Source organism: Tasmannia lanceolata, unplaced genomic scaffold (genome assembly GCF_043159265.1).
Source record: "Tasmannia lanceolata isolate RefF3 unplaced genomic scaffold, GAP_Taslan_0.1 ptg000020l, whole genome shotgun sequence".
Classification (NCBI taxonomy): Eukaryota; Viridiplantae; Streptophyta; class Magnoliopsida; order Canellales; family Winteraceae; genus Tasmannia; species Tasmannia lanceolata.
In genome coordinates, this window is record NW_027518697.1 from 33,887,191 (window position 1) to 33,959,279 (window position 72,089).

Below are 72,089 nucleotides of genomic sequence, written 5' to 3' on the forward strand. Positions count from 1 at the left end.
TGGAGACAAGGATCGTCTCCAAGACATTCAGATTTCAGAGGAAGAAACGATAGCGTCTCTGAGTCTACTGGTACGGTCTTTATAGTTCATTTTCAATAACTATATATTTCATATGTTATTAACTTCACATTTACGTTTTTCAGAGCAATGTAGCTGTTAAGAGAAGAAGATGGACAAAAAAAAGAAACTGATAAGGAAAAGAATAAAGTGGATGGAGAAGAGAAGCCTATAAGCAGGGCTGAATTAAATTTCATAGTGGGGAGGTTAAGACAACTTGAAGATGAAGTAGCTGAGTTGGAAGATGAAGTAGCTGAGTTGAAGAGGAAGCTGGCTGAAGGGGACCAGGAGGCTGAAGGGGACCAGGAGGCCGAAGGCCAGGATGGAGATGAAGGAGGGGGGGAGGTGATGAAAGGAGGGGATGACCGAGAGTTGGTCATCATTCCCAGCCAGGATACACCGGAGGTGGTTGAAGGTGAAGGTCCGGATGGAGGGGAGGACCAGCAGTTGGTCGTGTTTGGAAGCCAAGACCGACGGGAGGGAATAGAGCCGGTAGTAATTTCCATCCACGACACTCCAATAAAACCTATGGGTCCGAAAGTTTGGAGTATTGAGAGAGTAGTGAAGTTGGGTTTAAGAAGGAAGAAAGCCTCTCAATACACTAGTTCGCCGTATAGAGGTATTGGACGTAAGAAGACGAACAATAAACAGACGGCGACAGAGCCGCAAAACCATCGGTTGCTCAGACCGCTTCTTGCACTTCCCAAAAGATAAATTGGATTGAAGCTCTTCTGTAATATAGTTATGTACCCTTTGTAAATGCTAAACAATCCGGAGTTTTGCAGCCACCGAGTCATAAAGATCAACAACGAGTACATGTGTGCCAAAGACTTGCTTATTCTTAACGACCCCGTAGCGTGGTTAACTTCTCCAGTAAGTGTTTTGGTTATTTTTTCTAATACTGACTTCTTTCAGTAGTGATATTCGTCTCTAATATCTATATGTTATCTTACGTAGCTTATGAACATATACGCCGAGTATCTGAACGTCCGGGATGAACGGAATAGAAAACCTGGAGAAAGAGCCTGTGTTTCCATCAGCACCTACCTCTACGTAAGAATAAATCGTTTTTCATTCCCAAACTTTCATTTTATAATTTTTTAGGAAGCTTTGAATGTGTTTTGGTCACGAATCACTTTGCTTGTATTGCTTCTGTAGGATTGTATAACTGACAAGGGCTACGCCGGCCCCGGCCCCGACTCCGTTGAGAAGTACGTTTGCCGCTTGAATCAATGCCCGCCGGATAGCCTAAAAAGAGTCCTCTTCCCGGTGCATGTCCCTCAGCATTGGATTCTTCTAGTCCTTGATATGGTGGACAAAAAGTTCTACATCTACAACTCCTTGAAAGATGTTAAGTACTGGACAGAGGTTCGACCATTGGTGAGTTCGAGTCTCACCTTTCTTCATTAAATTTGTAAGTATATAAAACTGTTACCCTGTAATGATTATTTCATAGGTTCGATACCTGGAGGGGCTATACTTAGAAAAGTGGAAGGTGGATGTAAGTAAGTTTCTAGTGGAAGAACTTGACAAGAGGCCCATACAGAGAAAAAGGTACTAAATTTCATTAGAATCAGGAGTTAGGAAACTTAAATTCATTGTGCCTCTTATTTGCGCTCCACGAGCTTGGTCGATGATGTCTTCTTCTTTTGCAGCAATGATTGTGGGTTGTTTGTGCTGAAGGAGATGGATTGCCTAGCACGTGATGTGCCGCCAAAGTTCAGTCAGGCAGAGATCATGGTCATGAGAAGACAACTACTAGAGGATTTTTTAGATGGCCGGTGTGGCACGATTGTGAACTTGTAGGGGCTGTGGTGGTGGTGTTGCAGGTGATTGTTACGGAGGGAACCATTGAAGGGTTAGGCACCTTATGTTCCACTTTTAGAAGGCAGTGATTGTTATGCTGATTGTGAGGCCGAGTGCTTATGGTGGGTCGACGCTCTCGAGACATATCATTTCGAAATTGTAATGTCTGTAAATTGTAATGTATTATGGTGATTGTCAGACCACTTATTCCATTTCTTCAGTTCCAAATTCGAATGTATGTAAATTTCTCCATTGTGTAAGGATCAGACCGTCTCTTCCATTTTCCAACTCCAATGCAGGTTCAAATCGAATGTAACTTTCAAGACCTTGGCATCTAATAATTGGTTGGATTAGGATTTGATTGTTGCGCATGGTCATGAGTTCACATATGCTGCTTGCAGTGAGATACACTATTCGAAACAAATTCAATTTATTTGTTTTCATGGGGATAGGATGGATGGAAAAGGCTCCAAAATAATGGACTTAATGGAGGCGGCCAATCAAATCCAATATAGCACATTAGGGTAGATATGATATTTTTCTTATCAAAAAAAAAAAAAAAATTTACTACTGCTCGGAACTCCGAGATTTAGTCGGAATTCCGTAGAAAAAAAAAATTTGTCGGAATTCCGAGAATTGTTTTCGGAATTCCGCAGATACTATAGGAAAATGTTTTGGTTTTTCACAATTCTGGTCGGAATTTCGAGAATTTTTCTCGGAATTCCGCAGTAAACTGCAAATCTTTTTAAAATGCAAAACCTATGTAGTCGGAACTCCGAGAATTTTCTATCGGAATTCCGCAGCGACTCTGATGGGTTAAAAAAAAAATTTCAGTCTCGGAATTCCGACACTTATCTAACCGCTTTTAAACCCTCGAACGTGCATTTTTTTTCATTTGCCTCTTCTAATTTTCCTTCGTTTTCCGTTCTCTCTGAAAACCGTTTCCAAACCCTAACTCCATTAACCATTTTCCCTTACAATCCCTTCAAATCTAACCGTAATTCATCATCTTCATCCTCCAAAACCCTGTTTTTTACCCAAAAGGTCACAAAATGCGTCATCCCTGCTAACACCCCCAATTTCTCTTCTTATTCCTCCATTTCCTCCTCCTTTTGTCCATTTTCTTCCATTCACACTCCTTCTCCTTCCATTTTCTCTTATTTTTCTTCCACATTCCTCATTTTCTTCGTCATCTCTTCCATTATAATCAATTTCTCTTCCATTTTCTTTCATTTTCTCCATTTTCAGAAATCTAAGGTTTCCCATCTTCCGTTTTACCCTCCATTACAACTTCTCTTATTCCCTAACTGTTCTCAAGATGTCTCGAACCAAAAATGTCCAAATCAGAGGTTCTTCCCAACGCCAGGACGATGAAGGACCATCGAGGAAGCGGTCTAAGAAAGCTACGGCTCCGGCTCCCGAACCGGAGCTTATTCCAAATCCCTACTTCTCCTCTGGACAAGCGAAGAAGGCATGGCCGAAAATGGCTAATCGTGGTGTCCGCACAGGGCGCTTCATAGAGCCCGACGTCCTCAAACACTTTGACCTTCAAGCTCGGTTTGACGCTCTTGGATGGACACAATTTCTTCATCTTGATGAGCTTATCTATCCTAGATTGGTACGTCTTTTCTATGCCAATCTCACAATCAGTCCTACGTACTTCGAAATTGAGTCTCGCGTCAAGAAAACAACGATTCGACTCAATTATCATGAACTTGCTGAGATGCTTGAGATTAGTCCCAATGGTTTTGAGCATTACTTTTGGCCTGTAAATGGGATCCATTCACTTAATGATCTTGATCACGACACTGTGTATGGTCGGATTACCCGGAGTTATAGATCCAACATGATAGTGAAAGCCTCCCATCTCATTCCTGAAGCTAAGATGCTTCACAACTTCATGTTCAGCAACTTCACCCCTCGCGGGGGCATGACCGATGCTCTAAGGCCCTTAGAGGCCTACCTCATCTATTGTATTCTTGAGCGTCGCAAGGTTTGCCTACCCTATATCATCTTCCGTTTTATGTTCCAAACACTTAAGCGGTCCAGAGCCTCCTTGCCATATGGCATGCTCCTTATAGGCTTATATAAACCACTGTTTACCTTATATAAACCAGTTGTAAAAACTCTAAACCACTGATAAACCTATATAAACCACTTATAAACACTATAAACTACTTCTTACCTTGTATAAACCATGTATAAACATTCTAAACCACTGATAAGCCTATATAAACCACTTATAAACAGTCTAAACCACTGATAGGCTTATATAAACCACTGTTTACCCTATATAAACCAGTTGTAAAAACTCTAAACCACTGATAAACCTATATAAACCATTTATAAACAGTATAAACTACTTCTTACCCTGTATAAACCATGTATAAACACTCTAAACCACTGATAAGCCTACATAAACCACTTATAAACAGTCTAAACCACTGATAGGCTTATATAAACCAATGTTTACCTTATATAAAGCAGTTGTAAAAACTCTAAACCACTGATAAACCTATAAAAACCACTTATAAACAGTATAAACTACTTCTTACCCTGTATAAACCATGTATAAACACTCTAAACCACTGATAAACCTACATAAACCACTTATAAACAGTCTAAACCACTGATAGACTTATATAAACCACTGTTTACCTTATATAAACCAGTTGTAAAAACTCTAAACCACTGATAAACCTATATAAACCACTTATAAACACTATAAACTACTTCTTAGCTTGTATAAACCATGTATAAACATTCTAAACAACTGATAAGCCTACATAAATCACTTATAAACAGTCTAAACCATTGATAGGCTTATATAAACCACTGTTTACCTTATATAGAGCAATTGTAAAAACTCTAAACCACTGATAAACCTATATAAACCACTTATAAACAGTATAAACTACTTCTTACCCTGTATAAACCATGTATAAACACTCTAAACCACTGATAAGCCTACATAAACCACTTATAAACAGTCTAAACCACTGATAGGCTTATATAAACCACTGTTTACCTTATATAAAGCAGTTGTAAAAACTCTAAACCACTGATAAACCTATATAAACCACTTATAAACACTATAAACTACTTCTTACCCTGTATAAACCATCTATAAACACTCTAAACCACTGATAAGCATATATAAACCACTTATAAACAGTCTAAACCACTGATAGGCCTATATAAACCACTGTTTACCTTATATAAAGCAGTTGTAAAAACTTAAACCACTGATAAACCTATATAAACCACTTATAAACAGTATAAAATACTTCTTACCCTGTATAAACCATGTATAAGTACTATAAACCACTGATAAGCCTACATAAACCACTTATAAACAGTCTAAACCACTGATAGGCTTATATAAACCACTGTTTACCCTATATAAACCAGTTGTAAACACTCTAAACCACTGATAAGCTTATATAAACCACTTATAAACACTATAAACTACTTCTTACCCTGTATAAATCATTTATAAACACTTTAAACCATTGTTAATCCTTATAAACCACTTATAAACACTCTAAACCACTGGTAACCCTTAATAAACCACTACTTACGATTATAAACCACTACGGAGGAATCTTACCCAAAGAACCTATATAAACCACTTATAAACACCCACTTGAGTACTGGTTTATGGTAGTGAAATACTGGTTTAACTTAAGAAATTAGTGGATTACAGTAAAATAACAATGATTATAAAGTGTTTAAAGTAATTTAAATAAGATTAAATAGTGATTGAAGGCTTTCTGCAATGGAAGACAGTAGTTTAACATGAAAAACTTTCATTCAAGTTTATAAACATGCCTTATAATGGAAAGAAGGGAGAGGGGTAAAAATACACACCTTTCCATTCAATGGAAGCTTTCTGAAATGGAATGGTGGTTTCTAGTGAAGATTTTTAAGATTTCCAAATCTAATAACGTGTTTTTCCAATATTTGTTGAAAATGGAGGCGTTGTGCAATGCAATGAAGGGTTAGGAAGGCTTTTACATCTAAAAATGAGGTTTTTAGCATTAGAATGGAGCTTTTGGCATCTAACAATGGAGGTTTTTGGGTTTCAAAAATGGAGGTTTTTGGGTTTTTCATACGTACGTTTTTTTGGTACGTGGGAGGAAGAAGAAGAAGAGGGAAAAATGTGGGTTTTGGGATTTGTTTTCTCCTAAATATAATCATTTCAAATAGGTGATTTGATAGGGGGAGAGAGGGAGAGAGTCAAGGGCATTTTAGTCATATGCACTCTTGATTGGTGATTTAGAAAACAGCCCTCTTGAAATGTCATAGTCAGAAGAAACTCCTTCTATTTGGTCATTTTCCCATTATTTTAAGGCAGTGAAATTCCCCCCCTCCTGATGGATATTTTCCATATCGTTAGGAATTAGGATACGTGAAGGATGGAGGCGCAACCGTTAACTCCAAAAGCATTAAAAGTTAACGATTTCTGTTAAAGGGGCAAAATATCCATCAGAGGGGGGTTATTTTAACATCCGATTTTAGTATACTAAAATCAACACTCGGACAACTCCATTTCTTTTAATCATCTCTTTCTCATTTCTTCAATCCCATTTCTCCCTTTTCAGCCCTCTCTTCCAAGCTCACTCTCAAAAATCTCCAAATCTTGCGTAAATCCCCTCCCTGCTTCTCCATTTCGCCTCTTTTTCTCTCTCACTGTCTAGGGTTTCCATGTTTCATATTTTACACCAATAGCTTTATTCTCAGCTGAAAAATCGACTGATTTTTCTGTTTCTTTTTGCGTATCAAGTGATACGGACACTCCATGGTCTTGCTAGGGTTTTATGCCATCAGGTTCTTTAATTTGGAGAAAATTACGGTTTTGCCACTTGTCAGTCTGCGTTCGGTAGGGAATTCGTGACAATTCGTTCTGTTGAAGGATTGTATCGATTTCGGATATTTAAGGTAAGTAGAGTGTTTTATTTGATTATTTATAAATTTTAGCTTGTTTTTGTTAAGTTTTTTCTTTAATTTATGTAATTTTTCTTTGATGTACTGTTGGAAATTCTTAGATCTGTGTTGATGAGTTGGGTTTTGGGCATTCTGGTTCGAGTTATGATCAAATCGGACTATCGTGTAGTTAATTTTTTGCAAGATTAATGTTAATTCAAAGTTTCAGACTTTTTTCTTAATGGGCAAGCTGGGGTTAGGCGGACCCCGACCAGAATTCATTAAACAGAAGGCAAAAAGAATACAATTGGAGAAGGAGCCAACATCGGCCAACTAAAAAGAAAACACAATACCAGCAGGTTCTACCTAAGCTTAGTCCTTAAGCCTAACATATTTTTGACCATCTCTATCTCTGCACCCTTGCAAGGGCAAAGCCTCTTTGAGAGATAGTCTGCAGGCGCATTTCCTTCTCGCTATATATGCGTGATTCTCCATGCCGAAAATCGAAGCAGACAGGATCTGATCTGATTTACAATTTGGGTTGCCTTCCATGGTGTACAAGCCTTTCTCTCTATGATTTGAACCGCCAGCAAAGAGTCCACTTCAATCCAAATTCACTTAATTCCTATAGTCACTGCTGCTTTGAGGCCACGAAGAATAGCTTAAAGCTCGAGCATGTTGATATCAGCGCTTTCATCGCATTCCATGTTTTCTGAGTATACCATCATGATCATTCCTCTCTTATTTCGAAGTAGTCCGCCAATGCTGGCTCCTTCCTCCTCCAGAGATTCATCACTGTTTAATTTGACTTCTTTCTCAGGTTTCTCCCATGAGCAGTACCTTTCGTTATCTAATGATGGAAGCAATTTATATCCCAAGTGTGTAGCAGCCTGGAAATTTGTTTCCTATGGCTGGACTTATTTTTGAAAATTCGCTGGTTTCTCTCTCTCCATATGTTGTATCTGGTAGATTAGAAGCCCAATTTTAGAGCCGTGGCCCTCTGCCCTCTTCCTTTAACAGATTCTCTAATCCAATTTTCTTCCTCCAGAATTGAAATTTTTGGTTTTCTTCTTGTTCCTATTCGCCATAGAATCGACCTCCATATCCTGGCCGAGTACCCACATTTGAAAAACAAGTGATCGGTGCTTTCAGCAGCTGCTCCACATAGATTACAGGTTGTGTCGATACGGATGCCCAGATGAGTGGGCCTTTCTTTCGTATTCAGCCCTCCCTGGATAGCCTTCCAAGTAACAATGGCTTGACGGTGGCTGAACCCTTTGCGCCAAATTGTTTTGCACCATTCAGGCTTCCCATGATGCTTTCTGATTTCTTCCCAAGTTGATTTGACTGTAAATTTTCCACTTGGTTCTAGTTTCCATATTGGCAGGTTTTCTTGGCTTCCACTCCTCAGAATTTGACCCAGAATTATTTTTTCTTCCTTCAGGGACTCCTTAAACAAAACAGGGTTCCATACTCCTTGGCTTGTGACATTGTCCAACATTTTCATTACAGCAAGAGAGGAGCAGGTACTTCTTTTTGAAATAAGTGTATTCAGTTCAGCACCCCCTTTGAGTGCAACGGCTGATTCCATAATTCGATGCTGCTTTCTTCCTCCACAAGATAACAAACATGCTGTTTTGCTATATCTCTGGAGTTGAGGATACTTCTCACTCCTCATGATGGCTTCGCTGAAACCGGGATGGTCCAAATGTTTTTGTGCTTTACATATTATGCGTGGAACCAGGCCGTCCAAAGAGAATTCTTTGTGCTAATGAGGTGCCAAATGTTCTTAATCTGCATGCTCTTGTTTACCTCTGCCAGCCTTCTTAGACCAAGGCCTCCCTCTCTTTTAGGCCTGCAAATGTCGCTCCATGCTATTGTGTGAATTTTTTTTCTTCTCTTCTGTCCTCCCCCCCAGATGAAGTCTCGGAAAATCTTCTCAATGCTTTCCAAGATTCCAGAAGGCACATTGAAAGCAGCAGACCAGTATAACTGGTAAGTGCTTAAAACCAATTTCAGCAGCTCCAGTCGACCTGCCTGAGATAGGGATTTGCAAGCCCAGGATTGAATTCTCTTTCTGATCTTTCCAATCAGCGGCTGACAATCATCCTTCTTTATTCTCGAAGTGAAAAGAGGTAACCCCAGGTACTTAATTGGCAGCGTGCCTTCTTGCATACCCAAGGTCCTCTTGATTTGCTCCTTTTTTCGACTGCTTGTTCCTGCAAAGAACACTTCACATTTAGATTTGTTAGCTTCAAGACCAGTTATATCAGTAAAATCTTCCATCAGCCCCTTTGCTGCTGTCCTGGTTGCATTCGAGAAGATCATCAAATCGTCCACGAACATCAAGTGAGATACTGTGAGTTCGCCCTGAACGAAGGGAGTAGAAAAAGTGTGATTTTGTCTAGCTTTCTCCAGGAGCTGAGTTAGGATCTCCATGACTAAGGTGAATAGCAACGGAGAGAGCGGGTCCCCTTGCCTTACTCCAATGGAGGAGGTGAAGTAACTGCGCGGAGTGCCATTAATCATGATGGCAAAAGAGGGCTTTGAGATGCACTCCATGATCCAATTTACCCAGGTCTGGTTAAAATCTTGCCTAAGCATGAAACCTGCAATGGTTTGTCGGTTGACATTGTCAAATGCTTTCACCAGATCAACTTTTAAACACATTGCAGCTTTATGGTTGGGGCTATGAAATTGTGTAATAAATCATGGGTCAGCAAGATATTTTCCTGAATTTGTCTCCCTCTAATGAAAGCTGATTGCGGAGCAGTCACCAGCTTACCAATCACTGTTTTTAACCTCGAAGCCAGTATATTTGTAATGGTTTTATAAATTACATTGCATAATGAAATAGGCCCGAATTTGGAGGGGGAGGTGGAGTCCGAGCCTTTTGGGATCAAAGTGATCAAGGTCGAATTCACCTCAGCCAGCAATTTACCACTTTTGAAATTTTTTCTGATTGCTGCAACAAAGTCATGTTTAGTAAGGTACCATAAATGCTTGAAAAAATTTGCATTGAAGCCAGGCCCCGAAAATAGTCAATAAGGATGTTTTCAATTTCCTTTGGCTCTGTAGTGAGAGCTCCTTCCTCCGATTTCATCGCGATGATCTGATTGGAACTTAATTGGAACTTAAAAGTTTCAAACTTTCAGTAATGTTTAGAAGATTGTATACCAGAGGGTGGTCTGGTGAAATTCAGTTTCGGACTTTTAAATATGGGGATGAATTGGCTGCCGAAATGAGGGTGTTGAATAATGTATTAGGTTAGTTTAGACATTACTTGTATAAGTTAGGGGTATTGTAGTCATTGTATGTTGTTGCCCTATTTTGGGCCTATATATACATCATATTCATGAGGAGCTCCCTAGTGGAGACTCTCCATCCTTCACTCCTCTTCTTCTTCTAACCCTAATCTCATTTCTAACATGGTATCCTAGGAAGCACGGGTACTCTCCCGGGGCTCGCGCACCCGACACGTATGGGGTGCGGGCGGGTACGTCCGAGTACGCCCCGGGTACGTCCGGGGTACGTACCCCATTTTTTTTATAAAAAAAAACCGTGTCGGGTGCGCACCACGCGTACCCGACACGTCGTGCTTCTTCCTGCTGCTTCTCTTTCCTCTCCTGTACTTCTCTCTACTTTCCTTTACTCGGTATTTACATGTAAACCATTTAAGTAAATGTCATTTACTTAAATGGTTTACATGTAAATAACGGAATACCCCCCTTTTGGATTTATTAAAAATAGTTTCAACACTCAAATCTAAAAGGAAAAAAAGTCAACTCTCCAGTTCTAGTACAAAATTCAAAGAAAAAGGGTCGGGTCAAAATTTTAACTTTCTTAACTTCCAAACGGTAGGGTATTTTTCAAATTTTAAAAATTCATAAAATCTATTGTTGTCCAAACATTATTAAATCCCAAAAGTCCGGTAAAAAAAATCTCATAATTTGGTCTCTAAAACTTATTCATCTTGTCAGGCACTGGTCAACACACTGGTCACAGACTTTTTTTCTAATGAATGATATATTGATGCCTCATGTTATGAAATATGGAACTTAATCACTTATGAAATGAAGAGTAATATTAGAATTTTTCATTTTGGTGATGTTATTGTTATTTGATTGCTCTACAATTATTATTTTTTTAATTTTTATAAATATATAATAAAATATTAAAATATATTATTATATTCGGCGTACCCGAACGTACCCGCACCCGGTTTTTTTGGCAAATCACGTACCTGTGTCGTGCCGTAACCGCACCCGTACCCGTACCCGTGCTTCATAGATGGTATCAGAGCCAATGGGCTGATCCTTCAAGAAGCAAAGAAGAAGAGTATCTCCCTCCATGCCATCATCCCTTTCTCTCGTATCTCTCTCGTATCTCGTTTTCCTCTCTTTATCTCTCTATAGTTTCTCCCTCAATTCTTCTCCCCACTCGTGTCCTTCCCTCCTCCTCCTCCCACTGCCCCTCTTCCCTTTCCCCTAACCCCTCCATTCCCTGCTACAGTAAGCCACTATAGTAACTGCTACAGTAACCCGCTACAGTACCGCTACAGTAACCTGCTACAATACCCAAATAATAAATAAAAAAAACCATTTCTATACCCTAGAAATCTCACTCTTTCTTTTTCATTTCGTCAAACCCATTTCGTTTTTAACCCATTTTCCCTCTATCGTATATCTCAAAACAAAACAAAAATCATGTTTGTATTACTTGTGTAAACCCATTTTGGGTTCTCCTCCATTCCAAAGCTCTCTTTATTTTCTCTTCTCTATAGCTTTTTTGGCCTATGGCCTTTGTCTTTCTCATCTCATCTTCAAGGTGCACCCCAAGTATTTGATGAAATGTCTCAAAGGGATTTTGTGCCTTGAAAGTGTTCTTTTTGTTTCAAGTTGAAGGCCTTTGGCCTCAACTTGAGGGGGAGTGTTGTCTTGTATTGTTTCTTGTTGTTCTCTTGTGCTTGTCTTGTTGTCGTCTTTTTATCATCTCTTTCTTTCTATTACCTTCTATGTCTTTTATGTAGTTCTTCAAGGCGCGCACCAAGTATTTGATAAAATATCTAAGAGAGGTGTGGTGCCTTGTTTGTCATTTTTCCTTTGTCTTCTTCTCTACGGCGCACACCAAGTGTTTGATCAAATGTCCGAAAGCGGTGCAGTGCCTTATTTGTCTTCTTTTCTTTGCAAGTTGAAGGTATTTGACCTTCAACTTGAGGGGGAGTGTTTTCATTTAGTTCTTTGTGTCTTTTCTTAGGAGTGTTGTCCACTTTGTTGTCTTTTCTTGAGGGGGAGTGTTGTTAGTGTTGTCTTTGTCTTCTTGAGGGAGTGTTGTCTTGTTTTCATGTCTTGTTTTTCATGTCTCTTCTTGTTGTTCGGTTTTTTGCCTTATCCCTTCATGTTATCTTCTTCCTCCTTTTTCGGGCGATGGCTTCCATATCCATCGTTGGTCGGCTCTCTTACAGGCGACTGTCTTTTCCCGTCGACCTCTCCTTTACGGGCGATGGTTTCCCCATCGTTGGTATGCTCTTTTCAGGCGACGATGTTCATGCCGTCGACCTTGTCTTCAGGCGATGATGTCCCCATCGTTGGTTAGTTATCTTCCTCTTCTTATCTTCAGGCGACGATGTTCATGCCGTTGACGTTGTCACCAGACGATGGTTTCCCCATCGCTGGTTGGGTATCCTCTTCCTATCTTCTTATCTTTTCAGGTGACGATGTTCATACCGTCGACCTAGTCTCCAGATGATGGTTTCCCCATCGTTGGTTGGTTATCTTCTTTCTCTCTATCCCTTCTCTCCAGGCAACAGTTTCTCCATCGACCTTGTCTTCGATGGTTTCTCAATCAATTGCTATCCTCTTCACTTGGCGTTGTGCTGCTTCGCCAATGTTCGTTGTCCGCACCTTTGGTGTGCCTCTTCTGCTTGCTGAATTGTAGTTGTTCTTGCCATGGCGCCTCCATTGTCCTCGATATGCGGATATGTTTGTCGTGCTCTCATTCAGGGAGAGGCCCTATTTGATCGCTCTCGTTGTTGTGCTACTTCAGGGGAGCTACTCTTTTTATGGACATTGATCTCGATGCTGTTCATGGTGGCCTTTGTTTTTTTGTTTATGTTTTTCATTATGTATGTACCACACCAGCTTGAGGATGAGTGTTATACCAAGCTGGATGTGTATGAGCTTCTTCTACTTTTTTAGTTGTTGACGTAGTTCTTTGTAGCAAGCTGGAGCTTCATAGTTAGGGGTGTTCAATCGGTTTTAACCGAACCGAATTGCCCCGAAATTACTAACCGAATTAAATTCGGTTAGCTAAAACCCATAACCGAAACCGTAACCGAAAGTTTATATGACCGAATCTAACCGAAACCGAAATTTTAATTCGGTTAATCGGTTAGTTCGGTCTCACCGAATAATCAAATCTTGTTTCTTTTGACTTAAGATTGGGGGTAAAAAAAAATATTGCACCCATTTCTCCATGAAACATCAATAATCAATTCATGGAAAAAAAGAGCAGTAAGCTATTCAATGCCAGTAGAACAACGAAATCAATGAAAAAAGACACAAAACCCTATTTCAATTGGAAAAAAAGGAGAACCCTAAAAGCAAAACCTAAAAACCTAAAAAAGGCATACACCTCTGATTTCTGAGTGTTCTCATCTGAGTCATCTGACCGGAGTTGAACCGGAGTTGGAGGAGGCTTGTAGCAAAAACCCTCTCAAGAAAAGAGTAGAAAAAAACTCGTTGAGGCTTTGAGAGAGAGAAGAAGATTCGAAGGCCATTAGCCCGTCGCCCGTCGGTGAGTCGTAGAGGTGGCGTCGAGAGAGAAACCCATTTCAAAAATAAAGAGGAAAAGCTTTGCTGTGATCTTTGCTGTGAGAAATGAGAAATGAGAATGGAAATAGGTTTAATTCAAAAGTAAAGAGGAAAAGCTAGGATAGCTATTAGCCACGTCAGGTTGCCTTGTCCTTTGTAATAATTATTCTCTTTACAAGATGCTTTTTATGTGGTTGTAATGAATCCCTTGACTTTTAGTTTTAGCAACCAAAATACCAAATAGCCAAAATATAATTCGGTTATTCGGTCTAACCGAATAATTTCTTCTTTAAAACCGAAACCGTAACCGATATCCGAAAACACAAAAATTCTTAAACCGAAACCGAACCGAAATTATAAATAACCGAAACCGAAACCGAAATATAATTCAGTTCGGTTGGTTTGTTCGGTTACTACCGAATTGTGCACACCCCTATTCATAGTATATACACTCCAGCTTGAGGGGGAGTGTTGAATAATGTATTAGGTTAGTTTAGACATTACTTGTATTAGTTAGGGGTATTGTAGTCATTGTATGTTTTTGCCTTAGTTTGGGCCTATATATACGTCATATTCATGAGGAGCTCCCTAGTGGAGACTCTCCATCCTTCACTCCTCTTCTTCTTCCTCTCTTCTAACCCTAATCTCATTTCTAACAGAGGGCAAAAAATGATGTTTGTTTAAGAGTTTTATTTAAAAACATTGAGAAATGATGTGAGAATGTTGATGCAATTGTTTGGAATTTGATGGTGTTTGGAGAGGAAGGATTAAAATTTTAAAATGTTAGCTGGGATCTGTGTGATTAAAATGAAGGCAAAAAAAATGATGTTTCAAGCATAGCTTCAAAACTCTACTGAGTTGGCTCCCTTTTGCCTTGGTCGTGTTCTTTCTCAAGTTCATGTTTTGCCCTACAAAGTCAATCAAAACTGCTTTGACTCTCCTAAGTTATGACTGTGTCAACCAACCGAGTATTCAATTGCATCATGCCGAGTCAACTAGGATTTTCTTTGGCTGCATTTTCACCCGCATCCCCGTTTTGAAAAAAACTGGTTTGAAAACGAAGGGTTATTAAACTGTTAGGTGGGATTTGTGTGATTGTTATTGGCATTTAATAATTTAATAGAAGAATCTGGCTTTTAAATAAATTTGGATGCGAAATGAATGAGTATTATCAATTAACTTGATTATGCCATTGGAGGGGTTATGACAGACTGATTTATTGGGTTCCTACAGTTTACACCAGGTATTTTGCCTTACTGCAAAGGAAAGCTTTTTGGGGTTTACCTCATTTGGGAATCAGTTAAAACTTACAACGTTATATGAAAATTGACTAGAAGGAAGCTTGACCATATTTTAGAAAAAAATTATCTCATATTTGGGTTTGGGTTTCATATTTGCATGTTATTCCATCAAATATTGCAAACCATGCTTTGCTACTCATTCATCAAAGGATCTTATTCTGGTAAACCACTGAAGTGGCCAAAACACAGCATGGCCTGTTATATTTCCAAGGCTTGTAACCATTCCATGCTTCTCCTCCTTAATTCTTGCTAAATGCACATTCAACCTTGTTTCAAGGCCTTGGTTTCTTCTTTACATCTCTCTCTCTCTCTCTCTCTCTCTCTCTCTCTCTCTATATATATATATATATATATATATATATATATATGAGGAAAAGGATTGTACACTCGAGCGTACCAAGCTTATGGTACGCTCGAGTGCCCCAATCACTTGGGTCCCACATTTTTTGTGGTGATCCAAAGCATTCATTTGCAAGGCCCTATCATAGATAGGGTGTGTACCAAAAATCAGCTCCATTGAATCATCCTAACCCCTCCAAAAGTGGAGGGCAAACATGGGCAGATTTGTGGTCTGTCCATTTTGCCCTCCACAAATGGATGGGTTAGGATGATCCTATGGAGCTGATTTTTGGTACACACCCTATCTATGATAGGGCCTTTCAAATGAATGCTTTGGATCATCCTAACAAAGTGGGCCCATATGTGATTGGGCACTCAAGCGTACCATAAGCTTGGTTCGCTCGAGCGTACAATCCTTTTCCTCTCTCTCTCTCTATCTCTCTCTCTCTCTCTCTCTCTCTCTCTATATATATATATATATATATTGGGATTTGCTAGGGACCATCGCAGAAGGCATTTCATGGCTGAGTGGCTGCTTTCACATGCAACAGCCCAGCCGCAAAATACCTTCTGCAATGGTCCCTACCAAATCCCATACACACACACACACACACACACATATATATATATATATATATATATATATATAGAGAGAGAGAGAGAGAGAGAGAGAAAGAGAGAGGAAATGGTTTGTGTGCAGCTGCACAGGTAAGCTATATGTGCATGGCTACACAAACCATGTGGGGGCCACATTTTTTGGGGGATCCAAAGCATTCATTTGGAAGGCCCTTCCATGGATAGGATGTGTACCAAAAATCAGCCCTATAGGATCATCCTAACCCGATCAAAGTTGGAGAGGAAAATGGACAGACACTGTTTCTGCCCATTTTTTCCCTCCACAAATGGCAGGGTTAGGATGATCCTAAAGGGCTGATTTTTGGTACACACCCTATCCATAGAAGGGCCTTCCAAATGAAAGCTTTGGATCCCCCAAAAAATGTGGCCCCCCACATGGTTTGTGCAACCGCGCACCTAAGCTTAGGTGCGCTCGAGTGCCAAATCGCATGGGTCCCACATTTTTTGTGCTGATCCAAACCATTCATTTGCAAGGCCCCATCATAGATAGGGTGGGTACCAAAAATCAGGTCCATTAAATCATCCTAACCCCTCTAAAAGTGGAGGGCAAAAATGGGCAGATTTGTGGACAAACAGAGTCTGTCCATTTTGACCTCCACAAATGTATGGGTTAGGATGATCCTATGGAGCTAATTTTTGGTACATACCCCATCTATGTAAGGGCCTTTCAAATGAATTCTTTGGATCATCCTAACAAAGTGGGCCCACATGAGTTTGGGGCACTCAAGCGCATCTAAGCTTGGTGCGCTCGAGCGCACAATCCTTTTCCTCTCTCTCTCTCTCTCTCTCTCTCTCTCTCTATATATATATATATATATATATATATATATATATATATATATATGTGTGTGTGTGTGTGTGTGTGTGTGTGTGTGTGTGAGTAAAGGGTTCCTGCACTTGAGCACATATGAGCTTATCTGCACTCTAGTGCAGAAACAAGGGTGGGGCCACATTGTTGGGGGGATCCAAAGCATTCATTTGGAAGGCCCTTTCATGGATAGGGTGTCCACCAAAAATCAGCTCCATTGGATCATCTTAGGGTGTCCATTTGTGGGGTGAAAAAATGGGCAGATTAGTGGACCAACAGTATCTGTCCATTTTCACCCCCGCAAATGGACACCCTATGCCAATGAAGCTGATTTTTGGCATACACCCCATTTGTTATGGGGCCTTTCAAATGAATTCTTAGGATCACCCCAATAATGTGACCCCACCCTTGTTTTCTGCACTCGAGCGCAGGAACCCTTTACTCTCTCTCTCTCTCTCTCTCTCTCTCTCTCTCTCTCTCTCTCTCTCTCTATATATATATATATATATATATATATATATATATATATAATGAGGAAAGAGTTCCTACTCCACGTAGTAGATAACTTATCTACTCCGTGGGCTTAAAATACAATGGGGACCATATTGTTTGGGTGATCCAAAGCATTCATTTGATGGGCCCTCAAGTAGATAGGGTGTGCCCAAAAAATCAGCTCCATAGGATCATCTAACCCTTCGAATGGACAGATTTATGAAGGTTTATACCCGTCCATTTTTGCGTCCAGAAATCGAAGGGTTGGGATTATCCTATGGAAGCTGATTTTTTGGGCAGACCAGTCTTTGTGAGGGCCCGTCAAATGAATGCTTTGGTCACCCAAACAATGTGGCCCCACTATATTTTAAGCTCACGTAGTAGATAAGTTATCTACTCCGGGGAGTAGGCACTCTTTCCTCATATATATAAATCATGTACACATTTATATTACTCATGTTCATTGTTAGATGTGGGCTTGCTAAGTGACCTGTGGGAGTTGGCTCATTATTTACCTGTCCGTCCTTACTGAGTTGAACGTGTTCTTCATTGGCCATGATCTAGACAATTTTTTCAATTTTTCGATCGATTTAGTGCGCTCAGCTGAGTCAACAGTTGACCTGTCAATTGTTTAAATATTGGTTTCCTCAAGAAGTATTTTGTAATTTATTGGTTTCCTCAAGAAGTATTTTGTTATTTTAAGACCTCTTGACATTTCAATCTATGCAAACATATTTATATTGTTCATGCTCATTGTTTTCCGCACATTTAAAAACTCAGTCTTCGACGTGGACTTGTTCTGGCGCACGGTGGATTCAACTTGACCAAGTCAATTCTTGACTTAGCTGACTTGGCTGAATTGAAGAATTTCTTTACTGGCCTTTATCTGAATGATTGTTTTGATTTTTTATAGGTTGGGCTAAAGCCAAGTCAGCTAGGTGGGTCAACGATTGACCACCAAGTGTTAGACATTTGTTTCTCAAAAATTTTCCTTGTTATTTTAAGACCTCTTGCTTTTATATCTATGATTAACACCAACCAATTTGAATTGGCAAGTGAATAGCTGTTATGGCCCATATGGTTATTAATTCTCAGCTGTAGGATCACTGATAACTCATTTTTACATTTATTTAGATCTTAGCTGTTACAGGTGTTTTGGAAATGATGTATGCAAAATTAACCAATGTACCTGAATTTGTCTCCTTACAGTTTAAGGGTTTGCAAAATCATTTTAGTAGAGGCAGGATAGCTGATGTGTTTTCAATGACTACATCTTCACATGATATCAATACACATTAACAGTCAGTTTGATCTATTCAATCTTTTCCAGAGGGTAAGGATTTTTATCTGCTTAGTTGATTAAAGACAGCTTAGTTTTCTCAGGTACCTCTAGAATGATTGCATTGTAATAATGATCCTTTGCCTTGCTTCTAGTATTCTTAAGGGTAGACATTTTACCTTTTTGTAGGCAAAAACAGATTGTTCCACAAGGCATGTGATGTTCTGGTAACTAAGCTAACAGTCAACATGTTGACTTGATCCTATTTGAGATTCTGCATACTGAATTCATTCATCTATTTTTTATACTTTCAACTCCAATGCATTGTCAAATAGTTGGTCAACATTTTGACACCACTCCATGTTTTCTGATTTTCATCATTTGTCGCTTCGATATCATCTGTGTTTTGAGAGTCATCATTTACACGAGTTCAATTTTGATTTGAGAGTCATAATCTACCCTTCACCATCTTGGAAGCCACGCTTGATCGGATGGCTTAAACTCAATTTTGATGGAAGTGCTAACGGTAAACCGGGCCCTACAAGAATTGGAGGACCATCCGTGACACAAACTGCAATACAATATTTTCATTTTTTGGTCCATCTGGGATATGTGAATCAAATGAGGCAGAAGCAAGAGCTTTATTGCATGGTCTTAAGTGGTTCGTTACCCATCGTGTGGGCCCCTTAATAGCAGAGGGAGACACTTCGAACATCATTTCTTGGGCGAGAGGTGAAAATATTGTATTACACTTCGAACATCATCCCTTGGAAACTCTCTGATATCATCATGGAAATTCAGGACTGCTGCAAGGTGATTTGGGCAAGTTTCTCACATACCTATAGGTCTGCAAATGAAAGGCCGACGAGTTAGCGAAGGCCGGTATGAAAAGCAGTTGCATTGTAGAGAGTGTTTTCATTGTATCCCAGGCCAGTTAGGCTTCAAAAATAGGGATTTGGTTTCCCTAAATTTCTTATATTTGTACCTTACCTAGGGATGGGGGACAACTTGTCCCCTCCGTTCATATGTAAGACTATTTCAAATCAATAAAGTTACCTTTCTAAAAAAAAATGTTGATTTAATATTGAATATTGTAAAAGAATGGGATAGAGACGAATGATATAGAAGAACGGTACCAAGAAGAATGAGATAGGGCCCAATATATGAAGGTTTAAGTATCAGGTTTAGCTGCCAGAGTGAGAAGCGAGTGCAAGAAGCGATAGGGAGGCTGAAGGCAGAAACATGGGAGCTAGAAAAGAGTAAATGCAGGCAATAAAAAGCTCTATGGAAAGAAAAGATGAAACAAAGCTTTTAGAAAGATAAGAGTTATAGTGGGTTAGGAAGGTTTAATGTAGGTTAAGTAGAAAAGAGGACTTCACTACTGATTAGAATTACAAGTTATAGGAATTTATACTTTTACATGTTTTATTCATTTAGATTTAGTGTCTAAGTTTGTGGAAAGATCCACTGAAGTTTTATTTGGATCTTAAGATGAGTTTTTGAATTTGAAGTACACTCTTTTGGCATTATTAAAAAGGGAAAAAATTCCTTTAAGAACAAAGTAATCACCTAATTAGGAAACATACTCTTAAATAAGTGGAAGCGTGTGAATTTCGGGAGTTAGAAGAATTTGGCCTTATTTTTGTTATTCACTATGTTGCATGGATTCGTGTGAAGCCCACTGAGAATCGCAAATCGATTCGTTTGGTATTGGATCCCGCCACGGATTCGTGTGGGATTTTCACCCACATGAACAACTCTCTTTCCCTTCTCAATTTGTGAGGTTGGATTTTTACCCACACTAATTTATTTTGTTTTGATACATATAGATAACTTATTAAAAGAAGCTATTGCTCAAGTTCCAAAAATTTCCTACTTGACTTTGTTCTTGTTAGTTTCTACGTTCACTTCACTGCAATTACCGGACTCGTTTTGCATGGTTGTTTTCAAAAGTTTATTCGTCTCTGCCTATTTTAAGTGCTCTATTGATTCTTCCACTGAACTATGTTTTGTACAATTTATTTAATGCCAGCCGGACTTTTACAATGATAGCTCATGTATGTTACATATTTATGGCCATGGCCTTTTCATTCAGGTAGTTGACAGGCAAGGAATGCATTAAAGTTGGAGGATCCAAGTCATCATTTTCTGTAACTTTGTTACATTAAAACATGCCTTCATGGTGGGGGAAGTCTTCATCCAAAGAAGTGAAAAAGAAGACAAGCAAGGAGAACTTTATTGATACGTTACAGAGAAAACTTAAGACACCATCTGAACAGAAAGGAAATATTAAATCAGGAGGGTCTCGAAGGCGTAATAATAGTGAGATCTCTTCCAAAAAAGGGTCTAGATCCCGAGCAGAGTCAAGATCACCATCACCCTCTACTCAAGTATCGCGCTGTCAAAGTTTTGCAGAGAGGCCACATGCACAGCCACTTCCATTACCTGGGTTGCACCCTTCAAGCATTGGGCGCACTGCCTCGGGAATCAGTTTATCGAGACCACTATTATCAGAAAAATGTGTCAAGCCATCAATGTTTTTGCCTCTTCCAAAACCCGATTGTATCCCTATTACATCAGATGCTATAGACATTGACGCAGATCTGGCTACTGCTTCTATTTCGAGTGGTAGCTCCATTGATAGTGATGATCCAGTTGATTTTCGTCTTTTTAGCCCCCAGGGAAATGACTACGAGAATGGGTACATAACTGTTGGAAACAGCCCATCCAGGTGAGTTTGCTAATGATCTGGTTGAATACTACACTGCTTGTTCTAAGGCTATGTCACAAATATCTCCGATATTTTCAAAATATAGCGACTTTATCATGATATTTTAGTAAAACGACAAAATCCTGATATAATCCTGAGCATTTAAAAAATATAGAAATATTTTCATTTATCTCGATAATATCAAGATATTTTTACGATATTTTTTTTTTATTAATTTATATATTTTTAAATTATTTTATTTTATCATTTTTCCCGATATAAACTCGGAAAAAATAAACAAAAATTAATATATCCCGAGATTTTCCCTTGCTGAGAAATTCACGATATTTGTGACATAGTTCTAAGGATCTTGTAGTGGAGGAAATATGATTATGGGCAATTAATTTGTGATTACATTTCTAATTGGTTCCCCTGTGAGTCTCGACCCCCATCCTAACATGTTTTTTGTTAATCTCTCCTGAAGTTTGATGCATAAGGATCAATCCTCTCTCATCAACCGTAGGAACTCAAAGGAGACACTGAAGCCAACCAATCCTTTGTTCAATAACCAAGGCTTCTCTACATCGCCCAAACAAGGACTTTTAAGCACTTGCCCATCTAACTTACAAATTCCTCACTATAGTGCATTTGGGATTGGCAGTGCTCCTGACAGTTCAATGTCAAGTCCTTGTAGAAGTCCTATGAGAGTGGTTTGCCCCGATCAGATTACAGCCTCTGCCTTTTGGGCTGCAAAGCCTTACCCTGATGTTGCTCTACTTGGATCGGGCCAGTGCTCCAGTCCAGGTTCAGGCCATAACTCTGGGCATAATTCAATGGGAGGAGATATGTCGGGACAGTTATTTTGGCAGCAGAGTAGGGGTAGCCCAGAGTGTTCTCCAATACCTAGCCCTAGAATGACAAGTCCCGGACCTAGCTCTAGAATACATAGTGGTGCTGTCACTCCGCTGCACCCTCGGGCTGGAGGGGCCGAACCTGAATCGCCCACAAGCTGGCCCGATGATGGGAAACAACAAAGCCACCGGCTCCCACTCCCCCCAATAACAATTCCACGGAGTCCTGGAAGGGCCGAGAATCCCACAAGCCCTGGTTCACGCTGGAAGAAAGGAAAGCTACTTGGCAGAGGCACATTTGGACATGTTTATGTTGGTTTTAACAGGTGAGTGTCTCGTCTTTTGAGAGCTTTGAAGGAAATTGATGTTTGCATATACTGGTTTTGTCTTTTTTACATGGAACTTACTAGCAATATGTTGCTGCTTTAGTATGCTTGCATGTTAGCCTGTTAGATAATTGTGGATGGTAGTCATATTGGTCTTTTTCATTGTTTACCATCTATATATTTTCTAGCCGTGGCCCAGTCACATAGTCCTATTTTCAATAGAGCTTAAAATCTTGCAACTGTGTATGCTTGCTTTTAATTTCCTTGGAGAGGCTCTTTCCAAAGTTATTCCGGTACTAGTTTTCTAGTCCCATGCTATGCATTGTGTAAAATGATGGCCCCCACGCCATCAAAATATGAGGTGTAAAATGGTGGGGCCCACGCTAATGCATAGGTTCGGCTAGAGATGGTGGACCCCACATCATCAATAACATTAGGGGTAAAATTGTGTGATCCATCCTATGCCTAGATACGGTGGACCAATATTACCAGGGTCGCCCTCCCACGCTTCGACCCGCGATCCGGGTCCGAGGTCGCCAACCCGAAACGTGGGTCGTTTGTGACCCGGATCACCGAAACTGGCGACCCGAGCGACCCACGAGAGAGAGAGAGAGAGAGATGCGTAGAGAGGGAACACTTCGGTGGACTAGAAAAAAAGAGTTGCACAATAGTTTATTAGTTTGTTCATGTTTTTATGTCTTTATTTCAGAACTGGGTAGTGATTTTTTGTTTGCTTTCATTTAAGATTGAGAATGCAATACATGTTAGTACTTAATTTAGTGATATTTGGATATCTTCAAATTTTATACATTATAGATTGGATTGAAACTTGAATTTTCATTTTGAATATACATGAATGGCATACACGGTGGTTTTATTTATTAAATGTATGTAGTATGGACTATAGAATGACATTCTTGTTAAAAAAATATGAAATATATATATATATATATATATATATATAGAGAGAGAGAGAGAGAGAGAACGGTTTTTACACACGTGTAGATAAGTTATCTACACACTAGCTTAAAATACAATGGAGGCCATATTGTTTGGGTGATCCAAACCATTCATTTGATTGGCCCTCACATAGATAGGGTGTCCATAAAAAATCAGCTCCATAGGATCATCCCAACCCTACGATTTGTGGAGGTAAAATGGACGTGTATAAACCTTCACAAATCTGTCCATTTTTTGTCTCCACGGTTTGAAGGGTTAGGATGATCCTATTGAGCTGATTTTTTGTGGACACCCTATCTATGTGGCCAATCAAATGAATGGTTTGGATCACCCAAACAATGTGGGCTCCACTGTAATTTAAGCTAGTGTGTAGATAACTTATCTACACGTGTGTAGAAACCGTTTTCTCATATATATATATATATATATATATATATATATATATAGAGGAAACTGTTGGTGAGCTTAACCAAACTTATGGTGAGCTAGCTTGCCCAATCACATGGGGGCCCACTTTGTTAGGATGATCCAAACCATTCATTTGAAAGTCCCTTACATAGATGGGGGGTGTACCAAAAATCAGCTCCATAGGATCATCCTAACCCCTCCATTTGTGGACGACAAAAATGGACAGACACAGGTACACACCCTATCTATGATAAGGCCTTGCAAATGAATGGTTTGGATCACTCCCCAAAATGTGGGACCCATGTGATTGGGCAAGCTAGCTCACCATAAGTTTGGTGAGCTTAAGCTCACCAACAGTTTCCTCATATATATATATATATATATATGAGGAAAGTGTTCCTGAGCTATAGCTCAAATAAGCTTATCTGAGCAATAGCTCAAAAACACATGTGGCCCCACATTTTTTGGGGGATCCAAAGCATTCATTTGGAAGGCCTTTCCACGGATAGGGTGTGTACCAAAAATCAGCCCTGTATAATCATCCTAACACAATCAAAGGTGGAGGGGAAAATGGACAGACAATGTGTGTCTGCCCATTTTTTCCCTCAACAAATGGCAGGATTAGGATGATCCTGTAGGGCTGATTTTTGGTACACACCCTATGCGTGGAAGGGCCTTCCAAATGAATGCTTTGGATCCCCCAAAAAATGTAGGGCCACATGTGTTTTTGAGCTATAGCTCAGACAAGCTTATCTTAGCTACCTCTCTCTCTTTCTCTTTCTCTCTCCCTCTCTCTCTCTCTCTCTCTCTCTCTCTCTCTCTATATATATATATATATATATATATATATATATATATATATATATATATATATATATATAGAGAGAGAGAGAGAGAGAGAGAGAACTGGTTTGTTAGCAGCTGCTCAGATAAGCTAATCTGAGCAGAGCTCACAAACCATAGGGGGGACCACATTTTTTGGGGGATCCAAAGCATTCATTTGAAAGGCTCTTCCATTGATAGGGTGGTTACCAAAAATCAGCCCTATAATATCATCCTAACCCTGTTTGTGGAGGGGAAAAATGGGCAGAAACATGGACACACAGTGTCTATCCATTTTCCCCTCCACCTTTGATTGGGTTAGGATGATCCTATAGGGCTGGTTTTGGTACACACCCTATCCATGGAAGGGCCTACCAAATGAATGCTTTGGATCCCCCAAAAATGTGGTCCCCCACTATGGTTTGTGAGCTCTGCTCAGGTAAGCTTATCTGAGCAGCTGCTCACAAACCATTTCCTCATATATATATATATATATATATATATATATATATATATATATATATATATATATATATGTGTGTGAGAAAAGTGTAGCTACACGTACGGGTAGCTAACTTAGCTACTCCGTCGACTTAAAATACAGTGGAGCCACATTGTTGGGGGGATCCAAAGCATTCATTTGGAAGGCCCTTTCATGGATAGGGTGTCAACCAAAAATCAGCTCCATTGGATCATCTTAGGGTGTCCATTTGTAGGGTGAAAAAATGGGTAGATTAGTGGACAATCGCGGGAACCGTTTTCTCACACACACACATGGGGAAAACTGTTCATGAGCTTGAGCTCATATAAGCTTATATAAGCTTGAGTGCCCAAACACATGGGTCCCACATTTTTTTTGGTGATCCAGACCATTCATTTGCAAGGCCCCATCATAAATAGGGTGTGTACCTCAAATCAAGTCCATTGGATCATCCTAACCCCTCCAAAAATGGAGGGCAAAAATGGGCAAATTTGTCGACAAGCAGTGTCTGTCCATTTTCCCCTCCACTTTTGGATGGGTTAGGATGATCCTATGGACTTGATTTTTGGTACACACCCTATCTATGTAAAGTCCTTCCAAATGAATTCTTTGGATCACCCCAAAAAATGTGGGACCCAAGTTTTTGTGGCACTCTAGCAGTTTAGCTCATATAATCTATATGAGCTCAAGCTCATAAACAGTTTTCCATATGTGTGTGTGTCTAAGGATTTGCTAGTGTCCGTCACAATAAGCATTTCACAGATGGTCTGTTGCATGTGACAGCAGCCACATAAGCTCACTTTTCAACAGATTTTATCTCCATTCACGAGGTGGCTGCTGCCACATGCAACAGACCATCCGCGAAATGCCTTTTGCAATGGATGGTAGCAAATCCCATATATTCGAACCGATCCCATAGAAACTCGGTCTTTGACTGCAAAGCGGCGTCTAAATCTAGTATATATATATATATATATATATATATATATATATATATGAGGTAAGTGTTGGTGAGCTTAAGCTCACCAAACTTATGGTGAGCTTAAGCGCCCCAATCACATGGGTCCCACATTTTCTGTGGTGATCCAAACCATTCATTTGCAAGGCCTTATCATAGATAGGGTGTGTACCAAAAATCAGCTCCATAGGATCATCCTAACCCCTCCATTTGTGGAGGACAAAAATGGGCAGATTTGTGGACAAATAATGTCTATCCATTTTGACCTCCACAAATGGATGGGTTAGGATGATCCTATGGAGCTGATTTTTGGTACACACCCCATCTATGTAAGGGCCTTTCAAATGAATGCTTTGGATCATCCTAACAAAGTAGGCCCCAATGTGATTGGGCACTTAAGCTCACCAACACTTTCCTATATATATATATATGAGTAAAGGGTTTCTGCGCTCGAGCACATATAAGCTTATCTGCGCTCGAGTGCAAAAACAGGGGTGGGCCCACATTGTTTGGGGGATCCAAAGCATTCATTTGGGAGGCCCTTCATGGATAGGGTGTCCACCAAAAATCAGCTCCATTGCATCATCGTCCATTTGTGGGGTGAAAAAATGGGCAGATTACTGGACAAACAGTATCTGTCCATTTTCACCCCGACAAATGGACACCCTATGATGATCCAATGCAGGTGATTTTTGGTACACACCCCATCCATGATGGAGCCTTTCAAATGAATGCTTAGGATCACCCCAACAATGTGGCCCCACCCTTGTTTCCTGCACTCGAGCGCAAATAAGCTATCTGCGCTCGAGCGGAGGAACCCTTCTCTCTCTCTCTCTCTCTCTCTCTATATATATATATATATACTCTCTCTCTCTCTCTCTCTCTCTCTATATATATATATATATATATATATATATATATAGAGAGAGAGAGAGAGAGAGAGAGAGGAAAGTGTTCCTGAGGTCGAGCTCAGATAACCTTATCTCAGCTCGAGCTCCAAAACACATGTGGCCCCACATTTTTTGGGCCATCAAAGCATTCATTTGGAAGGCCCTTCCATGGATAGGGTGTGTACCAAAATTCAGATCAATTGGATCATCCTAACCCAATCAAAGGTGGAGGGGAAAATGGACATACATTGTGTGTCCATGTTTCTGCCCATTTTTTCCCTCCACAGATGGCAGGGTTATGATGATCCTATAGGGCTGATTTTTGGTACACCCCCTATCCATGGAAGGGCCTTCCAAATGAATGCTTTGGATCACCCCAAAAATGTGGGGCCACATGTTTTTGAGCTCGAGCTCAGGAACACTGTCCTCATATATATAGGAAAGTGAAGCTACACCGCCGGCTTAAAATACAATGGGCCCACATTGTTTTGGTGATCCAAAGAATTCATTTGATTGGCCCTCACATAGATAGGGTGTCCACCAAAAATCAGCTCCATAGGATCATCCCAACCCTACGATTTGTGGAGGCAAAAATGAACGTGTAAAAACCTTCACAAATTTGTCCATTTTTGCCTCCACAGTTTGAAGGGTTGGGATGATCCTATGGAGCTGATTTTTGGTGGACACCCTATCTATGTGAGGGCCAATCAAATGAATTCTTTGGATCACCAAAACAATGTGGGCCCATTGTATTTTAAGCCGGCGGTGTATATATATCAAATGAATTCTTTGGATCACCAAAGCTTCACTTTCCTCATATATATATATATACTAGTAAAAAAAACCCGTGCGATGCACGGGCCGACAAAGAACTGTACGGACCAGATCATAGGTTGATCCAAACTGTCCATGTGATGGAACACAACATCAATAGGTTGTGCCTGTAAAATCATTTCCATAGGCTGATCCTAGCCCTCCAATCTATAGAGGTTTCCATAATTAAAAAAGCATAATGGAGGGGGGTAGGATTGAAATTATGTAGCTTTAATGGGTGCCTTTGTTAAAAAGCATAAAGGAGGGGGTAGGATTGAAAATATGTGGGTTGAATGGGTGCCTTCGTTAAAAACAGTCAAAAAAAGTGATGTGTAATTCTCATACAATTTTGGGAGAAATTCAAATAATTCTCTCCTTTTCTCTTCTGCTATATATATATAGCACCAAAGTAACCCAGATTTGTGCTCCAAATCGACCCACAAGCCAAAATAGCGAACCGACTTAGCCTAACCCCATCGTACCGCATACCTACCTTCAATCGTACCCCATACCTGTTCCCCTACCGCATACCGGAACAAACCACGTTCCAGATGGGCCCCACACCATCAAATTATGAGGTGTAAAATGGTGGAGCCCACCCTAATGCATAGGTTTGGCTAGAGATGGTGGACCCCACCTCATCAATAACATTAGGAGTAAAATTTTGTTCTCCACCCTATGCATAGGTTAGGGTAAAGATGGTGGAACCCACGCACCAAAACTTGAGGTGTAAAATGGCAGGCCCTATCCCATAATAAATCAATAACATGAGATGTAAAATGGTAGACCCCACCCTATGCATGGGTTTGGGTGGAGATGATGGGCCCACGGCATCAAAACTTTAGGTGTAGACTGGTGGGCCCCACCCATGCTAGGGATGATCATTAAATGTTAAGTCCCACCCCATCATAGCATTAGGTGTAAAATAGTGGGCCGATCAGAGTAAGTGTAAAATAGTGGCCCAGCCCATGCTTTGCTTGGGTATACCGTGTTAGGCCCCACCCTCCCAAAACAAGACATGAGGTATAAAGAAAATGCTTTCTAATAAAAAAATTCTTTGAAAGAAAGCGAATGACAATGGAAAGATGCATGCTTAGTATACATTATAGATAGATAGATTTTCCAAATGGGAGGAGAAGTTATATGCCGCCATCACATGCATCTTCTGAGCTTTTTTTAGAGTAATGTTGTCTTATCTATTCATTTGAGCATGAATGTTCTTATTCTCTCCTCTTGATTTTAGTGAAAGTGGTGAAATGTGCGCCATGAAGGAGGTTACACTATTTGCTGATGATGCTAAATCAAAAGAAAGTGCCAAGCAATTGATGCAAGTATGTCTTTTCCCACTATGATTACTTGAAGTATTTGCCCAAAGCTTGCGGTTTATGTTTTGTTATATTATTCTTTCTGCAACTTGTTTTACTGTGAGTTTTATATTATTTTTTTCGTTGGGAATTTCATTTTCCTTTCTTGGCCATTTTGACAGGAAATAGCTCTCTTGAGTCGCTTGCGGCATCAGAACATTGTGCAGTATTATGGATCAGAGACAGTACGCCTCATTGTGTTGATTTCTGCTGATTGCTAACCTTTTATTTTGTACCTCCTTGTTGTGTTTCCAATATGCTTATTCATCAAATTTTATTGAAAATTGGATACGTGTCATTAAATTATATTTCACGACTTACGCATTCCTAAAAGTTCCTTATATTATTTTAAGCTCATTTATTCACTTCTTACTTTGTCCATGCTAATCTCTCTATAGGTAGAAACTTAGAATTAATTGTCCCTGTAGGTAGAAACCCATATTGCATGGATTCTTGGGCTTGGTGTGCCGATTCGCGTGTCGAGACGTTTAGGCACGGATACGGACACGGAGTCGTATAGGAAACACACGGATTTGTTTCCCAGGTGCATCTCGTACGATTCCCGTTTTCGGGATGAATCTGACACAGCTTGAATGGGTTTTTTATATGAATCTAGTATTTTATAAGCTTATGAAATATGCATAGAACATATGTTTAGAAACAAATCTTTGTAAACGTAGAAACTTATGTTTAGAAAGTTTGACTGGAAATGAAAGAATGAGAAGAGTTAGAGACCAGCTCCCCCTCTCTATCATATTTATATATTAGAATTATGTACAATGACTAAACTGCCCTTAGGCTTATTACATATGTTAACACTCCCCCTCAAGCTGGAATGTAGATATTATACATTCCTAACTTGTTACAAATGTCATTGAGTGTAGCTTTACTTAAGGGCTTGGTAAACACATCTGCTAGCTGATCTACAGATTGAGTGAAGGCAACCTGAACTTCGCCGCTCTGTATCTTCTGGCGAATGAAATTACAGCCTACATCAATATGCTTAGTCCTCTCATGAAATACAGGATTAGTAGCAATGTAAATGGCAGCTTTATTATCACAATAAAGCTGTGCTGGAAATGACGATGAAAAACCAATCGGAGAGATTGTAGCCAGAGAAGCTCTCCACTAGTGTGTGGCATAGCTCGATACTCTGCTTCTGCACTAGACTTGGAAACTATATCCTGCTTTTTACTTTGTCATGATACAAGGTTCCCCTCCAACAAAGGTACAATATCCTGTGGTAGATCTCCTGTCTACTAGAGAACCTGCCCAATCTGCATCACAAAAACCTTCCACATGGGCATGTCCATGTTTCTTGCCCTGGTGCCCCCTTTAGATAACGAAGTATCCGAACTACCGCTGCCCAGTGAGAAGTGCATGGTGCACTCATAAACTGACTAACCACCCCAACTGCATACGAAATGTTTGGGCGAGTAACAATAAGGTAGATAAGCTTCACAACTAGTCGGCGATATATACCAGGATTATCCATTAAGTCTCCTTCTGCCATAACTTAGCAAGCACGGGTACTTAAAATTACCCATCGTACCTGTGTCGGGTGCGTATCCGGTACGGGTACGCACGCACCCAAGAGAATGTTAAAAAAAAAACCATTGTTTTGTGAATCGGGTGCGTTTGGGGTGCGCACCCGACACGTTTAACTTTTTTTTAAAAAAAACTTAAGTTACGGGGGGTGTGGGGGGTTAAACATACATACAATGTAATGGGGTGAGTTGTGTGGAGTAAAGGTTGGGTGGGGTGGGGTTTAAAAAACACTTAAAAGATACACGAATTAGGTTTTTGTCAAACCCTAACGCAGATCTCTCTCGATCGATCGATCGATCGATCGAGGCCCAACTCCCTCTCCCTCTCCCTCCGGCATCTCACTCCGGCTCTCCCTCCAGCTCCCTCTTCTGACTGAATCTCCCTCCGGTTCTCTCTCCGACTCTCCCTCCAGCTCCCTCTTCTGACAGAATCTCCCTCCGGTTCTCTCTCCGGCTTTCCCTCCCACTCTCTCAAAGGTATTTTTCTCTCTCTCACCCCCTCCCTTTCTACAACTCTCTCTCTCTACTGCTCTCTCTCTCTGTATACAACTCTCTCTCTCTCTCTATTCCTCCCATTTTTTTCTTTTTCCTCAGATTATACCAACGGATTGTGTTCCCCAAACCTATTTGAGTCCAAATGTCCAATAATAGGTTCAGGGCTGACAATCAGTTGTCATAATCTCCAAACTTAGGCCCTTTTCGTTTGATATTTTGGCAACTGATTATCAGCCTCAAACCTATTTAGGGCTGACAATCAGTTGTCATAATCTCCAAACAGGTTTTGGGCTTTTGGCCTTTTGGGAGCACAATCGGTTGTCAAAATCTGAAACGAACAGGCCTTAAACTCTAGAGGGCTAGAGGTTTACTGTTGTATATGGAATTTGCTAGGGAATTTTGGGATTTGCTAGTATATGGGATTTGTTAATTGCTAGTATATGGATTTTTGGGATTTGCTTGTATATGGGACTTGCTAGAGAATAGGCTTTACTGCTGTCCCTATTTTTTTTTTCAGTCCACAACTGATTATTGGACTGAAAGTGACATTGGGCCCTGTTTGTTTTTCATTTTGAGAACAGATTGTGAGTCAAAAGCTGATTATTGGACTCACAATCTGTTGAGATGAATTTTGAGTCCAAGAATCAGCTTCGGACTCACAATTTGTTCTCAAATCCAAAACAAAGAGGGCTTAAATGCAATTGTTTGTGCAATAATCTGTTGGAATTCTGCAATAATTCTGGAATAATTTTTTTGAGTCCAATAATCTGTTGGAATTCTGCAATAATCTGTGCAATAATCTGTTTAAATGCAATAACTGTTGAGTGTTGAGAGTCCAAAACTGATTATTGGATTCAAAATTTTGTTTAATTTTGAGTCCAATAATCTGTTTGGGGCTCATTACATTTAATGATTTATGCCCTGTTCATTTTAGGCCCTTTTCAGTTTAGGCCCTCTTCACTTGTTCAGTTTAGGCCCTGTTCTCTTTAATTTTGAGTACAAAAATCGGTTTGGGGCTCATTACATTTAGTGATTTATGCCCTGTTCACTTTACACACACACACATATGTATATATTGTTGCCTTGTAACCTTGTTTTGTTGGGTTGCAACGTTGCATGCTAAAATTGTCTTTGTTGCTTAATAGATTTTAGAATGTCTTCATCTGGTGCTAGTAGTGCCGCCCAAGCCTCACATACGTCTTCTACTAATGAAGATTTGTCGAAGCCTTTATGGAAGCATGTCTCTAGATTTGATAAAGATCCTAAGGGTGGAGGGAATGTGAGGTGGCAATGCAATTTTTGTAGTAAGAATTTCAGTAGCTCCTACACAAGGGTCAGGGCGCACTTGTTGAAGATAGCGGGACAAGAAATCGGACCATGTTCTAAAGTGAAAGCAATTGATCTACTTGCAATGCAAAGGTTTGAAGAAGAATGCAAAGAGCGTATGAAGCAAAATGCTCCCAAGAGAGTGCCATTGTCGACATCAATCTCATCGAGTAGTGGATCATTGGGTTGCACGAGTAGTATGCTTGCCCCTCCAAGTTTTGATCTAAAGTGGAGGAAGACAAGTGGTCCAAGTGGGAGTGGGAGTGCTGTTGAAAAGGCATTCAATATGGCGGCTCGCAATCAACTACATGCCGAATTTGCTCGGATGTTTTACTCCGGTGGCTTGCCATTTCACCTAGCAAGGAACCCACACTACGCGAGTTCATACTCATTTGCCGCTAATAATGCCCTTTCCGGTTATTTGCCTACAGGATATAATTTGCTAAGGACAACTCTACTACAAAGAGAGAGGGCAAATGTTGATAGGTTGTTGCAACCCGTTAGAGATACATAGAAGGATAAAGGGGTGAGCATCGTTAGTGATGGATGGAGCGACTCACAAAGAAGGCCTCTCATTAACTTCATGGCGGTAACCGAGGGTAGGCCTATGTTTCTCAAGGCAATAGATTGTTCGGGGGAGACAAAGGTCAAACATTTCATTGCCAACTTGTTGAAGGAGGTAATTATAGAGGTTGGGCATGAAAAAGTTGTGCAAGTAATTACCGACAACGCCGCAAATTGCAAGGCGGCCGGACAACTTATTGAGGCACAATTTCCTTCTATCTTTTGGACTCCATTCATGGTACACACCCTCAACCTTGCTTTGAAGAACATATGTGCGGCAAAGAATGTAGAAACAAACCAAGATATATGGAGAATGTAGTTGGATCACGGATGTTTCGGGAGATATTATGCTTATTAAGAATTGCATAATGAATCATTCCATGAGATTAGCCATATTCAACGAGTTCAATAGTTTGAAGTTGCTTTTCGTGGCGGAGACACGATTCGCGAGTGTTATTTTCATGCTTAAGAGATTCAAACTCTTAAAGCAAAGGTCTTCAAGCCATGGTGATTAGTGACAAATGGAGTTGTTATAGGGAGGATGATGTGGGGAAAGCAAGGTATGTGAAAGAGAAGGTATTATATGACATATGGTGGGATTCCATCGACTACATACTCTCATTTACATCCCCCATCTATGACATGCTTAGAGAGTGTGACACGGATATACCTTGCCTTCATGTGGTGTATGATTTGTGGGACACCATAATAGAAAGTGAAGGCGCGATTTATAGGAAGGAAGGAAAGAGGAAAGAAGATGACTCGACCTTTTATGGCGTGGTGCACAACATTCTCGTTGGAACAAGAGCAACACTCCACTCCATTGCTTGCCTCATTCATTGAATCCAAGGTTAGGTGATTTAAACTTTAAATTTATTTGGATTTGTAGCTATCTATGTTTATTTCTTACTTTTAACTTGAAAGTTAGAACTTGAAACTAAATTAATGTTTTCTTTCTTAAAGGTATTATAGTGAACAATGGCTTAGTGAGGATTCAAGTTGGGTGCCTCCACATAAGGATGCGGAAATTTATACGGAGAGGGTAAAGTGCTTCAAAAGATACTTCCCCAACTCTGAGGATCGCACGAGAGCTAATGTGGAGTTTGCACAATTCTCTATGAAGTCTGAAATGTTCAATGACATTGCATCAATGAAAGATTCACTTTCAAGCCTCATGAATGGTGGGCCATCCATGGTACATGTGCTCCTATGCTTCAAAGCATAGCATTGAAGCTTCTTATGCAACCTTCATCTTCATCTTGTGCCGAGAGAAATTGGAGCACTTACTCTTTTGTGCATTCCCTCAAGAGGAACAAGATAACTCCACAAAGAGCTCAAGATTTGGTTTTCGTTCATAGCAATCTTCGCCTTCTTTCAAGACAATCTCTACAATATAATCAAGGAGAGACAAAGATGTGGGACATAGGTGGAGATACTTTTGATTCTTTTGAGGATGTTAGGATACTTGAAGTTGCTAGTCTTTCCTTGGATGAGCCGGAGTTGGAGTCCATTGTTTTTACCGATGATGTTGAGGACGATATTGGAGATGAGGCAACAGACTTCTTTTCTTATGAAGAATGATGTATTTTGTATTTTGGTGATTTAAGTTATGAATCTTATGATGAAATATGGAACAATTTGCAATTTAATCACTTATGAAATGAAGAGTAATAGTAGAATTTTTCATTTTTGTGATGTTATTGTTATTTGATTGCTCTCCTATTGTTTTTTTAATTTTTTGTAATTTTTATAAATATATTATTATATTCGGCGTACCTGAACGTACCCGCACCTGGGTTTTTTGGAAAATCGCGTACCCGCATACCCGTGTCGTACCCGCACCTGTACCCGTGCTTCATATCTTAAGTATTAGGGTCCATAGGCATAGTAGCTAGTTTCATCCCTGTGGTACCAGTCTCCAACAAATCTAGTACATATTTTCTCTATGAGAGATATAAACTAGTACCAGAGTATGCAACCTCAATCCCCAAGAAATATCGAAGGCGTCCAAGATCCTTTGTAGCAAATTCTTTTTGTAGGAACACCTTTAACCTCTATACGCCAATAGTATCACTCCCTGTAATGATGATATCGTCTACATAAACAATGAGTAGGACGTGCCCTGCATCTGAACGGCAACTGGACACAAAGTGATCTACATCACACTGTCGCATACCAAATCTCATAATCGCATCACTAAAGCATCCAAACCATGCTCTTGGGGATTGTTTTAGTCCATACAAGGACTTATGAAGTCTGCAAACTGAGGTCATCTCCCCCTGAGCAAAATACCCTCGAGGTTGCTCCATATACACCCCCTCTGTCAATTGTCCATGAAGGCATTTTTGACATCTAGCTGATATAGGGTACAGCCTCGATTGACAGCGAGGGAGATAAAAACTTTGACAGATGGAATTTTGCCCACTGGGGAGAATGTCTCTATGTAGTCAAGTCCATATGTCTGTGTGTAGCCCTTAGCGACAAGGCACGCCGTAAGTCACTCAATGGTTCCATCTAGCAAGTGTTTGATGGCAAATACCCATCGACAACCAACAGCCTGAGCCCCAGAAGGAAGCAGAACCAAATCTCAGGTATGATTAGTCTGAAGTGCATCCATTTCAGCATCCATAGCAACACGCTAGCCAAGGTGAGCAAGTGTCTCTTGGATATTATTGGGTAAAGAGATAGAAGACAAGGAGGAGACAAAACTGCGAAAGCAGGGGGAGGGATACTTATAAGAAACAACAGAAGAAATAGGATAAGCAGTCTGATGAGATCTCGTAACAGGGCTAGAAACAATAAGTACCTGAGGGTTAGCAACTGGGATCTCTGTCTGAGAGGAAATCTGCTCGGGCACAATATCAAATGTCGTATGTTTCGCTCGACGATGATAGACCTTAGTAGCAGGTGGTGGAGGACACGGTGTATCTGTAGGAGGACAAGGATGATCAACAGGATCTGGAAGGACGTGTATAGGAAGAGGAATCGATTGCGCGGAAATGACAGAAGTATCTCCTGTAGGTGGAAAGAACGGCTCCGACTCGAAGAAAATGACATCAGCTGATACAAACATACGTCTCAACCGTGGACTATAGCAACGATAGCCTTTCTGGGTACGAGAGTATCCCAGGAATACACACTTTTCTGCCTTGGGATCCAATTTATCAGGACATGGAGAGAGAGAGTATGGGCAAAATAGACACAGCCGAACACTCATAGACTCACAGGAAACGGCTCACCAGTCGGATGAAGGATGGAAAAGCGGTAGATCCATCCATAACGGAGGATGGAAGGCGGATAGCTAAGAAGCAGGTAGTGAGTACAGCATCACTCCCATAAGGCTTATGAACTCGCATCTGGAATAACATAGAGCATATGATATCAAGAAGGTATCGTAGTTTGCGCTCAGCCACACCATTTTGCTAGGAGGTATGAGCGCAAGAAGATTTGTGCATAATACCACGGTTGGATCAAAATTCCTGGAAGTCAGTAGAGAAGTATTCCCTAACATTCTCAATGTGCAAACATTTAATTCTACACTAGTCTTGATCAGCGATTTCAGCATAAAATGTGAAAAAAACATGAAAAACTAGAGAGAGATCTTTAATCAAATACAACCAAGTAACACGATAATAGTCATCCACGAACACAATGAAATATCTCTAACCAGAATTTGACATAATCCGTGAAGGACCCCATTCATCTGAATGAACTAAATCAAAAGGACTCATAACACGACGAACAACTCCAGAGGGAAAAGACACACGACGGTGCTTCCCGAGTTCATAAGACCCGCAATCAAAAGACTGAATAGTATACAGAACAATGGACGACTGAAGAAGCTTATGCATATAGGGGTGACCCAAGCGACATTGTCAAAAGTAGGAATCAGCGGAACTGTGCAAAATATGACGAGGTGGGCTACTGTCTAACCGGTAGAGTCCATCATGCTCATAGCCCGAAGCAATCATCCTCCCAGTTGAGAGATCCTAAAAGACACAATAAGATGGAAAGAATGAGACAGAGCAGTTTAAATGTTTTGTAATCTGACTAACAAAGTAAGCCCAAAATGGGGTGAAAGAGTACCAATACCCGAGATCGGGTTGGACGTCCCATCAGCTAGAGTTACCAAGTGGGGATCAGATACTGGAGGTACTAAGTAGAGATGCCCGAGAACACTACTTGGCTGGGCAAAACTCGCAGTGGCTGGGCGGTTGCTCAACTGAAGACGTTGAAACTCATCCTAATCAGGCCGTGAAATGTTAAGAGAATTTGTAGTAGGTGCAGACGTCGAGTCAGTTGGGACAGAAGTATCAGGCAGACTGGCAACAGTAATGTGGGCCGAACGAGACGGCAAGTTCGGGATGCAGCTGAAAATAAATATCAATATGGTGGCCCTCTCGCTGAAAATGAGTGAAAAAAGAGCGGCCACGGCCGCCACCAAGGCGACCGCCACCACGACCTCCACGGCCTCATCCACGACCAAAGGAGGCACCACCACGGCTCGAATGACTACTACTATCATATGCTGCGAGAGCTGAGCCATCAATAGAAACAGCTACCAAGGAGTCACCAAGAGAGCACTGCTGAACACCGGAATATACCTTCGTAACTGAAGGAATAGATCCAGATCTAATAATCTGCTAATGAAGATGTGTGTAAGGAAGCATCAAGGGACCAGCAATATGAGAGGCCATACTCCGCCAAAGTAGTGTACGGATTAGGGCATCATCCTGTTCCCATCTATCATAGGTAGGATCAGTAGTAGGAGGAGGATCATGACGAATGATGTGAGCATTTCCACGACAAACGAGATAAGTCTCGACGGCAACCTTCCAAGTCACATAGTTTGTCTCATCTAATTTTGCAGTGGTCATCTGTAGGAATGAACCATCCACAGAGATAGAAGAAGAAGAAGCCGAAGAAGAGGGTATCACATGGATCCCATGGGTTATGCCAGTAGATGGATTCTCAATAACAGGTTCCATAACGACAAACAAGAAGAGATAACTGACAACCCAACTATGTGGCTCAGAAAACAAAGATAAATGAAAAGAAGGACAGACTAAATGAGGAAGAACACGCTAAATGCGGCTTCGACGAGAATAGACACATAAAGTAAAGCACAATAAAGCATCCATAGGGAACAAATACGAAGCCGCGAACGAGAGAAAAGAAATAAGGGATGATAGAATGGCAATCTAGTGCATTAGGGCATAAGAAAAATAGAAAAGCTGCGAAGGAATAGTAAATAGGCAATTTAAATGATGGTTAGCGTTAGGGTTTTAAGAACAAGGAAGTAGAATAAGGTGGGGGCAGGGTTGGATAGAGGGTGCGGTATTGATTTGGGTAAGGGAGAGGGGATGCGGCACTGATTAGGGATTGGAGGGGGTGGCACTATTCACGGTACTGTTCACGGGTACTGTTCACGCTATTGTTCACGGCACTATTCATGCTATTGTTGACGGGTTAGGGTTAGGGTTTGGAATGGATGGATTGTTATGGCTAGGGTTAGAGTTAGGATTAGGGCTTTCGAGTGGAATCGTCGATCTTCAATCTGGAGCTTCGCTCGAGTTTGTGGCAGATATAGGGATGGGTTTGTCAGAGAGAGAGAGAGAGAGAGAGAGAGAGAGAGAGAGAGAGGGATGAGAGGCGGACGCAAGGAGAGGAGGGCGTAGTCCCTAGGGATGAGAGGCGCAGGCGAGGAGAGGCGGGCGTGGTCCCTAGGGCATCGTAACCCTAGGGCTCCGATACCATGTTGGAGTGGAAATGAGAGAATGAGAAGAGTTAAGAAACTAGCTCCTTGTCTCTATCATATCTATATATTAGAATTATGTACGATGACTAAATTGCCGTCAGGATTATTACATATGTCTACCAGAAACAAATCATAAAACCGGTTAAAAAAATAAATAATTAAAAATTAAAAAATTATATATCATGTAAAATTTGAGCAATAATAAATTTTTGAGTTAAGAATAATAGTCTCCAAAAAAGACATTAGTATAAGAGCGATCCTACACCTTTGCATCGTGCATCAAGGTTACCAATTATTAAGAAACGGAAGTAGAGGATTCCCCCAATAGGTAACTCAGCATTTCCTATATTTTATCATCTTAAATGGCTTCCAAAGTCCAAATTGGTTTTTTAAAGAGAATGTTTTCAATATAAAATAGGATTCTCAAGAAAGCTAAGAAATATTCAAGTAATATATCCATACTCACAAATCACATCAAAATTGCAACCATAATTTGATCAAACACCAAGGAAAAATATTGCAGCAAAAGTACAACTGAGGTTCAACAGTTTTTTGTTCTAAACCATTCACCTGCTAGACCCTAGGATGAATGGTTCATAATTCAAGCATTGGGCAGCATCTGCTAGACCCTAGGATGAATGGGTCATAAATCAAGCATCGGGCAATCCTAGCCCTTTGTTTCACAAGGATTTTGTGAAATTGCATTTTAGCATTCTGAGCTGTACATTTTACCCCATGAGATATGAATGAAAGGATTGCCCAATGAAAAAAAGATTTTGGAGCATTGTATATCTACCATCGGGACCAACCCAACAAAACTTTTACCCATCCTTATTTTTTCTAAAATAATGAGGGCTAATATCAAAACAAGTGAAAATACAATTTCCCATAAGTATATTATCTTAAGACAGACGTAAATTTTCATTAAGAATGTCATGTCTTAGCTGAAATCTTAATCAATTTCTTCTGAAATAAATTATGTTCCTACAAAAAGAAAAAGACCCAATTTTTTTTTAAAAAAAAACCAGCTACAATAAAACTAAAGCCTAAACCCCGTTATCTTTATTTTTTTTGAAAGATTTTTAATTGTTCACTCCCTAATCTAGTATTTCTAAGGATCGAGAGGTAAAAGAAAAACACTTGGGCCATATTTAGATTGCATGAATTGTTTGGAAAAGAAAGAATTTCTAGTGTTTTAATTATTTGATTACAAATGAAAATAGTAACTCGAACAAATACTACTATTACAATTTATGGTTTGATCGAATACTCGAAAAATACTGCTGTTGTGGGACTCTTCAACAACAAAAAAGGAAGCAAAACCAGTTTGCCTCTCCCAAATAAAAAATCCAAAACGCAGCAACAAAAAAAAGTAAAACCTAAACCCACAGCGATCCTGAAATGCACTAAACTACTGAATCAATGTCTCTCAGGGCGTTTCCCCCAAAAGCCATTCAAAAAATAATAAATAAAAAACAAATACTATTATTGAAGCGACTCTTCAGAGAGAGAAGTACTAAATGCAAGCAAATGACCTTCGCCGAAGATCAAACCTTCCTTCAAAAATCAAAAAATGACATCCGCTGTTAGTAATCCAAAAATACAGGTCATCCCCCAAAAAATTTGAAAAATAAGAGCTTGGGGTGAAGTACCTGGATGACTGTTGATGGATATCTTTCTTGCTTCTTCTCCTCCTTTCTACTTCTTTTTTTGACGGCGAGAGGTCTGAATTTCCCAATAGTAAGAGGGGCATCGAGAGAAGGGTGATAAGGCGAGAAGGGCTTCGGTAGTAGAGGAGAAAGGGAGGGTGAGTTGAGGAGTGAGGAAGAGGATGAAAGGGGTTAGGGTTTTAATAAGAGATGAGTTTCCAGTTTTACGATTTGTTTCTAAACATGCATTTTTACATGTATTACCATTTGTTGCTAAACATATATTTCTATGCATATTTTATAAAACTTTATAATATTGGATTCGTATAAAAAACCCATTAAAGCCGTGTCGGGTTCATCCCGAAAACGGGAATCCTGCGGGATACACTTGGGACACAAATCCGTGCGTTTCCTATGCGAGTTCATATCCAAACGCCTCGACACACAATTCGGCACACCAAGCCCAAGAGTCCATGCAGCATAGCCTTTGAGGCTCAGAAAAGTTGTTGCATACACCAATTCAATCCTAAAAATGATATTTAAAAGAGATTCCAATAATGATTGAATTGATTAGACCTGAAGCTCTTATTGGAGTCAGAAAATCAAGGCAATAGTTTCCATCTAGTCTTAATCACTCAAACCGGCGGTGTACTGTATCATTCTATCAGCGGTGGACTCGATTCAATTTGCAAACTATAGTTTTATATGCCATTATTGTTTAAATGCTAGTTTATATTGGATGCTGGAATTTCTGTAGGCAATGTGACATGTGTAGTGTTTCAAAATACTGATGCGGGTCAAAACGATGTCGAAGAAAATCCTAGTTGACTCAGCACGATGCAGTCAAGTACTCGGTTGACGCTGCTGAGTACTCGGTTGACGTGGTCATAACTCAGGAGAGTCGATGGATTTTTTATTGACTTTATGGGGCAAAATGCGGCACACCAAGCCGAAGAATTCATGCAACATAGCCATTGAGGCTCAGAAAAGTCGTTGCATACACCAATTCAATCCTAAAAATTATATTTAAAAGAGATTCCAATAATGATTGAATTGATTAGACTTGAAGCTCTTATTGGAGTCTGAAAATATTGTTTCCCTCTAGTCTTAATCACTCAAACTGGCGGTGTACTGTATCATTCTATCAGCGGTGGACTCGATTCAATTTGCAAACTATGGTTTTGTATGCCATTGTTGTTTAAAATGCTAGTTTATATTGGATGCTGGAATTTCTGTAGGCAATGTGACATGTGTAGTGTTTCAAAATACTGATGCTGGTCAAAACGATGTCGAAGAAAACCCTAGTTGACTCAGCACAATGCAGTCAAGTACTCGGTTGACGCTGCTAAGTACTCGGTTGACGTGGTCATAACTCAGGAGAGTCAATGGATTTTTTATTGACTTTATGGGGCAAAATGCGGAACAAAGTGGCAAAACGCGGAACGCAGCCAAAGGAAAAAGGGTGTCGACTCGAAGGAGTCCACGATGATGTGGGGGAGTTTTAAAACTATGGACACGAGTATACTTTGATTCTGATGTAGGCTTTTTATCGTTGCAGTTACTTTTCTTGGTGTTATTAACTGGGGCGACGACTTTTTCCTATGTTCATGAATGTTTAAGGCCTGTTTGGTTTGCAGGAAAGGTCGTTCGACAAGGAAAGGTCATTTGACACATAAAGTCCTTTCCTTTCCACACACAATGTTTTTTTGCTTGGCAGAGACTGTTTATGCAACTGCAGGTTGTAGTTACAGTGGGGCGAATTCAATGTTGAGGAGCTCTGTTTTTTGGTACAAGTAGGATATCAATGTAATCTTGGCTTTTACACTTGGGGGACACCTTGTCCCTAATGATGTAATTCGGTTACATCAATTAAGAAGATTATTATTATTTTTTGAAAGATCGCCAATTTTATTGCAAAAAGGACCGAGATGGTCAAGATACTCAGTTGAGGAAAACAACCCAAAAGAGAAAAATACAAAAATAGGCAAGAGAAAATCATGGAGGTAGAGAGTCAAACAATGGCAATGCCTCTTTCGACATTCCTTCTCTCGCAATCCTATCGGCCACCTCATTTGCCGATCGGCGGACATGCTTAAACTCTAAAGAGAAAGGCTTTATCCAATCGAGCATTTCATCAAAATACCTATCAAATCTCCACAGATGAGGCAATCCCAATTTTTTCTCCAAGGTTTGGAACGCCTCATATACAGAGTAACCTGCCTCAATGTTGTCAAGATAGGTTTCTTTAAGACTTTCAATGTTATATTTACAGCTACAAAATCCCTTCCCTATCGAGTTGCCCAGAGAGAGCACTCCCGGGGAGCTTTCCCGCCTGTGCAAAAAGAAGTTACGCACATTATTCCTCCTCCAAAGAGAAATCCCGACGGAGAGATCTAGGTGGATGAACTTTCTAGTATGCTTCTTTGAAGAAAAACATATCTGAACTCGATGAAGACCCCTGTCCGTTCCAACTTGAAAATGGTCTGAGTTGAGTTTACAAGTTTACAACCTCATGCTTAAAAATTGAGCGATTGATTTTGAGGAATGCTAGTGACCTTTCTCAGTGATGTATTGCATGAGACATGCAGAGTGTGGTTGGGGAAGGTGACAGAACTAATGGTGACATTGAGTCCGGATAACCACCGTCTCCAACTGATAATTAGGTATACTGGTTAAAGAAGGTGGAGGACCTGAAAACTGGTTGAAGTGATGATGTCATAATGACTTCAGCATATGGGCTCATTATTGGTCCTTTTGATCTCAAATTCATAAGCCTTTATCTTTGATGTTTAGAGATTTGAGGTATTCCATTTACATCTTTATCTAGGAGTTCTAAAGTGTGTTAAGTTCTGTTAAAGTATAAAAGATAAATACCGCCTTTCTGCAACAACTTAAGCTTTTGGAGAAGTTGGTTAGTTAACATGGTATTAGAGCCAAAGGTCTCGAGTTCAAACCTCCCGGATAGCAAAAATCCACATGCGATGGTGGGCCGAAAGTGGGACCACATATGCCACGTGTTTGCCAAGTGGGCCACACGTGCGGGGAAGTGTTAAAGTATAAAAGATAAATAACGCCTTTCTCCAATAGCTTAAGCTTTTGGAGAAGTTGGTAAGTTAACAAGTTCTAATTACTGTTTCACTCTTGTTTGGGAGTTTTATTTTCGGATTTGATTTCATTTTTGGCTTGACAAAGGTTCTAATTGATTTTTTTGGTTGGTAAGGTTCTAATTGTCGTTTCCCTCTTCTTAGAAGTTTTAAGTTCTTCATCGAGTTCAACAGTTCTGAAGTGACTAATTTCAGCAGCTGTTTCGAACATGAATTTCTGAATTTTCTTGGCTCTTTTCTGTTGAAGAGTAATACTGCTATATGAACAAGCAGTATTACTGTTCTTTATATTTCCCGCTCTTTGAGCTCATAACTTTGTCACATGTGCTGATGAACTGTTAGTATCTGGAACGAGGGTGTCTGACCTTTGGATGTTATTATTAGAGAAGTCAGGCAGTTAGTTGTAAAATGGTGTTTAGTAGGGTAGAGGATTTTTTCTGTAATATCCTATTTATTAATTGTTAAAAGGTACTATTTCTTTAAGTCTGAAGTTACTACACCTGATAAAACCGACCTTTTAATTTCAAATGGTTATTGGTGCTGCTTTTTTATAACTGTGCATCTCTGCTGCGCTAAGTTGTATATTTCACTTCGTTTCGGCTGAAACGGGCCGAAATTTCGGTTTCGGACTGGAAACCTGAACGAAATCCAATCGGAATTCGTTCCGTTCCGGATTTCGTTCCGTTTCGGCCCGTTTTGGTCCGTTTCGACCGAAATTGTCTAAAAGGCGGAATTTTTAAAAAAAATTACGGGAATGCCATTATAGCCATTGGGACTGTTTTGGGATCATTCTACCCTCATTTTATGATTGTTTATGACCGTTTTATAGCCGTTGGAAGGGTATTTTCCGTTTTTTCACATCCACAAGCATTCACACCGCTATATATACCCCATTAACCATTGTTTTTCCACTCTTCTCTTACAAACTTCATTTACACACTTTCCCACCAACTAAGATCTATTGAACTCTAATCTTCTTTTAAGCTCTTCAAGCTTCTCTGATTTTCTGACAATTTCTGATTTTTTTGCATTTTTTCATATTTTTAACTACTTAAAAAAAATTCCCTCTGGAAAGCAGAAAGAAAAGTTTCGCAACCGAAACGTGGAACGAAACGTCTAAAACACCGAAGTGTTCCATTCCAGTCGCCAAAACGAAACGGCGAACGAAACGGATTTTACAACTTAGTGTTGCGTGTAGTTTGATATCAAATTGAAGGATTTTACAGTTGAACCTTCTATTTTTAATTCCGGGTTTTGAATAATCAATTTCTCGCATTTTTAAAATTGTTCTTGTGGAGTTATTTCCATTTAAAGAATGTATCAAGCAGCTGTGTATGCATAAATGTCAGATATGTTTAGGCCCTGTTTGGATTGCATGAATTTTTTGGAAAAGTTTGGAACGGAAAAATATTTCTAAAATGTCCTACTTTTGTTACACACAAAAAAGGATAATTGGAACCAACCCTATTCAATTTTTATTTAGAGGGGCCTTCAATTATGATGATATCACTCTAAATTAACCATAATCACCTCATTTCCATCTAAATTGTTGAAAGAAAATATTTCCCCAAGAAAAAAATTTCCATCAGAAATGTTTTTCTTGCAATCCATGCAGACCTTTAGTTTTCTTTCAGTAGATTGATTCTCCACTCCTTGAACAGGTCGATGACAAATTGTATATCTACCTGGAATATGTATCTGGTGGTTCCATCCATAAGCTTCTTCAAGAGTACGGGCAATTCGGGGAGCTGGCAATTCGCAGCTACACCCAACAAATCCTTTCGGGCCTCGCATATTTGCATGCTAAGAATACTGTGCATAGGTGGGTGTACTTCCAATTTTATTCTCATTTCGAATTATTAGGTTGGATTCAGTAATTCCAAGCATTTGATAGTAACCCCTTTCACGTCGTTCTTGTATGATTTTCCTGTTTCTAGACACTCTTCATACTTGTCATTAAACCATATTTCCTCTTCAGGGACATCAAAGGTGCAAATATCCTTGTAGACCCCGTTGGCCGTGTTAAGTTGGCAGATTTTGGGATGGCAAAGCACGTAAGATTTTCATTTGCTATTTATATGTGTGACATGTGGGTAATACATTAGTCTCTTTAGAGTTATATTGATGCGTGCTTTAGAACACAACTTTTTTCCCTCCGTTATTTTTTTATGGGAGTATGTGTTAGAAAACATCTCATATAACTCATTTGGAGGAACCCTAGTTGAGTATTATTTTAGCTTGTATAACTTGATGTGTTAGATAAATCTTCTTTTCCTCTCCGTTGTATTTTTAGTTTTTGGGTCGGGCTGAAATATCTTTTTTGTATTCCCAGTACATGTCTTACCTACTTTCAAGAGGTCACTAAATTTGGTACCTATTTTTTGATGATGACTAGAGTTGTTATTATTTGAAGCAAAAGTAAAGAGGGTTTTAGCTGATCTCTCAACAAAGAGAGTAACAAAAGGAAAAACAGAAAATAAATTACAGTGGAGATACCCTCTCCCACCCAAAGGGCCTCTAGGAGAGCAACAAAAGGAAAAGGAGAACAAATAAACTACAGTGGAGATACCCTTTTCCGCCCAAAGGGCCTCTAAGAGAGCAACAAAAGGAAAAACGGAAAAAATAAATTACAGTAGAGATAGCCTCTCCCACCCAAATGGCCTCTTTCTGCCCCCTCTCTAGCCAAACCATAATCGATGTCATTGGCACATCAAGAGATATGCGAATATATTCTATTGACTCAATAAATACAAAAAATCTGCGATAGGAATTAATAAAGTGCTCAAGGCCTGTGCACTTATCAGAAGCCCAAGCTATAACATTAGCCGAATGACCCTCCCCTTTAAAATCTATCTGGATTGACAGTAAATACCTTAAAACCTTCATGCGAAGCCTGGATTTCTGCTTCACATGAATTTTCTACACAGATTAGACCTGGAAAAGCCTAAATGATAGAGCATTGACTGTCTTTAATCACATGAAGTACCAACAAAATTCAACTGTAATGCGTCAGTTGGATTAACCACCTCTACCCAAGTAAGAGATCATCCATTGAATGATATAGGATTTAATTCTACATGTGATTAAGCCATGTGGACAATCTTTGGCTTTGAAATTGTTCTTTTGCATCCAAATACTCCATAATATTATCAAAGGGGAAATTTTCCAATGAGTTTTTTATCTTTCTAACCAATAAAAGGATAGTACCGATTGGAAAATTTTCCAGCTTCTCTATAGGTGATGCACTAATTATCTAGCCTTGTTATTATTCATCATGTCTCAAGTATTGATGTTGTTGTCAATAACATTCCAACAAAAGCCTCCACACAAAGGAATTTGGATCGGCCAAACCAATGGGAGGTTTAGATTTGGATCATCGATTCGAGTCAAGAAAGCAAGGAAGGATAGCAAGTAGAAGCTACCCATAGAGTCATGAATCCAATATCATTGCTTCTAAAAGGGGGAAATTTAAGTTATCCCCCTAGTTTTAAAACTACCCTGCGTCATCGTGGACTGCCCTGAGTCGACTCCATTTTACCTTGGCCGCGTTCCGCGTTTTTCCCTAAAGTCAATAAAGACTCCATTGACTCTGCGTAGTTATGACCGCATCTACCGATTACGCAACCGTGTCAACCGAGTACTTGACGATATCGTGCCGAGTCAACTAGGATTTTCTTTAACTCCGTTCCGCACCACACCCGCATTTTTAAACATTTATCCAACCTACTGGGAGATCAAAGGGCATGCCCATTTCCCCATCTTTCAACTTTCATCTAAATGACCAATCCCAATAATCTTGTTTCACACTTGATGATATTAATTTGAGATTCGTGCTTCCTTGTTAGATGCAAAATCATATCATGAAGAAAACAATAGTGAGAGTGTAGAATCATCCAACCATTGAACCTTTTTTTTAAATTGACATTTATTATTCCAAAAAGTTCCAAATAAGGGACAAGTTGTCTCCTAACAGGCTACAACAGTACCACTCCATACATACAGTAGAATTAGCTTACATATCCATTATATGATACCCATCCCCATTCCCAGTTACATTACCCAATACCCTAACTTGTATCAGAAACAACAAAAGTACCATATTTGTGGGCCCCACCAAATCATGATACGTGTCTGCCATGCCACACAAACTTATCCACCTCATCCCAGCTGGCGATTTCGATTTTCAAAAATCCCGCTCGAAGACCTAGAGCTATGGTGCACCCATAACCGTGCACGATAGCCATTTATTCTATCGTACACCAGGTCATCTTCTTCGGCTGCATTTTCAGAGAGAGACGGTAGTCTTCTCCGGCAGCTCTCCCCGCCGGCCACCAGCTTCTCCTACACGATCACCACCTCCAGTATCTCCTACATCTCTTCCACAAAAGCCACCCATCTCCACCTCTGAAACCCAGCCACCACCACCATCTTCTTCAAGATCTAAACCCACCTCCACCACAACCCATTTTCTTCATCCCATTCCTCCATTTTCAGATCAATAACCCATCTTCACCACCCGATCTCCTACGGACTTCATCTCGCACCAACACCGAACCCCGTCAGACCCCCATTAAGTCCGGCCTCATTGGTCTCCCGACGACCTCCACGGCCTCCAGATCCGGCCTCCACGGCCTCATCCAACCATTGACCTTTCCAACCAAATATGATTTTCTCAACTTATTCTAAAACTAAATCTGGCATCCAAAATAATTTGTCCTTTGCAATACAAACTAATTTCGAAGCTTACAAACCATTGCCACTGATATTTAATAAAATTGACTCATTCCGACCAGGACCATATTTATCCCTAATGACATTCACTTGTTGTGACAATGGCACTCTTCACTTTATTAAACACTTTCCCTTTTTGGTTGATAGCTTTCTTCAACAAGGTGTTATGGGTCACTTAAATACATGCGTACTTGTGCACTCTAAATATTTGTATTTTCTCTTTATAATAGTTTCTTGATTTTGTTTATCTCAACACATGCTTCAATTTTTCAGATTACTGGGCAATCATGTCCACTATCATTCAAGGGAAGCCCTTACTGGATGGCGCCTGAGGTTGGAATATTTTATTGCCACAGCCTTTATTTTCTGTTCATAACATAACTTCCAGTTGCATTTTTCTCATCCATAGACCATTCAGGTCATAAAAAACTCAAATGGCTGTAATCTTGCTGTGGATATTTGGAGTCTTGGATGCACTGTTTTGGAAATGGCTACAACAAAACCACCATGGAGCCAGTATGAAGGGGTCAGTTTTTCAAATATTAGATATGGGCGACTTAGCTTTTTAATTTATATTCTATTATAGATTGATTTGAAATCTCATTGTTTCTTGCATGTCTGAAATGCATATATTTCTTATTGCCTCATCATAATTGCATACTTGTTTTACTAAATTTTTCTGAGCCGCCTTGTTGGGTTTTTTTTTTGTTTTTTTGAATGGCTCTTGTTGGTTTATCATATTGATGTGTTTCATGTTTGAGCCAAAGGTTGCTGCCATGTTTAAGATTGGGAATAGTAAAGAACTTCCAGCAATTCCTGATCATCTCTCAGATGAAGGCAAGGATTTTGTAAAGCAGTGTTTGCAACGCAATCCCATACATCGTCCTATGGCTGCTCAGCTTTTGGACCACCCTTTCGTGAAAAATGCAGCGCCGTTGGAAAGACCCATTCCTGGCTCCGAGTATCTAGAACTCCTTTCTGGAGCTACAAATGGAATTAGATCCACGGTATGGAATTTCCTTTTTTTTTATAAATTTTATCCACGGGATAGTCTATTTTCTTCTCGTGGTTAGTTTTATCATTCTGTTTTCTTATGCTACCCATGTTATATTGTGTTGTGAAAGTTGTTGGATCTGCTAAGCTGATTGGCTTGTGGCGACTATTAAGTTGCATATATTTGTCAACTCTTTTATTGGTTATTTCAATATTGAAGTTCATTTTCATGGTAACTGTTAAAATAGCTAGGTACTGTGCATGTTTGCTTGATTTACTTGTCTGGTCATATGTCACAAATATCCCGGACATTTTCAAAATATCGTGGTTTTATCGCGACATTTTGATAAAACAAAAAAAAAACTGAAAAAATTGTGATATTTTAAAAAAATACAGTGATGTTTTCATTTTTACCATTTACTGTGAAAAAAATACCCTGGGAGATATGGTGGGAGGAAAAAAAACCTTTGTTTGGTTGCTTGAACTGTTGGGTAGAAAAAAATTCTTCTCAAGCTTATTTTTGGTTCCTGAGTTTATTTTGGTTCCTGGGGTTATCTTGGGATGGGATGAAAAGGCAATCATTACAAAAGTGGGATTAAAAAATTCACCCCACAAGTAATCATTACAAGAGTGGGATTAAAATAAACCTAGTGCTAAAAGGCAACCAAACATGGGATGGGACCAAAATTTAACTTACTCTCCCACAAAACTCCCAGGCACAAAAAAAACCGGCAACCAAACAGAGCATTAGAGTGGAGGTATTTTGTTGGATTCCGATGGCTAGCAAGATCTCACATGTTTGATACTTCAAAGAACAAAAGTTTGGGTTAACCATATTTTCAGTCATTTGCAAGTTGACTAGGCGTGCTTTGGGACTAGATCCGTTGACGCTTCGGTATGAAAAGGATGTTCTTGGATAGTTACTGATCTCTTTGGTGAACCAACAGATGGGCCCTTTGGTGTAAAGCAACAATTTTTTTGGAAAATTTTCCTTTTTGCAGTTCATTAGAGATTATAGAATGAAATTAATAAGAGGAAGTTTAGGAGAAAATAAGCCCTTTTGGAATGCGAAATTGGATAGAGCTCAATCGTATTTTTCCCGTATCTCACAAGGACTTTTGGACATGATGCAAGATCTTCAACTTATTGGAAGCAGATTTTCAGAGGCCATTATAGAGTGGATGGTGATGCATTGGGATGGATTCTGTTGCCTCCTTGACTAAATCCTTGAAACTTAACAGTGATGCTGACTCTCTTGGAACCTATTCCTCTCCAGTATTGGGGTTTCTTGAGGATGGAGAAGAGAAGTGGTAAAAAAAATTTGCTAGGTGTTTGGATTTAAGATTCCAATGAAATGAATGCTCTGGTACTCTTATTTCCTCATCTTTATTTGCAAATAGGTGGAAAATTGTCCGTGGAAGGTGCTTCTTCGAATGTTATTGCTTTAACTAAATCATGCAAATGGCTCTGCTCAGGAACAATGGAAATTGGCTAGCACCATTAGGGAGATATGGGATCTTTTCAGGGCTATCCGTCCCACTCTGTATCACTCGCTTCGCTCTGCTAATGGAGAAGCCGATACTCTTGCCAAAGGTGGGGTGGACAAGTCAGAAATGGAGGTATCTGAAAGAATGGAACTCCTAAGGTCTTGTCTTATCGGTAGAATGAAATCTGAAAAATGGCAGTTACAAGAAGTGTGGGAATGGGCCAAATGGTTTTGGAATCTCCCCAACGTACCAGAACCGTTCTCTATAGGTTCACGTGAGGTTCTTTTTGGGTTTGAATCTGAATCTCAGGCTGAATCGATCTTCAAAAGAGGAGCGCATGCATATGGGAGTTTCTTAACATCTCCTGGCTCTTGGCATCCTACGCTTCAAACTGGAGCTAAAGCAATTTGGATCCGCTTCTATGGGATCCCGCTCCATGCGTGGGCATCCTCAACTGTGGAAGCATTGGGGGGGCTATTCGGGGCGGTAATGGAGACAAAAATGGACGGTAAAGGTGATTTTTTCAATGAATATGCGGTGGCGAAGGTGCACACGTCTGAATGGAGATTTCTCCGTTCTTATGTTCGATTGAAGGTTGAATCTCGGTGGTACACAATAGGAGTGGTGGGTGAACACTCTGAGGCATCCCACACCGGTTGGTGGAGAAGATAATATTAGGCCAAGACAAACAATGGAGAATGACAGGAAGAACTGGATAAGTGAGAATCGCGATCTGGGAGAAGATGAAAGATCGGAGAACAGAGACATTGGAAATTTTCTCCATTCGGATGGACAAAGGAAGAAGATAATGGATCTGCCGTTCATTGTTGAAGATCAACAATCGAACGGTCAATCTGAGCTACGGACTCACACGTGGCAGATGGAACGTGATAGAAAAGGCAAAGCAATAGTCGTTGATCAGACCATTCAAAGGAACGATCAAAATCCTACCGCTTATTCAAATTTCAAATTAAAGGGACCCCTGGCAGAAAATTCGATGGCGGTAGAAGCCCCTCTCAAACGTGGCATTACATGGGTGGATGACAGTGACATGAGGATAAGGTCTGGAGTATTGCCAGCTATGGGGTTACGTGGCCTCCCACCTGTGCCGTCTAGTAGAAGCTACTCTGGAGAAGCCGACAAAAATCAACGTGAGTCATTAAAAGAGGCAGTGACACGTGGTAGAAACCAAAATGCTACAAGGGTACGTGTTAAAGCCATTAGTGAAGATAACCATCGAGATCTGTCCTTTAGAATCAATAGAGGACCACATGTTGGTGTGAATCCATTTGGGGGTAACGGATGGTACTCAAAGATGGGTGCATGACCGACAGATGGAAAGAATGCCTTATTCCTATTGGAGAACGGAGAGAGAAGAAAGGATGCCTAGGTCTTTTCATCGTTTCAGAAAAAATGTTAAGATTAAAGGTGTCGGCCTCCGTGGAGGAGGAAAAAAGGAGAAGGGCATGGAATTTTTAGTCAAGGATAAACTTAGGAATGTGATAAACGATCTTTGGACGGAAATCTCGTAGTCTGCCGGAATATAGAAAACCCTAAAGCGAAGAAAATCCGTCAAGTCCCCTTCAAAAGAAGAGATCGTCCAGGAATTCCTCAAATTGAAATCAAGAAGACGTAAGAAGGAAGAATTGGCAGATGCTTCTGAAGGATCAAGGAAAATTCTTGAGGAAAGTGAAATTGCAAAATCGATGGAGGATCGAGGTCATGAACAAAATTCAAGGACTGATGACGATCCGGGTAAGAAGAAAATCCTCTGAACAAAATTATTGGAGATGAAGGCGAAGAATACGTGGAGGAAAAAGGGACTCCGGTGACGGCCATCGAAATTGATTTGTTGAAGGTAGAGCTTCAAGGAAAAATTAATGAAGCCTACTCTAGAGCTCCTGATTCTGATGAGTCAATTGTAGAAGCAACAATCTCTGAGCGTGAAGCTATGGGGATTTTGGGCAATGATCTGGTATTTCTCATCATGAAAATGAAGCTGAAACCTGGCGTATTATGGAGGATGCTGACAAGTGTGAAGATTGAAGAAAGGAAACAAAGAAAAAGTTGAGAAGGGGAACTAGGGAGGTTTGAGCCCTACTATGAATTTCGGATTGGGATTGGGATTGGGAAATCTGTTAATATGAAGATTGGAATATGGAACATAAGGGGTCTTGGGACGGAGAATAAATGCATAGCGGTGAAGGATATAATTCAAAGCCGGAAGCTTGATTTCATGGCTATTGTGGAATGAAAAATCATTGGGGGTGAATGATGCGATAATCAACAAAATCTGGGGTAGAAACCAAAGGCAGTGGGTGGCGATTGCATCGGCGGGGGGAATAATAGCGATTTGGAGAAGCAACCGTTTAAACACGGAGGAGGTAAGCATTACGTTTTACAATATCCATTATGTTTACATCAAACGAGTGGACTGAAAGATGGAAGATCACAATCGTGTACGGGCCAGCAAAAGCAAGGGAGAAAGGAGCTTTGTGAACTGAATTAATGGAAGAAGGGATCAATGGTCGGGACCGTGGATTGTAGGGGGAGATTTTAACATGATAAGATTTCCATCTGAGAAAAATATGCAGGGGAGAATCAATATCAGCATGAGAAAATTTTCTAATTTCATCTAGCAGGGACAACTTATTGATCTGCCGTAGAAGGGTCGAGATTCACTTGGTCAAACAATCGTGATAATCTCGTAATGAGCAGGTTGGATAGAATACTTATTTCGAAAGAATGGGAAGAGGCTTTCTTGGTTATATACCAACGAACATTACCTAAACCTACCTAGGACCATAACCCTCTCCTCCTAGAATTGTCAAACTACTCTGGGGAACCCAAACCTTTTAGATTCGATAGGAGCCTATGTGAAATTCAGGGGTTTGATGAGAAAATCAAATCGTGGTGGAACGAAATCTCGGTTGAGGGGTGGAAGGGCTTCATTTTATGTAGGAAGCTTAAAGCACTGAAGCTGAAAATTAAGGATTGGCAAAGAAGGGCGGATGAAACAAAGCGATGTAGAAAGGAGGAGATTATATCTTCTTTACAGAAACTGGAATTAAAAGAAGAAGCCGGTAGGCTACAAACTGCTCAGAAAATGGAAAGATTACAGCTAATAGAGGAATTTGAAGAAATTCTACGAAGGGACGAAATTCAATGGCGATTAAAGTCCCGCGCCCTGTGGCTCAAAGAAGGTGACTGCAACTCAAAATTCTTCCACAGGACTGCAAGTTTTCGGAGACGTACAAATGCTATTAATTGCTTACGGGAGGAAGATGTTCTAGTAGAAGACAAGGAAGAGATTAAGAACATGGTAATCTCTTACTTTTCTAGTCTATATCACAAAGAATATCATTGGAGACCTAAAATGGATGGATTGGCGTTCAGATCTCTAAGTCAGTCAGAAGCAACTCAGCTCGAAAGACCGTTCACTGAAGAGGAAGTCCAAGGCGCAGTATTCTTGATCGAGAAAAGACAGAGCACCTGCGCCTGATGGGTTTCCGATGGCTTTTTTCCAGAATTACTGGGAAATCATCAAAGATGACATCATGGCTTTTGTACGGGAATTTTATGAGCGTGGTGTAATGAATTCAGAGGCTAATACGACCTTTCTCTCCCTTATTCCAAAGAAGAGTGGGGTAATTGGTCTGAAGGAGTTCCGCCCGATAAGCTTAATAAACAGTGTCTGTAAGATTATCTCCAAAATTCTTGCAAGACGGATTAAATTGGTGATGGGGAGCCTCATTTCAAATTTTCAAGGTGCTTTTGTGGAGAAAAGACAGATATTAGATGGCGTACTAATTGCAAATGAAGTCATTGATTCAGTAAAGCGAAATGGTCAGAGGGGTTTGGTCCTAAAGATAGATGTTGAGAAAGCTTATGGCCACATCGATTGGGAGGTATTGGAATACATACAAGACAGAATGGGATTTGGCACAAGGTGGAAGAAGTGGATCAAAGCATGCTTATCAACTGCTTCCTTTTCTGTCTTAATTAATGGCACAGCTGAAGGCTTCTTCAAAAGCAATAGAGGCTTGAGACAGGGTGATCCACTATCACCTTATCTATTTATAATGGTGGCTGAGTCACTAAGTCTGATAATTTCCAAAGGCCAAGCGATGGGATATTTAAGAGGTCTAAAACCGAGCAGTAACTCTGAAGCCGTTAGCCATCTTCAGTTCGCTGATGATAACTTGGTTCTAATTGAAGAAGAGATGGCTTCAGTAAGAAATATATAGAGAATCTTTAGGTGGTTCGAAGTTGTAACTGGGCTGAAAATAAACTTCTACAAAAGTATGATGGCGGGGATAAATGTCCAACAGGAGATTGTCAAGGGGTATGCGGAGATTATTGGATGCGATGAAAGCACATTTCCAATGACATATTTGGGGCTACCACTTGGATTCGGTATCCTTAAGCCTGAACAATGGGACCCGGTGGTCGAAAGAATTGAGAGCAAATTGGCAATGTGGAAGTCAAAATATATATCCTTTGGGGGGAGAATCACATTAATCAAAGCCACGATCGCGAACATGCCTGTCTATTATATGTCCTTATTCAAAATCCCAAGCAAAGCTGCACAAATAATAGAGAAGTTGCAGAGAGACTTTCTGTGGGAAGGACATGGAAACTCAAAGAAACTCAAGCACCTAATGAACTGGAATAAGGTCTCGAACCTAAAAAAATATGGAGGGCTGGGGATTGGTAGAGTAAAATTGAGAAACAAATCACTTTTAGGTAAGTGGTTATGGTGCTTTGGGGAAGATAAAAAGGCTCAGTGGCATAGTGTAATTGGAGACAAGTATGGAAGACTAGGTGAAGAATGGGAGGCGAGAAATCCAGGGACTGGGAAAGGCTCGGGGGTATGGAAATCAATATGCTCGGTTAGAGAGGATTTCGATCCAGTGGTAAGATTCAGGGTGGGAGAGGGAGATGAAATCAGATTCTGGCTGGACCTTTGGGTGGGGATACAATGTTGAAGGACAGTTTCCCGAACCTATTTTTGCTTGCAGTAAATCGTGGATCAATGGTGTCGGAGTACATGAAGAGGAGTGTGGTGGATGGTGAGACCCTTTGGGATGTCAGATTACGGCGAAATCTGAAGGATGTAGAAATTAACCAATTTATTGCATTACTTGAGCTATTGAATTCCAATACTGTGCATTAAAGGATAAAGATGAAAGGATTTGGACTCCTGACACCCAAGGTGATTTCTCCGCAAAATCATTCTTCTCTGCTTTAAATAATGGTGACAAACCAGCCTCCCGGCAAGCGCGGATATGGACATTCAAATCACCTCCTCGAATATTGGCATTCGCGGGGACGGTTGTCCATAAAAGGATTAAAACCTGTGATAGGTTAAAGAGAAGATCCTTCAGATTGGCTAGTCAATGTATCCTATGCAAGCAGTCAGAGGAAACATTAGATCATCTATTAATCCATTGTCCCTTCTCGTTGAAAATATGGAATAGGATGCTTAAGACTTTTGGAGTGACGTGGGTCTTCCAGAAATCAATATCGAAGATACTATTGAATTGGTCGGGGGCTTATTTGGAGATCTAGGGCAATTAATGTGGAATTTATTGCCTCTTGCCATAATATGGAACGTGTGGAAGGAATGAAATAATCGAATATTTGTCGAGAAGGCTAAAAATGTGGAGCGGGTGCTCACTGAAGTAAAAGATAGAACTGATATCATGGGTCAAAAGCCGTAGAATCGTCACTTGCGGAAATGGGGAGATTCTCCGGAATTGGAATGCGATTATTTGGGATAGGAAAATTAGAGTTAAACAAACCCCAAAATGGGAACCGCCGCCATCGGGATGGTTAAAGCTTACCTTTGACGGCAGCACTCTTGGAAACCCGGGGAAAGCTGGTATTGGCAGTGTGGTGAGGAATTCGAATGGTGAAGTGCTGATGAAATACCTTGGGCCAGTTGGAATTTGCGATGCCAATGAGGCTGAAGTTAGGGCCTTACTTTTTCGGCCTCAAATGGTGCTATCGAAATGTGTCAAAGCCACTCATTATCGAGGGGGACTCTTCCAACACCATTGCTTGGGCCCTTAATAATTCCAAAGGGCCATGGAGACTGCAAAACACAATATCAGAAGTTAAGGATCTGGTTAGTGTGATGAATCCTAAAATACTCCACAGAAGGAGAACGGCGAATGAAATGGCGGATGAATTGGCGAAGCAAGGAGTGGTAGCGGAAGCAACGACGGTCAGCGTAGAAGCTATTCATCAACGACGGTCAGCGTAGCACCTATTCATGAGAATTTGGACTCTTAGAATTCATTGTGTCGCTTACATGTATCTTTCCTCACTGTAAGATTCCCGGGCTCCATAATGGGCTCTTTGTATCCGGGGACATCTTGTCCCCCAACTTATGTTGATTTATAAAGTTGTTAATTTTCAAAAAAAAAGAAAAAAAAGAAATGGAGGTGGTTACCAACATAGATGGGCAATGGGTTGGCTAAATTGGGAGGTTGATGTAATGTGTTGGAGAATTGGTCATATTATATGTGAAATCATAGAGTTGATGTTCCGTTTGTGCATGTTGTAAGATATACCAATGAGTTGGTTGCATATCCTTGCTAGAGATGGTGTTTCAGAATCTGATTTAGCCAAAGCGTTGTCCTTGGCCCCTGGTCATCGTTTAACAAAAAAAGGGAAGGGAAGCTGTTAATACTAGGTGCATGAATCTGGCTTCTAGGAAATTCTATATTTTTCTTCTGACATCCTGGGTTATTGAACGTCACATGCTTCATTGCCCTGGTTTTAAATTTGCACTGAAATACCAAAATTTCGTTTCGAATTCCGGATTTCGGCCGGGGCCGAGACCAACAGTACACATTTCGGTGTTGGCCGAAATTTCAGCATTTCGGTAATTTTGGCATTTTTTATTATTATTATTTTTTTGCAATTCCGCTTTTTTTACTGAAATTAGGCCGAAATTTCTGTAAAATTTTTGGATTTAAATGATTTCTTTTTCCTTTTTTACCAATTTCGGCCAAAATTTCGGTATTTCGGCAAAAATTTGGTTTCGGCTATATGTCCGAAACTGAAATTTTAAACCTTGTTCATTGCTTGTATACAATATTGCAGTCATCTAATATTATTATTTGATATATTTAGTATGGTAGCAAGCTGTTTGTGATAGGATGAAATAACTTTCAAGTTAACATACTGTGACACTGATTAGACAATTTCATATGACTATTGAAGGTCAAGCCCTTAATATCGTGTTCTGAGGATAAACTTAGTATCTCCGAGAACCAAGAAATAGTTCATAGCACAATCAAGCATGAATAGAACACAGTGCCATGGCTTACACTGCATACAAACTTGTACAGATTAGGCCTGCAGTTTGAGGATTGTTATTACTTTCTTTACCCCTATCTATGTTATGTGATAGTTAAGAGAGAGATTGAAATTGCTAACAGTCCTTTCTTCCACAAAAGAGCATAAATAGAGGCTTCCACTTCACGAGGAAAACTTCCCTGTTAGCTTGTTTACAACCCATATGATCACCAAGTAGCCTAGCTTCTGATGTGATTCCAAATTCTTTATTACATGGTGATCAAGATTGGTGTATCGGTCAAGTGGAATTGAACGTCATTTTCTTTTCTTAGTGTTTATTAATTTCACTTTTTGTCTCATATTATGCTGTGTTTGTTTAGTAAAAAATTGTTTTAGATTTTTTGTAGGCACACTTAAAGAAGTCTGAAATGCAGGCAGGCATGCTTTGTTGCATTCCCTGTTGGGCCTGTGTATCCAGTCTTAACTAGACAAGAGACCAACAAAATTCATCCTGGCTCATTAATTTTGTGCAGAATCTGTTTAGTTCATATCACTGTTTAAAATCCACCCCCTCCCACATCATTGACTCACCTGAGTCGACTCGTTTTTTCCCTTGGCCGAGTTCTCATCTGTGACTGAGTTATGATCGAAAACTCCTTTGACTCATCCGAGTTTATGAGATTTTGACCGCGTCAATCATTGACTCTGCTGGAGTCGATTCTTTTTTTACCATGACTGAGTTCTCATCTGTTTCCATGTTTTTAAACACTGGTTTACATATTTGTTTGCATGAGTTTTTGTGTCTTAGGTGGTGGGTTTGAATGTTCAATCTTTCTGTGATCTTTATCCAGGGTGCTAGACATTCAAGAAATCTTTCCTCCTTGGACATGGAAGGGCTAGCAATTCAGCAGCCTAGAGGGGGAAACACTTATTCATCGTCCAGGTTGGTCTCTCTCTCTCTCTCTCTCTCTCTCTCTCTCTCTCTCTCTCTCTCTCTCTCTCTCTCTCTCATTTAGTAGTGAAAGTTACTAGTTTGCGTCCGTTGGATATCAGGGTCAGAATTCTATATTTCTTTGCCTCTTGTATTTTGCTTTTATGCTTGATTCATTTGTTTTGAACATAATATGAAGTAGATAGTGATCATAGTTTCAGTAACTGTTCATAGGACCTGTGTTTTCACAAAGTCATCTGACCTTCGTGAATTATTTTTTGCTGGTTGTCTTCACCACCTCATTAATTTTCTGAATATCATAACAATGAGTTGTTGACCACCCTAGCCAGGCACATAGGGATAAGATTCAAGCCTATCACCAACTATTACCACCATGCATTAAATTGGATCCTTTTGAATGTGGTGTTCTGATTTTCAGTGACAGTCATATGCCAAGGAACAACATATCTTGTCCAGTTTCTCCTATTGGAAGCCCTCTTCTGCATCCAAGATCTCCACAATATGCGAATGGAAGGATGTCCCCTTCTCCTATATCCAGTCCTAGAACTACCTCTGGCTCGTCCACACCTCTTACCGGCAGTAATGGCGCCATCCCATTTCATCACCTAAAGCAATCAGCCTACCTACATGAAGGCTTTGGAAGCATGCCAAGGTCTCCCAACAGTCACTACACCAATGGCTCAACCTATCATGACCCCAATCCCAAACTCTTTCGAGCGATTCAACCAGGTTCGCATGCCTTCCGGGAACTAGTGGCATCTGAAAATGAAATTTTTGGAAAGCCATTTGGAAGGGTAGTCCATGGGGACCCACGGGAAGTGTATGATGGTCAATCAGTGTTGGCAGATCGTGTCTCTCAGCAGCTCTTGAGGGATCATGTGAAGTCGAACCCATCACTTGACCTTAGCCCTGGATCTCCGACTATTGGCCGTGTCAATGGTTTCTGATATCACACGAGCTGGCCCTTGGAGCAGGCTTTTGATCATATGGGATTATTCTTTTGATTTTGGCGCAGTTGGGTTATCATCGTGTTACTGGCTAAGAAAGCCCATTTGTACAATAATGACCCAAAGTAGAAAACTGTGGAATAAAGTTGGATCATTGGAAGCTGAAGTAGCTGAAGGGACATGGTTCTCACCTAGGGCATCGGCGTGCAAGTCCTCCATAGGTAGGGACCACACTTTCGTTACTCATTTCCCCTTTGATCATTAGGATGGTTAGTATTTCTGGCAGATTGAGTTTCTCTGTGAAGCGACTGAAACCATCTGAAGCAGTTCTGTGTTTCAAGGGCAATTCTGTTGAGTTATGAATTTCATTTGGATTTCTGACAGTTTGTGAGGAACTGGGGATGTTTCTCTTTACTAATTTTATCCGAAAATTAGCTCACCAGCCAAAACACTTTGATAGCTTGAAATATGGTACTACTAAGCGAAGGCTTAGTACAGAAGAGAGAAAAAACTAAGTTGAAAAGGATGGTAGGGTCTGGACCTTTATTTTTTTGGTCTGAGGCCATTGTACAGATGTTGGGAACTGGATTCAGGTCCAGCTCTTCGATGGTTCACCGAGTCTTTTGCTTGATTTGTCAATACATTGCTACGTTGGCTCGGGTTTTAACTGTTGTTGTAGACTGTTCCACCTAATTTATTGTTGTATGTAACGTCATTTCTGCAGGAAATTGAAGAAATCTAATTCCGGTCTTTTTGCCCCCCATCTTGAATTCTGTTTCCTTTCTTCTAGCTGTAGTAATTTAATTTGATCACAGTAAAATAGTTTGTTAATTTCATTTCTTTTGTGTCAAGTGCTGTTCATGAGGGGAACATCTCATAATTGTATTATGTGGCCGATTAAAAACTATATCCTACAGGCCATATTTGGCTGGCATGAAATTTTTTCTTTCCAAGGAATTTTAGTTTATCAAGTGGTGGGAGAGGGCTAGGGAAGGTGGGGAGGAGAGACTAGAGGTGACTAGAGAGGGCATGCGAGGAGAGGGTTAGAAAAGGCTGAAAAACAGGGAAAAGAAAAAACCCTAATCAAAATATGGGATTTGCTAGGGTCCATCGCAAAAGGCATTTCGCAGCTGGTCTATCGCATTTGAGACCAGCCACCTCGTGAATGAAGACAAGAGCTTTTGTCTCCATTCACAACATGGGTGGTCTGACATGCGACAGACCAGCCGCGAAATGCCTTTTGCGATGGACGGTAGCAATTCCTCCAAATATAATCTATTTTTCCATGCTTTTTAGCCACTTCTTACCCTCTCAATTATGCGATCTCAAGTCTCTATATCCTAACCTCCCTGGTCCTCTCTCACCATTTGATAAAACTAATATTCCATGGAAGAACAAATTCGTGGTTGCCAAACGTGGTCATGTACCCACTATGTATAGAAAGGAAAATGGGATAAAGACAGCTGAAATACTGAAAATACCTTTGAATGATTGAAATGTAAAGTTTAAACATTGTTTTGAGTCTGGAGAAATTATATGATGGGTGGCCGTGAAAACACGTGAAGTCTACAAAAAGTAGGTACGGCCCACTTTTTTTTTATGATCCAAACCGTTCATCTGTTTGGGCACAACTTAAATAGGTTGTGCCTAAAAAATCATTTCCATAGGATGATCCTAGCCCTCCGATCTATAGAAGACTCCATAAATGATTTTTGGAAATCTCCATTTTCAGATCAGTTCAGATCGGAGGGTTAGGATCATCCTATAGAAATGATTTTTGGGGCACAACCTATTTACGTGTTTTCACGGCCACCCATCATATAAATTCTCTTGAGTCTGTTGCGTTATTAAGGCCATGATTTTTATTTTAAAGTATGATTCATTTGGAGATGTTAGGATTAAAAAATGAACACTTTTTACAATGGATTTAAAAATAATACCTGCACTCCCTTATTCAATAATGGTGCTCTTCTATATTTTAGGTTTTTGGCAATATGATTTAATAATCGTGCTCCTTGGTTAATTGGTTATTGCAATTACAGGAAAAAAAAAAACAGTCAATAATAGTCAATTAGCAAAAGTAATAAACTGAGGAGTCTCATTACTCACCAAAACAGGGGGAGCCTACTACTTTTAGGGGTCAAATAAAAGTAGGACCCCTCGTTTTTTAACGGGCAAATGAAAAAAAAATCCGTTAGTTTTAATTTACATTAGGGAACCCTACTACATTTAGGGCTCAAATAATAAAATCCCTAAGTTTTGGTTTACGTTAGTGACCCACTGTTATCTGATCCTAAAAGGGGCGAAAAAAAAAAAAAAAAAAAAAAAAAAAAACCCACGTTGATTTATTTTAGGCTCTGTTTGGATTGCAAGAAAAACATTTCTAAAAGAAAACTTTTCCTTTCCACGATTTAGAGGGAAATAATATGATTATGGTTAATTTAGAGGGATATTATCCTGAATTGAAATCCCCTCTTAGTAAAAATTGAATAGGGTCTCTTCAATTTATCTTTTTTCGTGTGAGAAAAGAGTAAGAAGTTTTACAAATGTTTTCCTTTCCAAACTTCTCAAGAAAAATCCTATAATCCAAACATGGCCGGGACTAAAGGGGCAAATAAAAAAATCTCGCTGACTTATGTTAGGGACTGTAGATAATATTATATGATCCGTAAGAGAACTTATATGATGCCCGACCGTCATGTTATAAAGGGCGGAGAGTCTCATTACTCACCAAAACAGGGGGAGCCTACTACTTTTAGGGGTCAAATAAAAGTAGGACCCCTCGTTTTTTAACGGGCAAATGAAAAAAAAATCCGTTAGTTTTAATTTACATTAGGGAACCCTACTACATTTAGGGCTCAAATAATAAAATCCCTAAGTTTTGGTTTACGTTAGTGACCCACTGTTATCTGATCCTAAAAGGGGCGGAAAAAAAAAAAAAAAAAAAAAAAAAAAACCCACGTTGATTTATTTTAGGCTCTGTTTGGATTGCAAGAAAAACATTTCTAAAAGAAAACTTTTCCTTTCCACGATTTAGAGGGAAATAATATGATTATGGTTAATTTAGAGGGATATTATCCTGAATTGAAATCCCCTCTTAGTAAAAATTGAATAGGGTCTCTTCAATTTATCTTTTTTCGTGTGAGAAAAGAGTAAGAAGTTTTACAAATGTTTTCCTTTCCAAACTTCTCAAGAAAAATCCTATAATCCAAACATGGCCGGGACTAAAGGGGCAAATAAAAAAATCTCGCTGACTTATGTTAGGGACTGTAGATAATATTATATGATCCGTAAGAGAACTTATATGATGCCCGACCGTCATGAAATTTTTGGAAAGCCATTTGGAAGGGTAGTCCATGGGGACCCACGGGAAGTGTATGATGGTCAAATAAACTGAGGAGTCTCATTACTCACCAAAACAGCAAAGACGGAAGTATTTCGGTCTCTTCTTTGGCTTGTCAGCTTCCACATTGGCTGATCCTCTCATATGATTTTAGGGGCCATTTGGATAAGCAGATTTTAGAATCTTGGATTTCATCAAAATCATGAATGGGAGACAAGAGAAAAAGAGGACGAGCCGTCATTTTCTGATTTCTCACCCTTCTTTCCAACAGCAAGAGACAAGGAGTTCGTCCCATGTTTGATCATGAACCCTCTTTTACACTGTTTTCAAACTAAAACGTGGATTAGAATCCGAGATTTCTTCAAAATTGTACTTACGAGACGAGAAGAAGCGGACCAGCCGTCGTTTTTTCCTCGTTTTTTACTTCCGCCCTTCTTTCTGTCAGCAAGAGAGTAGATCCAGGTTTAAGCAATCACAAGATGCAGGTGAGATTTCTAAAACCTAGTTTTCTTACTTAAAATCCAAGAAACGCTGCCAGGACAGCACGCCAGCAGCTTGATCATGACCCTCTTTCACACTCTTTTCAAACTAAAAACCTGGATTCTAAAATCTGCGTATCCAAACGACCCCTCAGTGTTGGCTTAATGAGAATGACTAGATCTCTTATTTCTGTTATTACATCACCAAGCTTCCAAGGCCCAGGTGATTTACTAGCAGCCCAAGCAATTGCATTGAAGGAGTTGCTTTCCAAAATCAATGGCTCCGATCTCGATTTTGAAGACCATTTAACCCCAATAGTAACGCATGGGCTTCAACTTCATTTGCATCACATATGCCCACCGGTCCATAAAGGATAAGATATTTTCTCCAATTCCCCCAATCCTTGCCTGAACCGGGTTACCTTTGGAACATCCGTATAAGTTGAATTTGATTGATCCAGCATAGGGCCAAGCCAATTTCGAGAAATATTATACTTTCCACCCTTCTCCATGACAATCATCCTCCAATTCCTTAAAAGGGAAATGTTATCCACACTGCTGTATTTTGCTGAGGGCACTCCTCACTTTATTAAAAGTAAGGTATGGCCCGCACCATAGGATGATCTAAACCGTCCATTAGATGGGCCACAACCTAAATCGGTTGTGCCCCAAAAATCATTTCCATAGGTTGATACTAACCCTCCGATCTATAGAAGGCTAGTATCAACCCTCTAACATTCAGATCGGAGGGTTAGGATTAACATATGGAAATGTTTTTTGGGGCACAACCTATTTAGGCTGTGGCCCATCTAATGGACTGTTTGGCTATGGTGTGGGCCATACCATACTTTTAATAAAGTGAGGAGTGCCCTCATCAAAATACGGTAGTGCGGATAACATTTCCCTTAAAATATCATTCACATTGTATGTTGCTTTAAGTTTATTTCCTCTACCCGGTATTACAAGGTCAATCTTCATATCTAGGAGTGTTCTTCCCAGTTCTCTCTTTCGGTCCTTGAATATTCGATTATTCCTTTTTTCCACAGATATCATGTTAGAGGTTGATTGTATTGCACAAAAATACAGAACAGGAATAGACTGAAGAAGAAGAAGAAAAATCCAGTGTTTCTTGGAAAAATGACTGGTTTCGAGGCACCAGAACCTCCAATTACAAGAAGAAGAAAAAAATAAATTCTACAAATTGATCTCCTTTCTTTCTCTCCCTTCCTACTTTTATACCCAACAGAAATCTCCTCAACTGTTATAACTACTTCTAACAACCTCAACTGAATTAGTTGCCTAATCCCTCAGCCTTGTTGGCAACACCCTGTTTTTACTGCCCATTCTTCTCACTGAAGCTGTAGCCCCTTGGTTCGTGACAATTGCCTCCCCTTGAAAAGGAACCTTGTCCTCAAGGTTCATGTCAGGGTAGTAATGTCTCAGAACTGACAAATCCTCCCAGGAAGTGGGTTCAAGGGGTAATCCATCCCATTGTATTAAGAGTTGAGAAATGTTGTCACCGTTCCGTTGAATCACTCGATGATCGAGCACAGTGAGAGGTTTGCAAAGTGGCTGAGTGCCAGTGGACATTGGCTGCAAAGCTACCTCTGCAACTGATGGATCACCCGTAAATCGTTTAAGCAAGGAAATATGAAAAACTGGATGAATTTTTTATCCTTCTAGAAGCTGTAATTTGTAAGCTACTTCTCCAATTCTTTCAAGCACCAAATATGGACCATAAAACCGTCTAGCAAACTTATGAGAACTCCTTTGTGCAATAGAAGATTGCCGGTATGGTTGTAACTTGACTAGTACATAATCACCTAGCTCGAATTGTTTATCCTGGCGATGTTTGTTAGCTTGAAGTTGCATTCTGACCTCAGCACGTTGTAGGTTAACCTTCAGTTGTTGTAAAACCGTATCCCGTTGCAGTAATTCTTGATCTAAAGCTTCCAATTGGAGGTTTGCGATTGAACACAATTTCAAAAGGAGTCATCCGGGCAGCAGAATGGAAAGCTGTGTTATACCAAAACTCAGCCCAAGGTAAGAATTTGGACCATTGTGTTGGACAGTCACACACAAAACTTTGAAGATACATTTCTAAACAACGGTTTAAGGCCTCGGACTGGCCATCAGATTGCGGATGGTAGGCACTGCTCATTGCCAGTGAAGTCCCTTGTAATCTGAATAATTCTTGCCAAAATCTACTGAGAAAAATGGGATATCTGTCACTAACCATGGATTTAGGAATTCCATGTAATTTGCAAACATCGGAGACAAAAACCTGAGCAACCGTGGAAGCAGTAATGGGACTACGCAAAGCACAGAAGTGAGCATATTTACTCAATCGATCAATAACAACCATAACGATTGTTTTGCCATTTGAATTTGGAAGAGAAGTAATAAAGTCCATCGCCCAGTCCTCCAGTATTTGGTCCGGAATTGGTAATGGCTGTAAAAGACCAAAAGGTTTTGTATGTTGGGATTTCGATTGTTGACAGATGAGACAACCTGAGACAAATGTCTTGACATCTTGTTTTAAACTTGGGCAATGAAAATTGAGAGCTAAGCGAGCTATGGTTCGAGAAATTCCAGCATGACCCCCTACTGGAGTAGAATGGAATTCATGTATTAAGGGTGCCTTCAAGTTTGAATCTGGTGGAAGCATAATCTTACCATTATAGAGGAGTAACCCGTGGCGGAAAGAATATTGACTATAGTCGTTGTGTCCATGATCCAGATTGTTGCAGATCTCTCTGCTATGCGGATGAGAAGCATGTTCTAGCTTGAGTTGATCCATTATGTCAAATAATGGAACAGAGAGGGTCATATAGGCAAGACTTCCAATTGGTTGTCTGGACAAGGCGTCAGCTGCAAGATTCTCTTTCCCTGGTCTATAATGAATCTCAAATTGAAACCCCATTAACTTGGTTAACCAATGTTGTTGCTCCGGTGTTTGAATGGCTTGATCGAAGAGAGATTTCAAGCTCTTCTGATCTGTTTGAATGATGAATTTCTGTCCCAGCAAATATTGACGCCATTTAAAAATAGCTTCTGTGATGGCAAACATTTCTCTGACATAAGTGGAAGCAGATTGCATTTTGGGAGAAAATCTCTTGCTGAAAAAAGCAATCGGATGACCCTCTTGAGACAAAACTGCCCCGATACCAAATCCTGAAGCATCAGTTTCTACAAGAAAAGGTTTTTCAAAATTCGGAAGTGCAAGAACAGGGGTGGTCGTAGCTGCTTGTTGTAATTGAACAAATGCTGAATGGGCAGACGAATTCCAGGAAAACCCTTCTTTCTTGAGCAAATCAGTCAGTGGGGATGCTATGTGAGCATAACCTTTGATGAATCGGCGATAGTACCCTGTTAAACCCAGAAATCCCCTAAGTTCTTTAAGATTTTGAGGAGTTGGCCATTGAAGAATTGCTGCAATTTTGGATTGATCCACTGCCACACCCTCAACTGATACAATATGTCCTAAATACTCTACATAAGTTGTCCCAAAAGAGCATTTGCTTCTTTTAGCAAATAATTGATGATTTTGTAAAATTTGTAGAGTTTCAGTGAGATGTATTAGGTGTTCTTCCCAGCATTTGCTATAGACTAGAATATCATTGAAAAAAACAAGTATATATTTACGAAGAGCTGGGCGGAATACATCATTCATCAAGGACTGAAATGTAGAAGGAGCATTTGTAAGGCCAAAGGGCATAACTAGAAATTCATATAACCCGTCATGTGTTCTGAAAGCTGTTTTCGGAATGTCATCTGCTTTAACTCTAATTTGATGGTAACCTGAGCGTAAATCCAGTTTATAAAAGTACCTGGCACCATGGATTTCATCAAGTAATTCGTCAATGGTTGGAATCGGAAAGCGATCCGGAATAGTAACATCATTTAGAGCCCTGTAATCGAGACAAAATCTCCATGTTCCATCTTTCTTCTTAACTAGAATAACTGGAGAAGAAAAAGGGCTGTGGCTTGGTTGTATCACTCCTGAATTAAGCATCTCTTTAACCAAACGTTCAATCTCGGCCTTTTGAAAATGCGGATACCTGTAAGGTCTGACCTTGATAGGAGTAGTGCCAAACTTAAGAGAGATTGCATGATCGTGTGATCGGTTTGGAGGAAGAGTTGTGGGTTCTTGAAAAACTTGATTATATTTATCTAATAATGCAGTTAACTCTGTATTCGTAGGCGAATCGATTAGAGAATATTCAGGTTGAAGCAGTTGGATATGAAAATACATCTGTCTACCAGAAGTGGCAGCAAGGCGCTTGAAAGTATGAAATGGTATAAGATCCTCTGGTTTGTGATTTTCACCTTGCAAGTGAATTTCCTGACCTTGCCATTGGAAATCCATCGTAAGACGTTTATAGTCAAAGATTATTGGTCCCAGAAGTTCTAACCATTGAACGCCCAACACGATGTCAGCTCCCATGAGTGGAAGGACAAAGAGATCCACCTGAAATTTATGGTTTGTCATGGCGAGTGTGACATTTTTGCAGAGACCTGAACATTCCAATCGTTCACCATTTCCTACCACGACTTGAAATTTTGATTCTGGAAGCAATGGTAAATGTAAATACGGTATTAATCTTTCCAGAACATAATTGTTTGAGCTACCTCCATCAATCAGAAACATAATCACTTTTCCATTAACAATGGCTTTCAACCGCAGAGTTTTTGGATTATCTTGGCCTGTTAAGGCATAATATGAAATTTCCGGATTGATTACCGATGACTCTAAAACCGATGTATTGTCTTCCACAGTCACTGCTTCAGATTCTTGAGATGTATCCTCATTAAAAAGTAAAAACAATTGTCGATTTTTACATTTATGACCCGGATTATACTTTTCATCACAAGTATTACACAATCCCTTATCACATTTAGCTTGTAATTCTGCAGTTGTTAACCTTTTAATCTGAGTGTTTGGTGAAGGAAATTTAGGAACTGACGAAGAAGAAGAAAACCAGAAGAAAAATCCAGTGTTTCTTGAAAAAATGACTGGTTTCGAGGCACCAGAACCTCCAATTACAAGAAGAAGAAAAAAAAAATTCTACAGATTGATCTCCTTTCTTTCTCTCCCCCTTCCTACTTTTATACCCAACAGAAATCTATCTCCTCAACGGTTATAACTACTTCTAACAACCTCAACTGAATTAGTTGCCTAATCCCTCAGCCTTGTTCGCAACACCCTGTTTCTACTGCCCATTCTTCTCACTGAAGCTGTAGCCCCTTGGTTCGTGACATATCATGTCATAGCAAATGGGACGAGCTTCCGAATGATTCCACCGGCTTTGCCAATTGTGCAACACTTTTAATACCGCCCATCCACACGAGGCAGGATAACGGGCAGCTCACCAGAAGACATATTTGCAAGCTAGACATGCCTTCTCTTTAGGCGGCCACATGTATTAATTTTTGTCTTTGCCACCGTTCATGCAAAGGCATGAAGAGTGAGGAATCGATGTAGGACTGATTTGCGAAGACATTAGGCCCTTGTTCGTTTTGGATTTTAAGAACCGATTTTGAGCAAATAAACTGATTATTGGACTCAAAATTACATTTAATTTTAGGTCCAATAATCAGTTCTGGACTCAAAATTGGTTCTCAAAATCCAAAATTGCATTTAATTTTAGGTCCAATAATTCAAAATCGGTTTTCAAAATAAAAATCGAAAAGGGATCAAGTATACTGAACTGATCGCGACTGATGACGGGCTAGGGGAAATAAGGTGAAGAGTTCAGTAGTAATGTGGACTGTTTTCTTAGATCCAAATAGATCTGGAAATTCTGGGCAGTTGGGATTGGATGGGTATAAAGGGCGGGTTGAGGACAGATCTGGGAATTACAAGTGTAGGGTAAGGTATGGAATTTATGATAGGTCTAAAGAAACAGGGATAAAGGTCTTGGTCATGGATTAGGATGGACTGTTGGAAAGTTCAACTATATAAAAGTGCAGGGCTCTAGAGACTGGTGTGGGTATGGGCTGAGAGCAGCCGAGGGTTGATAGGAAAGACAGGCATTTGAATAAGGTGGCTGAATAAGTGGACTGTTGCAATGGTAGGAAAGCACTGCATTTTCCTTTGAGAAGCCAAAAAATCCCTTTTACAGTCTCTCGTGTACACCTTCAAGGGTTGCCTTTCATTCCTATTGTCAGGACCCGGGTAGAACTCACAGTTAAAAGCTAGCCGTTAAGAAGTGGGTGTCCAAGCACTTATAAGCCCATCCACACTTCTTATCCGATGTGGGGTCTTTTGCTTTTGCGTGGAACCCCAACAATCTTCCCCACGTGGAAGCACCGTGGACAATCTCGCCCCTCCACGCTAGAGCAACGTGGATAATCTTACGCCTCCACGCGGCGGCAAGGTAGGAACTACGAGATCTTCTCCAAGGGAATTTCACCGTCGTCGAAGGTACACCTGGGTTACATAGATCTCTCAGGAGGGAATTTCACCATCCTCGAGAGTACACCAGGGTTACCATGCCCTGGCTCTGATACCACCTGTTGAGACCCGTGTAGAACTCACGCTTAAAAGCTAGTAGTTACGGCGAGGGTGCCCAAGCCCTTATAATCCCATCCACATCTCATAACTTATCCGATGTGGGATCTTTTGCTTTTGCGTGGAACCCCAACACCTACCAAGGATTCAAAGAGAACATAAATTTTCCCACACAGCATATAACCATAGGAATTTGATAAACCAGCCAAAACTAAAATGCACTGGAGTAAAATAGTCAAATTCCATGAATGAGTTTCTCAATGTTAGAGCCATAACCTTTCCATCTCCCAATCCTAAAAGCCTTCTGCCCTGTTTGGTTGCTAATTTTCGGGAGATCATCGGAAGATCATCTTTCGAAGATCTGCCCAAAGCATGTTTGGTTGCCATTTTGCATTAAAACTCCCTTTGACCACCGACATCTTCTAGATATCATCATTGCCTTTGTGGTGGCAATGTTCCCCCCTCTAATCTTCTCCCCATCTTTCGCCATTTTGGTAAAATTTGGGTGGGAGATTAGGAGAAGATTCTTGTCTTATCTCTTTTCTCTCTTTCTCTCTCTTCCACCATCTTTCTGCCTCTTCCCTGTCTCTTCTCTTTCTGTCTCTAGTCTTCTCACCATCTTCCATGCTTGTCTAATTCCTGAATCCCAATAAGGGCAACCAAGGGGGGGGGGGGGGGGGGGGTGAATTGGTTGTATATTAAAAAAATTATCTTTTAAAAAAAATTTGCAAGATTAGTTTCCAAAAGCTTAAATGAATATCCTCTTTTAGACCTTTTGACAAACACTTGTTACGTGACTTTTGAATACCCTTGTTGATTATTTCATTTTAATCTTTTTATCAAAACATTTGGTAGATGATTGAAGATTACAAATAAAATACAAATCCCACAACAAGATAAAGGAATAAGATGAATGGTTTCTTTTAGGCCTTTTATCAAACACTTGGTGAAACCCTAATTGATTTACTCTCTTTAGTTCTTTTGACAAACACTTTGTGAGTGATACATGCAAGCAAAAATAAAGAACAAACACCACAACAAGATAAAGTAAAGAGAGAGAGAGATGTACCAAAAGACAAATACACACAAGGTTTATAGTGGTTCGGTCTAAAACAAGACCTACTCCACTTTTCTCAAGTTTTGCTCATTGAGTGATTCCACCATATGAAGTTTGGTATACCGAGGATGGTTCCGCGTCCTCCACACTCGCCCACAAAGAAGGCTCCTCGTCTCCGAGCACTCGCCAACAATCTTCTTGAAATTTGAATGTGTTATGCCTTCCTCTAAGGCTAGTACACCTCTTCAATACAAACTTTTCCTTCTCAAATAGATCTTACAACTTTGTTTGATTAGAACTTCTCCAACTAGGGTTCAAGTGAGCTCGGGGGATTTTCCTTTGAGTAGATGATTGCCAATGAGAGCTTGAATTGAAGCTTGAATTTTTTCAATAATGATCACAAGTAAGCTTAGGAGATCTTCTTCAAAGTGATTACAAGTTTGAAAGCCAAGGAGGAAGATGAATCTTCAAGAAACCTTTTGAAAGATTGAAAACCCTTTAATAGCAAGTATATTTGATTTTCAAAGTTGCAAAAGTCCTTAAATGCTTCATTTACTATGGTATATATAGTCTAAACCAAAATATAACCGTTCAGGGGTAAAATGGTCATTTTATAGGCCCAAAAAAACAAAACTCGAAGTGATCGTTACAGCCACGACTTTTTTTTTACGGCGCAGCCGTTTACACATCGTCTACACATTTCTAGAAGCTAAAAACTGGGTTCTGGATTTGGGTAGATGATGCGTAGCGCTCTACGCTTCCATCTACGATTTTTCATATTGTGTTTTCTTCTCTG

At 40.1% G+C, this 72,089-nt stretch overlaps 1 protein-coding gene across 3 annotated transcripts; it reads left to right on the forward strand.

Annotated features, from left to right (window-relative positions):
• Window positions 1-6,428: 6,428 nt before the first annotated feature.
• Window positions 6,429-60,661, forward strand: LOC143854594 (mitogen-activated protein kinase kinase kinase YODA-like). 3 transcript variants are annotated; one of them, XM_077364635.1, is made up of 12 exons: window positions 6,429-6,804; window positions 20,552-21,187; window positions 21,651-22,343; window positions 28,919-29,006; window positions 29,162-29,224; window positions 45,144-45,304; window positions 45,461-45,536; window positions 48,487-48,546; window positions 48,623-48,739; window positions 48,981-49,220; window positions 58,853-58,944; window positions 59,372-60,661. In XM_077364635.1, the coding sequence occupies exons 2-12, from the start codon at window positions 20,628-20,630 to the stop codon at window positions 59,898-59,900; spliced, it is 2,679 nt and encodes an 892-aa protein (XP_077220750.1). In that variant the 5' UTR covers window positions 6,429-6,804; window positions 20,552-20,627; the 3' UTR covers window positions 59,901-60,661. The 3 variants fall into 3 exon arrangements, with proteins under 3 accessions (XP_077220750.1, XP_077220752.1, XP_077220751.1); XM_077364637.1 differs by having other exon boundaries at window positions 48,632-48,739; XM_077364636.1 differs by having other exon boundaries at window positions 20,556-21,187.
• The last annotated feature ends 11,428 nt before the right edge of the window (window positions 60,662-72,089 follow it).

Coding starts and splice junctions, on each gene's coding strand:
- LOC143854594 (XM_077364635.1), top strand. CDS start 20,628: ATGCCTTCATGGTGGGGGAAGTCTTCATCCAAAGAAGTGAAAAAGAAG. Junction 29,225..45,143: donor AGTATTATGGATCAGAGACA/GTACGCCTCATT, acceptor CTCCTTGAACAG/GTCGATGACAAATTGTATAT. Junction 49,221..58,852: donor CAAATGGAATTAGATCCACG/GTATGGAATTTC, acceptor ATCTTTATCCAG/GGTGCTAGACATTCAAGAAA.